Raw genomic sequence first — 51,663 nt, forward strand, 5'->3', positions numbered from 1 at the left:
GTGTGTTGTTTGTTGTCTCTGATTACTGTGGGGGGGGGGGGTGGAGAGAAAAGATTAATATAAAAAGATGAATACTGATTGATCAAAACTGCATCTGAAGAGGAGCGGTTTTGTTCAGAATCAGAAAAGTCCTCATTTTCATCTCGAGCATAATAAAGCATCTGAAATAAAAGCGCCTAAAAAAAAATTAAATCCAATGCTTATGAACAGGAGGGAAAGCTTTTTTATTATACCTCTATCTTAGCTGGTACGCCTCGCTTTGCCTTTTCAGGCCGGAGACCTTTGAATCTCCCAACAAAACCAGCCACTATTGATCCACTTTACACATTTGAGTTGATAAATCTAATCCCAGCAATCACTGGCTGAAAGGGGGGTGCTTAGTTAAGCCTAAAGCTCCTTTTCACAGCCCCAGGTTTATGAGTGCCCACCAGAAGGGCAGGGAGGGGGCAATGGGAAGCTGGCCCTGCTCTGCTCAGTGCTGTGCATCCCCCTTCTTTCAGCAGCTGCCTCCACCGTGGTCCCCATCCCTGGCACCTTCTCCTGGCCGCTGGCCGCCCGCGGTAAACCCCGCCGGGGCATGCTACGTCGTGCTGTCTTCTCCGACGTGCAGCGCAAGGCACTGGAGAAGATGTTCCAGAAGCAGAAGTACATCAGCAAACCCGACAGGAAGAAGCTGGCAGCCAAGCTGGGCCTCAAGGACTCACAGGTAAGGGGGGCTCTAAGTGGGGAGCTGGATTCCCCACCCCAGGGATCAGCCTGGGAGAAGGGATTGGGAGCAGGGAGAACTGTCCATGACCAGGAGAAAGCCCAAAGCAAGTTACAGAGCCATGAGCATCAACAGAGCCAAAAAACCTGCAAGGTTCCCAGCTGGCTGACTAGGACAGGACAGACCACACCACAATACTGTTACTCACCCTGACCAATCTCCTAGGGTTAGGATCTGTCATTCCTGTTAGCTTCAGTATGGGCATGAGCAGAGTATTGAGGGGGCAACCAAAGACCTTTTCTGGATCCTGTTTCTCTGAACTGTTTCATTTCTGTGTCACTTCACCCCCCAGGTGAAGATCTGGTTCCAGAACAGGAGGATGAAGTGGAGGAACTCCAAAGAAAGAGAGCTCCTCTCTTCTGGTGGCTGCAGAGAACAGACCCTTCCTACCAAGTTCAACCCTCACCCAGACCTCAGTGACGTAGGCAAGAAATGTTCAGGAGAGGAGGAAGAGGAGGAAGAAGTTCCCCCTGTGTGCCCACCCAGCCCCCAGCATCCCTTAAGCTACCACCAGTCCCCAGAACATTTACACTTGAGGGACAGACTGGACTCCCAGATGTCTCCTTCTCCATCCCATTCTAGCAGCCCCAGCAAACCTTCAGACTTCTCAGACTCAGAGGAGGAGGATGATGAAGGGGAAGAGGAAGAAGAGGAGATAACAGTCTCTTAAATCACCTGCTTGCCCCTCACCATCACATGGGGACATTGCAAAGATTTAAATAAAACGAAGTGCTATAAATTGAAGAGGTGATGTCCCACCCAAACGTCCACATGCTTCACCAGTGCAGGTTCTTTATCACATAGCTGCAAGACTGCCTACTCATGGGTATTCCTTAGTCTTTGCCCCATGTGGAGGTTATCATATTCACAGCATCTGCTACCATTTTCATAACTCTCTCTGCGTAACAATCAACATACGCTCGATGCTCTTCTCCCAAAACCAGGCAACAGAAGCTCCTTGCTTCATGGCAGGGAGGAAAGTGTAGCCTGTTAAGAGGGAAACTCCCTGCCCTCCCCAGATAAGAAACAACAAAAAACCATAATATAGATGCTGTGGCCATTTTTGCTGCCTCGCAAGTGAATTTCCAACTACTGTTAAGATTTCAACCCCCCAAAGACTGGTCTGATGTAGCAACCCTCTCCTCAAAGTAAACACTGGGGGACACAAACCAAACACTGCTTCCCTCCTAACCCCAATATACTTGTGCAACAGACATTAAAACCCCTGGAATAACTTCTAAGGTATAATAATCTAAGTGTGCCTTGTATAATAGAAGCCTTATCTATTTATATGTTTTTCATTTTAATTTATGCATCAATACTACATCCCAAGCACTGTCTAACCCACCTTTCCCCCCACACACACAGCCTTTTGGTTATTTTCCACTTTGCTTCTGCTATCCATGGCGTGGACAGAGGAAAGCGGATATGCCTCTTTGATTTTTGACTGAACTTTGCTGTCTTTGCACAGCTTATATGAACTGTACACTATTTTGTACACTTACTCTGTATGGATGTTTTATACCAAGGTTATTGTGAATGAATATAACAGCAGCTCAACAAGGCTTCTCCGACAGCTAAACTACAGACAAATGTAGCTGTTTAATTGTGTAACTTATAAAGAAATGCTTTTATTTTGTATTTTACCATGTACAGACTTTAAATATATAATAAAGTGAATGATTGTCAAATAAAAACAAAAAGTAGATTTCCAAATTTGATTATTCAGTAACACTTGCTTCTGGTTTACAAGTTGTTGTAGGTTGTCTGGAGCTAAACAGAAAAAGACAAGACAACTACCTTTCATCAACAGAATAGTGATTTGATAAGAATCTATCAGTTTCAAATTAAATAATCTTACAAGAACATCTATCTGCCTTTTAACTAGGAAGCAACTTGACCCAAGTATAGACTTTCTACAGTTAAAACGAGTACAGCTTCTCCCTCCTTGCATTTAAATGCAACTTAATTTCTGCTGATGTTGCCCTGTTATCCCCTCTAAAGCCTTTCTGACTCTCCTCCTTCCTTTCGGTTATTGCCCAGAGAGGTCAGAGTGTGGACACTTGGCCTGCTTTACCCTGCTCAGATGCTGCAGTTTGTAGATTAGGAGTGTGTCATAAGAATACTCTTCACCTTGCTAAGATACTACAGTTTGTAGACTGGGAGAATGTCATTAAATATTCTTAAGGGGTAGAGAAACAGAATGGAAAAGATAAACTTAAGGTAGCTCTTCAGAATCAAGTCCAGTCAAGGATCACTTGTACAACACAAAGCAAATCCATAACTACCTGCATTTGTTTTTAGATACAAATACACACTACAGAAACTACCATGCTTCCTGCCTTGCATACAGGTAGGGTTCTGCTAAAACAGGTATTTCATTACAAGTTTACTTATTTTCTGCTCCCTAGACTAACGCCCAGCACTCAACACACCAAACCAAATCAATGCAGCAGATGTAACCTGAACACAGCTATCCCTGTTTGCACCACTTTACTATGCTACTGCAGCTGTGAGGAAAGGCATGAAACAGAAGATTCCAGTTGGAAGGGACCTATAACAATCACCTAGTCCGAACGCCTTACCTCAACTCAAAGCATGTTATTAAAAACATGTAATTAAAAGGCATTGTCCAAAAACCTCCTAAACACAGCTAGGCACATGGCATCGAGCACCCCTCTGAAGACTGTTCCAAGTGTTTAGCTATTTTCCAGTTAAGTAACTGGACACACCTGGGCCAAGGCACACCACTTTAATCATCTTCTACCACTCCACACCTCACAGCAATTAGCAATTAAGGTCATACACCTGAAACAGGGCAGCGAATGGGTAAGGCACATAAAGCATTTATCCTACAAAACACAAAAGGTAGTGAAACACCACAAGGGTTTGTTGTTTGGTTTTTGGGGTTGTTTGTTGTTTTTAAAAGAGCTTCTCCAAAGAAGCAGCACATGTCCCAGGCATACCCAAAACGTTACACAAACGTGCATTGAACAGCAACTGGCACTAACTACCCGAGTGCTAATCCAAGGTCAAATAAAAGAGCTGCCACATGCATTATGAACACTGTATATGCTACAAAACGTATTATCCATCAGGCTTTTTCAGTGATAGAGCACCCCATGACAACTACTTAAAACCAAAATTTTAGTAGTTCAGAAACATAAGACCACAGCTAAGTAACCTGTAAGGACAAATTAAATTCAAAACACATATTTGTTTTACAGTTCACAAAGGCCACAGGTACCATCAGTCACAGTACAACACTAAAGAAAGGAACATGTTCAAAACAAGAGCAGGTATCACTTAGACATAATCTCTCCTAATTCAGCATTCAACAGAAGCTACTAATCATCTTACACCCTCTGCTCTTTACAGCTTGTCTGCACTTGGAATGTTACAAAAAATAATGATTTCAGACTCTTTTCAACATGAATACTATATTACATCTTACTCTACTAAACAAATAGCCTTACTAACAGAGAAATAACTTAAAATTGCCACTCAGCAGGGGAAAATCCTTGTGTGAAATGTGCCATATCAGTCTTACTCTTTGATTTCTCTTTGCAAGAACCATTTTCTACAGCAAAAAGAACATGTCACGATCACCAGCAACAACCATTTCTGATTCAGGGATACAGATATCGCCACATGAAATTAAAGAGATGTTTTCTTACTTACCAATAGCTTCCAGACTACCTCTGTGGCCTATAGAGAAAGAGTCCTCCTCCTCAAGGCTTCCATTTTATACTCTGAATGGTGAAGCCAGAGCTCACAGCTACCCTGTGACGGCTCATGCAGAACAGCTGTACCAGGAGAAGCCCTGCAGAAACAGCTACCCTTCCTGAGGCCTTACGTCAGAGGCATAAACTTATTCACTTACCTGGAGAGATCCCAGGTACTTTAGGAAGACCTGATGACAACTGGGTTTGTTCCCACTGTGGATGCCCACTGAGAGTTCAGCTTGGGTGTATTTCTAAGAGCAAAATGTTTCATAACTTGCAGTTAACTTGAAGAGTGTCAGAGGCCACCTCCCCCTATTCTGTGCAACTAGCTTGTCTTGGTGAGGCTAATACAAAACTGCTGGCTCTGTAAAAATTGTTATTTATGTATTTATTGTTTTAGACAGTTCTTTGTATTCTTTGGAAAAGGAGGAATGGCAAGAAAAAGCCTTTCCTGCCTTCATGGAGATGGAAAGAGAGCCATATTCACTAGTAGCATCCACAGTTTTTGAAACTATTCAAAAAAATAATCCTGTATAACATAACAACTGCTGCTTTATGGTATTAAAGGGCACTTTGTAAAGACCCAGTGGCCCAGAGTGGTCTTATATGTCTATTCTTCCTTTTCGCAGCCAGGATGGAAATATCTGACACTGGGGAAGGCGGAGAAGGGGATTTATCTTTAACTGTGAGCTCAGGGCAGGAAATTCTTGGCTATTTTACCCCCTAAGAAACCAGGTGGTTCAACATCTGTGCCTGCTGGAACTCTGATCTCCCCCAGCATGGGAAAGCAGCTTTTGGACGGGAGAAGGAGAAAACAAATCCCTTTCTCAGGGAGCCCATGCTGTTAACTGCTACATGGCAACCCCAGCCCCTCGATCCCCTCCTCAGCTCAAAGGCTGCTCAACCAGTGTCCCACACAACTGGGAGAGCTGGGAGTGTTTTCACCTGTGCCAAAACCAGGGCAGACAAGGCAGACGGCCTCCTGCACAGCCTCAGACCAGGAGCACTGTGCTAATATTGCCATATGCCCACGAAAAAACACTTACCCATAGGTGTGGAAATCATCTAACAAGCCCCAGATGTTAATACCATAAGCAGGAAAGCATGTTTATCCATTCAGTATGAAATAATCTTTCCTAACAGAAAGTCCTTGCCAGCCACGCTCCATTTTGGTACCACAGAGCTTGAGAATGCCACAGTTGAGCCAAAAAGAGAAGAAAAAAAAAATAAATTGCCTCTTTTGAAGAACACATGCCCTCCAGGGAAGTTTGAACATGACGATCATCTTAGAGATGAGGTTTGCATGGGGCCCCACGCATTGTCCATTGTCTTATGGAAAAGGGATCTGTGCAGCACACTACCAGCCTGAAGGCAAGGCTGTTCTTGCAGCATAGGCCACGGCACAGGCCTGGGCGTACTCCAGTTAATTGTGGTGTGGATCACCAACTCCTTGATGTACAGGCATCTTTGAGGCAGGATTACTACAAGGTCTTACTGGAAGCACAACCTCTTCCCAATTGCCTGTGGATCCCATCTCATGTTAAGGTCATTCAGACCTCCTAATTGCCCAACCCTGTATGGGTGAACTTCCTACAGGAGCAGGAGGTGGAATTACCCATGCCTAGCCAGAGCATGGTCTCCATCCCTTGTAACTAACTCAGTCTCCTTATGTCTCCAGCAACTGAGCAAATCAGAAGTATTTGTGTATCTGAGCAACCTGGTGTAGTTGAAGATGTCCCTGCTCATCGCAGAGGGGCTGGACTAGATCACCTTTAAAGGTCTCTCACAGTGTGTGGTTCTGTGATCAAGCAAGGAGAGAAGAACATGGATTTATCTGTGTGGCTAAGCAAACAGAGATGTTGATGGGGAAGGATGTGCCAACATTCAGCCCCTCTGTTACTTGCAGAAATGAGAGTTGTCCTCAGTTGCTGTGCTTGGTTCTAACTCCCAAAAGTCTTCTTTATGGCTGTAAACCGTAGAGCAGAGAGAATCAGACTGATTGTCTGCATTAAAAGCTAGAAACTAATGAAAAGCAGGTGTTCCTATAACATGAGCACTCAGTTATCACACCTAACATAGAGATTAACATCAGAATCGTCAATGTTAATGAAGTGGTAAAATGAGATTGTGCACAGAAAGTGCAGAAGAGAGGATGGGAGCTTTAAGGGTATCAGAAGGCATTTCCTCTCTGGTTCTTGAAGTGACTTCTTCAAGATACCAATGGAAAAGGTCAGCAGAAAGTGAAGGGTGGAAATACATGTCACAGGCTGTGCCTGAGTTTGTAAGTGACTCCAGGGAATTTCCCTTTCCATTGTGGGAAGGAAGTCAGCACTGATCCTACGGCTCTTAGAAATGATGAGGTGGATCCAGGAAGGATACAAAATAAGAACAGAATAGTACATTTGAAACAGAAAAGCAGGGTATTAAAAGTTAAAGACAAGATGAGGAGACGAGGTAAAGGAGAAAACAAATGTGAAGAGGAGTGTGCAAGACAGTGCACACTGAAGAACAAGAACATGGAGAATGGACACGGCAGCCAGGAAAAAGAAAGCGAAGAAGAATTCCTGGGAGATATTAAACGTTTTGGTGCCAGTCCAGCATTGATTCAAACTCTGTCCAAGATAAGGGCTGGAGCATTTTCCAGGGCCAATTCTAGAACATGCAACTCTGTGAATCAAAGGAAGTTTACACAACACAGACAAATCTGCGTGAACATGTTCAAAACTATTCTGCCTCTGGCAAATTGCTGTGGAGAGACAGATGAAGCCCATCTGAGGTACAGTTTGCACTGCTGCATTGTTGAAAGACGACTATTTTTAGGTTCAACTGAGTGCAGATCTTCAATTTAAAGAGAATCTTTCAAAACTCTTTCTTTGATACAGGTGGATCTGTCTTACCAACATTAATAGTTTATGTCAGTAAGTAGAAGACACATAACGACAAGGAACTGTCAAAAAAAAAAAAAGGCAGGCAGAAATATGAAAATAGCATCCAGGAAAAAACAACCAACCAGCTACTACTGTTAGGAATTACTCATTACATTTTAAGTGCAGAGGGGTCTGGATTTATCCATTCTGAAAAGAGAGTACTTTCTGAGTTAAGATTCTTTATTGGAAAGAAAGGGTAATAGATCCCTACATGTTCCTACTGAGCAATGTGAATTTATTACTGTATAATCATAGTTGTCTCTATTAACTAGGTGAAGAGGAAATTGTAATAATGTGTGGAATGTGTAGGTTGCCCAGAAAGGTTGCAGATGCTCCATCCCTAGAAACATTCAAGGCCAGGTTGGACAGGGCTCAGAGCAACCTGATCTAGTTGAAGAGACTAGTTGCAAGGGGGTTAGATGAGATGAGCTTTGAAGGTCCCTTCCAACGCAAACCACTCTATGAGCCTGTAAACACAAGTGCTTAATGCCCTTAAGTTTCCTTCCTTTAAATCAACTCCCTAAAGATGAGAATGAAAATAGTTTGAAAGACCTACCAGAGCAAGTGAAGACTTGCAGATGGCCTTATGCTGGAGCTCTTCTTGGAGATCCAAGTGATGCCAACAAATACTCTGCTTTTGCAAAGTTACCAGGAAAATTTTGTCACCTTTTTTTTCTGCAAATGAAAATATGTCATGGCTTTATTCTAAGTGATGTCTGATCTGCCCAGGGTCACCAAATAAAGTACTCCGACAAGCTCCCCATCCCTGGCAGTGTTCAAGGCTGGGTTGGACAGGGCTTGGAGCAACCCGGACTAGTGGAAGTGTCCCTGCTGGTGGCAGGGGGTTGGAACTGGATGAGCTTTAAGGTCCCTTCCAACCCAAACCAGTCTGGGATGCTGTAAAAGTCATTCTGCAAAAGTATGTTCAGACTAAGCCTGACACTTACTGCACCTGCAGCCCTTGTGACCTACAGGGACTTGTCTTGAAGAAGCTAGAACCAGCTGTTATCAGGATACATCCTGATGGCCATGTACTGTTTGACTTTGAGCATTATGCTGAGATGCTCTAAATAGATAGACCAATGTTGTCTTGAGCAGATCTTGATGTTTGCAAACATTAGCTACGGGCAAGAGAATTGCACTGGTGTAGTCCCTCTGCTAAATTCCTCCTGGATATGGTAAAGGCTGTTGGCATCTTTTCACAAGTACTTATAGGAAGCCAATAAAAACAAAGTGAACCTCACAATCTTCAAATAAAAAACCCAGAAAATGCTGATTAAGAGTTCGGGGAAGCCACAAATCTGAATAAATAAGCATCAATTTTATTGAATCATGAATAATTTAAGACTGGTACAATCATCAGCTTTATTCTCCATGACACTGGGGGCGGGGAAGGGGGAGAATTGGGGAGGGTGAGAAAGGGGAAGCATGATCTCAAACAGACCATTCACAAATTCCAATCCTAAATGAGAACTGAAAATTAAATAGGGAGAGGAGCAAATGGAAAACATCATAAACGTACACAAAATACTCAATTCCTAGTTTTTTCTCTTTAAAAATGGCTAGAAAAAATTCATCAAAATGCAGCACTTTTAATCAAATATTTACATTTCTATGTTACAATGAAAAAATGTACATCTTATAGAACATATTTCATAAACTGTTCCACTGGAAACGACTAGATCAAAACAGCAACCTTCCATTGAATAGCAACAAAGAGGTTTTTTTTGCTTTCTTTTTGTAGTTTTTTTTTTCTTTGAAAGCAAATTGCCACATTTAGACAAGATTTCATACACATAATACCGAAGTTAAGCATCAACAATGAAATAGCAGTTTGCTTCTTCCAAAATATACAAAAAGGCTAGCCAACCCCCTCCCTCCCCTTCCCCAAATAAACCACATCTCATTTATGGCCTGTATCATTCTTGGCAGTTCTGAAGAAAATGGTTTTCTACTGTCAATTTATAACTCAACACGAATGTTGCATAGAATTTTGCTTTTTTTTTTTTTTTTTTTACACAAGCCAACTTTGTAAAAAAAAAAGGCATAAAAGTAAGGAAGTGTTTTGAAAAAGCCTTAAATGAGAACAAAGTCACTTAAAGAAAGACTTAAATCTATGAAGAGGCTTGATAAAAACTAAGACGTGTGCACAACAGGTAACCCTGCTTCCCGAAGTTTCAGAAGAGACACTGAATATTGTGATGTTTAGAATAACTAGCCTACTCCAAACTGCCTCTCACAGTAATCCAAACTACTGTCAATAAAAAATAAGAACAGAAATTCCTTCCTGAGCTTAAGCACAGGATTAAAAATGAGGAAAAAAAAACAAAAATACCCCGTTTCCCACAAATAAAACATCATTTTAAACATCTCTTACTGCACCCAGTTAAAGGTTAACTGAGCCATTTTCTAGGATATCAAGTCCATTTAAAGCCCTAGCCCTGCAACTGGATTTTCTTTGCAGGCACATGCTCCATCTGCATGGATTCAGTTGGGGGATTAGGTACCAAAATTCACAGTAGTAGCAGGTAAAGTCAGTGCTGGGAAGCAGAATTGTCAAGACTACTGGAAAAATTCACCTCTCTCAAACTCATCATCAGCATGCTATGTGATTCCATACACATTTATCCCGTTTTTACAGTACCAAGAACTGGATTAGAAACATGGACTGAGTAAGCCTTGGTATTTCATTCAGTGAAATAATGAAATAAGAGTTCGTAAGGTTAAAACAGTAACAACACCAAGTTCTTCCCCCACCCCCATCATTAAAATATTTAAATTTTTCTTTTAAAATATTTTTCTTTAAAAACAAAAAAAGTCATCAGCACTTAAAAGTTGTAACAGGAGCAGATTCAAGACCAGCTCAGTAAGACAAAGTACAGTTATGTTACAGAAAGTCATGAGGTATAATAAAACCATCCTCTCAAGCTGAGTCACAGAAGCATGAACTTGTCTGTTACTTTAAACCCACAAGCTCTTAAAAAAGTGTTTGTAATAAGTTTTCTTTCTGTACATTGAAAAACCAGCATATTCCTGTAATTTATTAATGACAGCATTTATTATAGTTGAAAAGCTTTCCCCCCCGCCACTGCATGGATAAAACAGCTCTTCAGTGATTTATTAGCTGCAGATTGATATGAACCTGAAATGTTCTCTCATTTCCTTTTTTTTCTGTTGTCACATTTAAACAAATTCTAGTTATCTCTTACAAACAATATTCACAGCAACTTAAGATATTCCAAGAGATGACTTTAGCCCTGTTTCTTTAAATAAAACCCCGTCATATACAGCACTAATTTAATCAAACACAATTAGTACAAAATAAGGCATTGCTTTAAAAGTCAGCACCAAAAGATAGCTGGAAAGGCTCGTACAAACCCATACTGAGGAGTGGTGTTTTTGCTGAGGTACAGCTGATGGTGTGGTGATGGTGGTGTAAGCTTTTGCTGCCATCAAAAGGAAAGTGCAATTCTTTGGGAGGTGTTCTTTTTTCCAAAACAGAAGTACCAAGCTGAACGCTGATAGTGTAGGTGTGTGCGTTCAGAGAGAAGGAGAAAGAAAACCAGGTTCACAGCTCTGCCAAAACTCAAAAGCATGGCCCAGCTAAACTTAAAAGTACCTTCCCTCCTTGGTTTCCAGACCTGAATACTGCTAAAATCCTGTTATTTTTTTTTTAATTTAAAAGAAAAATCACAAATGTTTTCACCAGAGTAGCACTGGAACTGTTACAGAGCTGAGTTTTAAGTAACCCATTTATACGTCTGGGTTGATTGTAACGAAAGCTCTGAACTAAACTTAAAGTTTTTAGAAAACAGCTGTAACATTTCATGGCAAGAATTTGCAACTGACAGTCCGATCAAACCCTTTCCAGGGGTGCAGCTCACCTCTGTGTACAGGGCTCACCAAAGGTCCTTCAGAGCTGTAGGACTTCACGGGGCATGGACCTTTTGCACTGACTTCCATGGAGGAGGAGAACTCCCTCTCCTCAGTGTAAATACATCAGTGTAGTAGAACTGTAGAATCAACAAGGTTGGAAAAGACCTTTAAGATCATCAAGTCCAACCTTTCCCCTAGGACTGCCAATGCCGCTGAAGTCAACTGAATTGGTTACATGGATGTAAGTGGAAGAGAGTCAGGCCTTAACTAGCAAAGAGCAACCTGATTTGTCACTTGTGGTAGGACAGATTGTTACACAGTGTTGGAAAAAACCTGGTATATATATTTTTATATATTCCTATTTATATATATATCTTTATAAACACACAATGAAAGAGAGCCAAGGTCTCAGACTGGCAAGGAGAGCAGCGCTTCGTTTCCTTTTTTTTCCTTTTCTCTTTTTTTATATTTATTCAAACTTCCCTGTTTTGCAGCTTTGCCTTTATTGAATATTATTACCAAGGCAAATGATATTGTTATAGCACCAGAACTCTACGAAGCTTAGTTTAATCTGCAAAGCTGTTTGGTAAAAGTCCAGCCCTCACCTAAATGTGTTTGGTCAGAAGCAGCATAGGCAAACATTTCCTCTCCCCTCTCCTTCCGGACAGTACATGGCACAAAGCTGTTTGCTTCATAACTGTGAAGTTCCCCCCTCCCACCCCTTCAACTTTTAGTAATGATTACTTTTAACATCTTCAGTATCTTAGGCATGAGAGTTTACAGCAACTAAATAGGAAAAAAAAAAGTAATTAGTGCAGTTCTCACCATTGTCAAAAGAAAAACAATACAAACGTTGCTTGGGTTGCCTGCACCCAGGTTCAAGACTGATTCCAAGTGTCTTGTTGTTCTTGCAGCTCTAATACTGAGATCCCAGCCCAGGAACATGTTCTTTTCAATGAGACTGTGAGCAGGGTTCTTGGTAAGTGGAAGAGTGATAGTGGGAACCACCTCTTTCCGTCTGAGGAAAATCACAACGTTGACTCCAGAGACGAATCGAGGATGTCATCCTGATGGCTGTTGCTGTTGGAGTCACTGTCGTAACTCTGAGGACTCGAGTAGTTGGCTGCTTCTTGCAGTCTCATTAGCATGTTCATCTGCAAAGGCACAGGTCATCACTGTTACCTGTATTCTGAGGTAGACAGAATACCAACTCCATATAAAATCCCCAGTGGCATCCACTTTGCCAGTGGGTAACAAAGGAAAGGAAGAAACAAGCAGCGTAATTGATAATGAGACTCTGATGAGAGATATTAACTGTAAATTGTGTTACAGCAGCATGCAAGTTAGTCATAAAAAGAATGCTTTTCCAGTGAAGATGGAAATGAGAAGATTGAAGGGGTCACTTGACAGCTGTACTTGACAAGCATCCTTCCCCTCTCTTCCCTCTGACCCATGGAAATACAGACAGATAGATCAAATGAAGGAAATCTAAACATCCTAATACCTAGCTCAATGTCTGCATATGTATATATGAGCTGGTAAACACTGGAACACACATTTCTATACTCCCAACTGCCCACAAAAATTAACAGCTCAAGAGAACAGCTTCAGGGTGTCCAGCTGGCACAGCAGCTTCAATAACCATTTCCCATTGGAAGAAAATGTGCATCCAGTGTTACCTTCAACCTCAATTTATACTTTCTGTACAATTACACGTTAACGTTTTTCTACGTTTTTGTGTGGTATTTCTAATTCATAAATTAGTTCTTGTATTCCTTGAAAATCTCAGTTTTCATTTGGTGTCAAGAATACAGCTCTCAAAGCCATATGAAGTAAAGCAACAAGCCTATTTTGTGATTGCAGCAAAACAGGCTAAATGAAAAGGATTCACTGTAATTTAATTCCACAGGGTAGGAATTAAGTGTATTACACTCATCTTCAGTCACTCCTCAAAAAATGAGTCCTCAAAGTATCCTCTGATACTTTTCACATAACTGAATGTGAAAAACTTCTTCCTCCATTTCTTGCAAAACTGAACTGGCTTTCCATGCAAATTCATTCCGAGAGTTCACTTGATGACCTCTCTAGAAACATTGCCTTATCATGCTAAAGCTTTTAATCACTCCTCAGTTGTCCTTTACTTTCTTATTCCTGTTTCTAATCCCTAAAAACAAGGGAAACAAAGCAGTTCTGCTGTTTCAGAAACGAAAGCTTACCAAAGGATCTCCCTCAGCATCGCTCACTGGAACTTGTTTGCTCGTTGAGCCTTCACGTGACATTGAGTAGCCATCAAAGCCCACATCTTCAGGTCGCAGCTGTAGCAGAGGAGGCCACTCATGGTGCTGTGGGGTGGCTGCCCAGGGGTAGGTGTCCATCACCCATTTGGCAGGATCCTCCCAGGGTGCTCTCCTCCCATACAACTGGGAAAGCATAAAACCACACAGAACATTCCTATTAGTCAACCATTTAATTCAGTTCCTTCCTAACCAAAATTAACATGCCTGGAGAAAGCTCAGGGAAGACCTTGTAACAGTCTTCCAATACCTAAAGGAGGCCTACAAGAAATCTGGAGAGGGACTTTTTACAAGGGCATGTAGTGACAGAACAACGGAGAATGGCTTTAAACTAGAACAGGTTAGATTTAGATTAGATCTTGGGAAGAGATTCTTCCCTGTGAGGGTGCTGAGGCGCTGGCACAGGGTGCCCAGAGAAGCTGTGGCTGCCCCATCCCTGGCAGTGTTCAAGGCCAGGCTGGACGGGGCTTGGAGCAACCTGGTCTAGTGGAAGGTGTCCCTGCCCGTGGCCGGTGGCTGGAACTGGATGAGCTTTAAGGTCTCTTCCAACCCAAACCACTCTGTGATTCTATGATTCCTGGAATGCAGAAAACACTCGTGAGCAGGGATGAACAAGTTACCCTAATGAAATACAAAGCAATTTTTAATGGCAACTGATCTGGAGGCATCTGACCACCTCCTGTGAGACTGAAGTGCCCTTCTCTTGGCACCAGTTGGAAGAAAGGGAGACCTGAAAACAACATCACTTAATAAAGTTAATTTAAATGAAATCAATATACAAAGAGGCCATCAACACTGACATCTGGATCACACCAGCAGCTGCCTTATGTGCATTTGCTGTCATTGGGAAACTGCCTTCAGTGGAATGTGTAAGAGGAAACGTGAGACCTGTCATCAGGCAATAATGATGGATGTCACAGCAAAAGGTTTTCAAGTCAGCAGAATTCCTTTGCACTCAACCAACAAAAAGCAACAGCAGGATTTGTCTGTGATTATGTTCCTATTTCAAGAAAGCAAGCTCTGTTCCAAAACCTTTTTCTGTATTGAACAGTGTTATTGAATCCCAACATATTCCTCCCCTTGTTATATTCAGTCTGCCTTAACTAGATAATACACTCACTTTAATGCCACAAGACTCTCTAAAGCATAAATACAGCTTCAAGTGTCTTTAAAAATGCTTAATTCTGCTTTATAAATTTCAGCCTAAACATCCTTCAGCAACTGCAGCTGGTCACTGGCATTTTGTCACTAGAATGACAACACGCAAGGGGGAAAACTGGAGCTCTTACCAAGAAATTCATCAACTTGCTGACAGACCTAAGAGTATCTCACTTTCCTCATCACTATTTCTTCTTGGGTTTTTTTGTGGTTTCATTTTTTGCATGCCTGAAGTCTTAAATTGCTCTAAATACCATCTTCTGCTTTACTCTGAAGCAGCACTCAGCCCAAGCAGAGTGCCCAGCAGATGGTGCTAAGCAATTTTTAACAGCCTCTTTCACAGCCCGAATACTCTTCATCCTTCAGCTGCACTGTATTATTTTCCCAGAATAACATCATCAAGCTGTGGTAAACCAGATCTTCTATTTTAATTTTGCTTTTGAATTTACAGCACATGTCAGTTGCTAAGTGAAGAGGATTTTATGTTTTTCAGGTCTTTGCTATGCAGGTCTGTGTGGATCCTGGCTCACTTATGACAATTAGCTAGTGAATAAAATTCCCATTTCAGTTTATCAAATCATCAGGTATCTTTAGCAGACCAGAAACTGACAAACTCACTGCTCCCTTCCACAGCAGCCAGTTCTGTCCATCCCCTTCATGTGCACATTTTCTAGGGAGCAATTAAGGGGGCAAGGATCAAACAGGTTGCTTCACAAAGCACCAAAGAGGAATGACTGGAGTATGAGTGATGGTGGCAGGAGGCTACAGGGACTTTGTTCCTCTTTTTGCTGGCGCTGCACTCCATATTGATACACCAAGCAGATGGAACTTGGGTTTTATCTAACCCTCTAATTTTCAGATCCCTGTTTTGAAGAATAAAAAAGCTCAGCTCCAATGGGAGCAATTACTCTAAGGATCCATTTGGCTTGCTCGTCTTTGACCCAGAATAGTTCCCTAACTGAGAAACAGAGATATAAAATTAGTTCCATTTAGATTCACTCGGATCAGAGTAAAATCAGCAGTTCACCCTTCCTTTCTGGCATGCAACTTCATGAGAGAAGAGGTGTTCTCAGAGGAGCCATTGTGGGTGTAAGGAGGACAGAAAATAGCCCAAAATGAAACACACATTTGTAGCATTAGCTTGTTAAGCAGCACAACTCTGTTCACTCTTCAAATACTGAAGCCTTATTCTTATCCATCAACTAAACAAAAGGGAAGTTATTTAAATAGAAATGAATTAGTGAAATTTGGGGAAATTGGACTGAAGCAGATAAAGAATCTGAAGCACAACATGAGAAACTGAAATCCTTACACCTGCAATGCAAGCCATTCAAATAACCTAAGGAAAGAAGCAGATATCAGGCAAAATGATAGCTTTAGCAAGCAAAAAGATGGTTTTATTACTTTTGTTCTATAGTTCTGTTACTAATCTATTTTTGTGTTCCACCCACACTTACTGATCAGCAATGTGAGACCTACAAGCAGCCCAAGCACCACTGTCAGTATCAGTTTTCTCCATTTCAGGAGGAAACAGAATCACATGCGCTCCTTTCTCTTGATTTAGGTGAAAAAGATTACTGGCTCCCATTAACTTCCTTTATAAGAAGTTTTATGTAACAGTTCTGTTCTACTTCTAACACAGTTCCTCTCAGTGTTTTGCACTGTTGGACCTATCACTTTCCTCATGTCTCAGAGTCTACAACAATCATCCCAAAGAAAATGAGGTCAACAGGCACTTGACAGATTTCACATGGCAACAGCAGTTTGCCCGAATTTTAACCCAAGCTTGTTGAAGAACTCATGTATTTCACAGATCTGTAAGAAGCCATTAGTAAAAGCTCTTCATGGTGAGGCATCCTGAAAAACACTGCAGTGGTGAGCCCTAAGCAATAGCAGAATGGAGAGAACTATTCTTCACAAACATGAAGGAACCATTCTGCAACACAACTCTTTCTCCATGGAGCCTGTACTTGGAGGTATTCCATGTTTCAGAAACACTTCAGAGACCTATGTGATGTAGAACCTACAATTTCTGCAAGTAAAGTTTTGTAACCGTTAATTATTCTTACCAATAACAAGCCATGTCTTACTTACAAGTGGATTTTTCTCATCAAAACTTTCCGAACATCCACAAGGCTTTTTTCCCCCCGCAGGACTAAAGCAGAGGACCAGAGATCAACTAAAATTTTAGCTGCTTCTTGAATAAACTGAATAGTTTGAGTTTCTCATCTCTTTCACTGAACAATGCTTCCTGTATCTTAATGATACGTATTGCTCTTTCCTGAACCTTTTCCACATTTTTATCTTTCTAATAAATCTTTTTACATGGAGAAGTACCTTCTTCTCTTCCTACCTGTATCAGATGTAATTATGCCATTAGCCCTCTTACCAAAACACAAGCTCCCCATGCATTGCCATGATTTCCCATTCTCTATCCACCTTTGGCCCTTTTCCAACCTTCTAGACTCTGTGATCCACCTTTTCATTTCTGTATGTGTGATCTCATGTTTAGCTTTCATGCATGCAATGCCCAGGATTTATTGATATTTCATGATGCTATCATCAAAACTGTATTTTAAATTATGTGCTGTATTCTGCGAAAAGAGGACCGAGGAATAAAAAAGCCCTTTTTTTTCCATAGTTGCATGGCAAGTCCACAGGAATACTCTGTTGAACCCTCCCGAATCCAGAAAGCTTTATAGTTCTGTAGATGCTAAGAATTGCATGGCAATGCTTAAAGCTATCCAAACTGCTAGAGTAAGAACCAGTTACTAAGTACATGCAACCAGTGATGATTTCACTATGGCCTCTGAAAGAATTATAAATGAATCCTGTAGACTGAGAAGTAATCAAACCATCACAGACACTGATCCTGTCACTCATTAATACATTTCTTTCCATATACAGCTTTGTTCCTTATCAGTTGAAAGTTTGATTTACAAAGGAAAATTGTGCATAACTAAGTTAATGACCACAAGTATTTTTCAGAGGCACAGAAGAATTTGAAGGTGTGCTTCTGGAACAGATGACTGAAAGATATTTCAGTGTCTAACTCCTCCCACTGAAAATGTCAGTAGTTTGGCATCTGAACACTTCTCAGAAAATCTAATTTGGACTTTTAGTGCTTCCACTGAATATTTCAAAATTATTTGAAGAGAATAATTCTGCCTGAAATTAATGACAATTTAGGTTACCTTTTCAAAGACATGCAGGTATTCAGTGTGCAAAGTTATACCTACAGAAAGTGTTGCCATTATTCAGTTTTGTCTGATGCTGTGTTGCCTTTTCAATAGATACCATTCAAGACCTATGATTTTCCACTTTTGCCTGCTCACCTGCAGCCCTTCTCTAACTGCCTCCAGAAGGTATGGGATGATGGAGTAGTTCCACAAGTCAGTAAACCAAACTCTAGAACCATCTACATCTATCGGACAGGAGAGGAAGAGCCGTGGACCTGGAGAGGAAAATTCAGATTATTACACCCAAATTCCAATCATGATATGCATCAAAAACCGGATCAAACAATTACTTCCAGTTCTCTGGAGAAAGAAGCCAAGGATGAGAGAACGTAAGTAGCTAGCTGGTGAATTGCTCTTAGTGAGAGACCAAAAATCCTCTGAATCAACTTGAAAAACTACAGGCTTCAAGGTGAAAACAACCAGATTTCCTAACACAGTTTGTAGCCAGGACTAAGAAGTATGTTCCTTTTATTTAGAAAAAAAAAAAAGTTTAAAAAGATTTTGTATGATTTGCCTTAGAGTACACTGCCATCTGAAAGTAGGGTTTTAAAGAAACCTTTTTAACCTGATCTAGAACAAAGAAATGTACACAGATATACCCCGTATACAAGGAAATAAAATACGTCTATTCACATATACCTGGGCATACAGACACAGCACTTACCAATAGTAACATCAGAGGAGCTGTGAGCCTCCAAGAATTTGTTCAGATGTTGCCAGACCTTGGGAATCCAGTCAATAATTTTAACCAGCTCAGTATTTCTCATCCTGCCACTGATCTCGGTTTCAATCAGTTTTCTTCTCAAGAAACGGCCCAGAAAGCCTTTCACTGGCTCAGTGTGGTTAGCACATAGCACCCATCTAGGGCAGAACAGCAGAGATGTCCATTGGTTCTCTTTCATGCTACTGAATCTAACTATTCTGGATTACATTTCTCTCATTTCTAGACTATTATCATGATCAAAATGGGTTATCCCAGGCATATATGTTTCTTAGCCAACGTTAGTTTGGGATGATGAGCTCTAGCTGCAACAACTTGCACTGTGCATTGTTTCAGCTTATTTCTCATTCGGTTTGCCTAAATATTGTCTTATTTAAAATCTGTTAGAAGATCAAATATCTTAACAATCCTCTGGAAGTATTATGAACTGCAGTTACTTCAGTAACAGCATCATAACAAAGCTGCACATGTCAGGGCAGCAACTAGTAGTGAATGGTATTTCTCCCTCAGTTTGCTATTTCAGCTGATAAGAGCAATTTCAGATGACTCAGTAGCCGTTACTCCTTTGCCAGCCCACAAACATAAATGAGAAACATGAATAAACCGTACCTGAAATTATGGTGAAGTTGGAGATTAGGTGTTGAGGAGGTGGCTTGGTTCATTGTGCCAATAATATATGGACTATTAAAAAAAACAAAACAAAAAAAATCAAGCAAATCAGACTTCTTTTGAAAAACAATAATCAAAAAAGGGTTACTCGAGTCTCTTCTGTTAATTGTCTTTAATGTTAATTGCAACCAAATAATTTACTGAGAATCTGAGTTCCGAAATCTTCAAATTCTCAAAGCAGAACAGAAATCTCAATTCACATCATGCAGTAGGTCTTCAATACTAAAGCCCCATTTTTTAGAGAAATATCCTGCTTTGAGATATTACCCAAAACATATTACTCAAACCCTTTACTACTATTTTATTACTGATTTTAGAAGAACTGATCATTTAATAAAGCATAAAACCTCTGGATTGCTGTCCATAATACAGACAGTCCACCCATCTCAGTCCACTTGACCAAATTCATCTAGATACTGGGTTTGTAATCACATTTTGCAACAGCAGTGGTCTTACTGCACTACTGAAACGTGGAATGTGTTCTGAGAGTATTTCATTACCATTTGTGGTACTTGCAGTTTAGAAGTCCGTTAAAGATCTCTCCTAGGGAGCTAACATGATGCAAATTATCCAAAATGATTACAAGAGGCATATCCACAGCGTTGTTTTCACTGTTACACTGGTCTGCTAGGTTGGACAGGTACTGGCGGAGTTCCTGCAGAGAATATATAAAGAAAAGGGAAAAGGGAAAAGGGAAAAGGGAAAAGGGAAAAGGGAAAAGGGAAAAGGGAAAAGAGAAAAGAAAAAAGAAAAAAGAAAAAAGAAAAAAGAAAAAAGAAAAAAGAAAAAAGGAAAAAGGAAAGGTTTTCTTCATATTCCTTGAAAATCCGGTTAGGATAAATAAGCTACTACCTTCGTAATGAAATCTAAAGCAAAAGAGCCTGACATCTTACAAATGCACACATTTTCCATGAGAAAACAAAAGAATATGGTTTTACTTCTCCTTTCTAAGTTATGCTGAAGATTCAAAGAGTATGTGTGAGATAAGGGCTTAAGTGGGGGGCGGGGGGGTAAAATTTTGTAATTTGGTATGTGTTTTTTCATTCATGCTGTCCTAATCTGACACTCAGAGATCTGAAATGTATTTTTCTTTCTTTTCAGGAACTTGCTCAACTCTCTCTACAAAAGCATTTATTTCGTAGCACATCTCAATTTTTACCAGTCGCCTACAACCACAGTTTCAACCATTCCTCTTCTCCAGAGGAAAATATGCCTAAGGCCATTAAATATACAGTTTGTTTTTTTCTCTAATGTAGACATTCACTGGAGGAATATTCAGCAAACCCATCAACACATCAAAAAGCAGAGACATGCCTTACCAGTGCAGGAATGTGTCTGGACAACAGTCACTCCAAACCCAGCATATGCAGATTACAACTGCTGATACTTGCAGTTGCAGAAACTCTTGACAGCCTAGAGTTGCATTTAAGGATGTTTGGAAGAATGCCCACATGCAACAGGGATTGCTTAAGTTTCTGGGAATTTTACGCAGTGTTTAACTTCCTGGGCAATTCTTAATCTCCTAAACACTTGAAAAACCATGACACCTTTAGGTGTTTAGATATACACTTGGAAGCCTACTATTTCAGACCCATAATCAGGTGAATCTGCAGTTCTGGAACCTTCAGTATTTTTCCAATCAGGATTAACATAATGCTTTAAAAAGAGAAGTTTTAAATCAGATTTGGATGAATTAGTGACAGAGGAGGCTCTCGTTTTTCATTAATCATGCAAGGATGATTTCTGTGTCCTCACCTTACTGGATTTATGGTCCACATTGAAGGTTGCAATAATGCCATCAGTCAACTCCCTGCCCTCTCTAAGGACCATATACTCAGACAGACGGTTTGCTAGGTATGTTTTACCAGTGCCACTGGGACCAGATAAGATAATTCGTCTGTGTTCCATCAGGAGAGAGACGTAACGCTGCAGTATAGGCTTTGGGATCAGTGATTCAAACACTAGACCGTCCAAACTGTTCTCGCAGATACCTGCAACAGGAAAAGATTCTTCATTTAGAAGGATTCACTGTTTTTAGCCAAATTGCCCCAGTTTTTAAAAGTTGTTTTCTTTTTTAACCAAGTAGTTATAATGATGGAAAGCAATCAAGATTAGTTGAAATCTGCTCCATCCCTGGCAGTGTTCAAGGTCAGGTTGGATGGGGCTTGGAGCAACCTGGTCGAGCGGAAGGTGTTCTTCCCATGGCAGGGTTGGAACTGGATGAGCTTTAAGGTACCTTCCAACCAAACCATTCTATAATTCTATGAAATAAATAGGTAGTCAAACCAGAGAACTGGAAAATGTGATTCTGTGACTGTACCAACATTGTATGTTGCAAATAGTAGCAGAAACCCCCAAAATCACGCTTAGAAACAGCAGATTTAGATCTGACTTGACCAAGCTGTTTTTCACTTCAGAGATAAATCCCTTCCCAACTCTGGTATCCCTCACGTTGAGAGGAGCACATATAAAGCTGCAAAAATAAAGGCAGAAGTGACCTGTGGGCTTAGCCTGCGTCCTCCTTCAGCTTTCTGTTCTAGGGTGTCTAAGGCCATATGAAAGCTGCCATACTAAATGATTCCAGGCCACACATATCACACACAAACCATCCATTTTACAGTACTTTGCCTTGTACGGTATGAATTCATCCAGAATTTACCTGTTTACTTTTGAATCACTAGACAAAAAACCCAGCTATCATCAACTCCCCCTGCTTTCCCAAATGCTTGTAATTAAAACTCCTTTTCTGTATGCTGATAGTTATCTCTTCTAACATAAAACTCCTACTGATAAGCATTTATGCGATGTCAGCAGTCACTTTAGGCAGAATTGGCTCAGGAAAAACACACTGTGCTTCAAAATAAACAGCAGGAAGGGAAATTGGCAGATAACACACAGAAATGTTTGCACCTCAATGGTTACTTGGTATATTAAGCATTTATACAGGCAGCTTTGTATCTCACAGGTATATGTAAGTGATTTTTCATAAATTGATTAAATACATTTCTGTTTTACTGAAAACTGCTATCACTTGTACTTCAAAGTACAAGTCAAGCCAATGCAAGTTAAATATAAAATCAGATTGCAGCTTTACAGATATGGCTAGACCTTAAGCAATATTTCACTTGGGTTTTACTATTGGACAGTGTATTCCAAGTAAGCAGAATACCCTGGGTTCACATCAGGCCTCAGTAAATTGAGGTATTTCATGGCTTATTTTGTCTTCCTGCCCACCGATTTGCTACCCATGGTAACTGATTTTTTACACTAATATTAAAAAATCAAATTACCCTCAGCCAGCTTTCAAAGTTGAGCTGCAGAGTGTTTGGCAGTGCTCTCAAACACTCATCTGTATGCAGACCTACGTTTGAGATTTCACTGGTGTAACAAAATGCAGCAGGTTGAGGGTTTTTCCCCTCAAACCTAGTTTCATCGTTTAGTTTTCATATAAAAAGGGTTCCCTGAGAAACCAGATGAGAAATTATATGAGAAATATAAGAATTAAATTCTTAGCAGTATGATGTAATAAGAATTCTGAAAACCATACATTTTGAAAATAATCCAGATTTTAAGGTATCGTGAGAATTCTGGGATCCCTCCTTATTGGTGCCTAAGGAAGGATTCTTCAGCAAGACCAATCAAGCAAGTTAAATCCAAATGTTTTTCTACTCTGCATGAAGGAAGTAACACCTACAGCTCTCACAAAGAGGTAATGAAATTCTGAGGCTTTATTCATTTGGAAGGTACTTTGCTGCTCAAACAACTCTACCTCATATCCCTTGTGGTATGAGATCTTCTCTAGGACAACTCCAGGCATGAGTTCAAGATATGTGGAGAAAACTGCTGTGTGTGTAATTTTTCCTACTGTCACAGGTTGAAAATTGGCTGAATTTATAGACTTTGCGTACTCTAAGTGCTGTCTTCATTAAATGAAAATAAAATAAAAGGCAGTAAATAAAAGGCAGGGATGGAAAAAATAAACACAAGAAAAAGTTTCTACTCCTCCAAAAGTTTCTTGACACAGCAATCTTTGATAAAACTGTAATTAATGAGAGCTACAATAGGCAGGTCAAGTGCAATTACCTTTGATGGTAACTGAAATAGTGTTGTTTTCTCCAACTAGATAACCACAGGGCAGCAGCTCAGGTGTCTCTGCAGTGTTAGTGCGTTTGATTTCTCCGATGCTGTAGCCCAGAACACTGTCTGAATTCAGCCCCAGCTGGCTCATAGGATCCACATGAATGATATACTCCTAGGGTGAAAAAGGGACACAGAAAGTTAGGCAGCACTGAAGGCCAACTTCGCTCTATGCTAGAATAGCCATCATCACAGCAAGTTCAATATTGCTTGGCACCGTCAGAATCTAATAGGAGAATTCAGACACTCAGCAAATTGTACTCTCTAACCTTAAACAAGCGTCGTACAACCCCATCCAGAACATCCCATTTGGTCTTGCCACTGACTCCAATGCAGCCTATGAGGAAGGTGCGAGGCCTCAAATCCTAAATGCACAGAAATGTGAAGTTAAGAAATAAATCCTAACTGTATCAGACAAGTCTGTTTAATATTATTAGAATAGCTTTTCTTTTTTATTGTGGTGCATCTTTACCACTCTCTATGGTGAATTCTAAACGCTATATGAAATCCTTCTTTTCTTCTAAACATCTCCTACAGTGTTGAAGTCACAAATTTAAAGGATACTTATTCAGTACTGATGATAAGTAAAAGGTATTTATTTACCAATCTATGAACAATTCAAGAAGACAGAAAGACTCTTAAGAGAATTCTAGGCAGGAAAGTTCATGGTATGCTAATTTTCCCATGACTTCACAATCAGCTATATTGCTTTTGCAAGGTTTACCCCACTTACTTCCAGAAATGCTGCCACGGACATAGAAATCTACACATATATACAAAAATTATACATGGTTATATGTATAAATAGTTATATAGAGAGACAGCATTATAGTTTTACTGTAAATTTGCTTACCCAAGGCTGCAATTATTAATACAAAATCTGCTGAGTCAAGTTTATTTCTGACTAGTCACATTTCTTTGTGTGTGTGTCCCCTTACAAAAGACACAAAATTATTTCTTAAATACTCTTTTACAGGTGTTTAGGATTCTTTCTTTCAATTACTTGCAAATGGAGAATGTCTGAAAGACGTCATTCAAAATGGGATAGCTGTACCAGAGGAAAACCTGAACTAGAATGATAAAATACAGATGTCCTAGTTTGGATCCATGAAGTTCTTCCAGAATATTGGTGCTTCCAGCATTTCAGTGCATCTTCTGTTGACACACTGGACCATTTTCATTATTAGTTCAGAGCTACTGTAGATGAGTCCATGAGACAACCTGAACTGACAGTGCTGGCTCTCAGCAGTTCCATGGAAGCGGCAGGGAACTGAGTGCCTTGTCTATCACTAGTGACACACCAATAAATTTGAATTCCCTGGCCCATTCCACAGTCACTTACATTTTAAAGCTAGGCATGAAACACAACTCACCTCCTTCCATTTCATTTCATCCTGAAAATTGACAACTATTTTGACGTGCCTGCCTCCTTCTTTCCGGCTAGAGCCATCTCCAGTGTCATCTAACAGCATGTCTGTGAATAGAGAACATCAATGGCTTCACAGCTGTATCTTAGTAACAATGAAGACTATTCTGGTTGATTCCAACACGTTTATTGTAGTCAAACACAACGCATCTGGGCTTCACATGCCCCAAGCTAAAACATAAGAATGGGTTTACTGACTTCCCTACCAAATATCAGTATCACTCTTAAAAAGTGAAGGGCACTGAAAATTATTAGCTACTCTGTACTTTCCTTCCTATGATATATCCCCTGGGAAATAAGCACTATTAAATGGCTTCAAACATGACTCTTCGTAGCTGAGGTCATAATTGGACAACTCCAACCTAGGGTGTAGCAGACCTACGACAACGTTTCAGAAGGAGGCTTTGTGCCAGCTCCTGACATATTTCCACACCTCAACTGGTAATAATTTTCATGCTTTCATTTTTCCATGGCTAACCAAACCAAATCTTCCGAGTGCAGGATAAAACCTGCCCACCACCCTTCTCATTAAACTCACCGAGACTGGTTGACTCCGTGAGGTTCAAACTGTGTTGAGAGATACCCACTGAATGTCTCGGAGAGGATGAAATGGAAACCTGAGACTGAGCCCTGCTACAGCTGCCGTGGTTTTCAGATTTCAGCCGATCATTTTCTGCTTTTAGTTTTTCAATCTCACTCTTGAAAAGACAAAGTCAGGAGTTAGAAGGCACAGTGAAAACACACTTAAAGGACAGCAACATAAGTAACTTCAGAAGAAAGAATGGTTCAAATTTTCATGTTTTGGTTTAATAAATTAATCATTTTAATTATTACAATATCCCTTCCATGAAACTTTTCAACGTATCCTAGAAAACATAAATGTGGGAATTCACTAAACACTGAAATGCAGCTATATTAAGGCAGAGAGCATGGGAACATTTTAAGAGCTGCTGACAGTCAAAATGATCTTCCCATATGTTTTCAGGGTTGAAACAGTAGTTGAAGGCAGCAGAATTCGTGTGTTCAAGCTGACTCTTAATGAAGGCTTAACACTTGCAAGCTAAACATAACTCTAAGTAAGCATTCAAAAACTTAAATTTACCTTCTTCCAGATCTTTACTGTGGGGGAGGTTGGCCAATCTTTAACACATCAACACAGACTGCAACATTTGGGGTGGTTACTTCTTACCTGCATTCTGTTCATTGCCTCACGAAGCTGGTCAAGCTGATGAGCAGAGCTAAGGGCTTCTAGCCGAATGTCAGTCAACTTCATCTCCTTATCTCTCAGCTCATTTCTTAACTGCATAACTGTTTCAGCCTCACTGTCAGTGCATTCAGAAATACTGGAGAAGATGGAAAAACAGGCATTGATCTTTTGTTCTTGAACCATTTTGTTCATTGAACCATTTGCTACTTTTCAGATGGTGCTTCTCCAGCATTTATTAGTAAAGGAGGAATAAACCCTTTTATTCTGCAGGAAGCAGGCAACAGTTTGGGCTTATCTGACTAGTGATACATAAGTCAGCTATTAAATATGTCATGGAAAAATTAGAAACTAGTGAAATAAATATGTCTGAGCATCATTTGTCTTGAATCCTGAAACTGAATTGTGGAAATCACCTACTATCGGATAGTCTTCATTTTTTTTTCATGGTAGTTGCCATAAAGGAAAACTTCTGAAGCCAAAATCTAAATAAATTAAGGGGGTGCAGGCAGTAAGAGCAGTTGGTTGGAGATTGATGAGTTTACAGACAGATTTAAAGCTCACCAGGTGTGCACAGCTGGGTTTCCCTGAACTGTTCTGGAGGGCTTTGGAACTCTACACCTATTCAAGCATGATAAATTCCTGCTCACTTCAAAGCACTCATGCTTAAACATTTTTGGTGGCGTTTTAATTCCCTCCTCCTCCCCAATAAAAAAAAAAAGATTCTGGGTGAGTAACATTTTAACACATTCATAAGTTTATCTACATAAAGATCAACTACACAGCTGCATGCTTTGAAGGAGATTTCAGCTAAAATGTGTCTCCCTAAATCAGGTTAATGAGATGTTTCCCCATCAAAAAGCCAATAAGCCAAAATACACAAGTTTTACTTTTATTCCATTCTTCCCTGAGTTTACTGATTTATCTCTTTTTGTCTCACAAAGAGACATAAAACATAGCATTTTGACTGAGGATAGATGGGATCAGCATCTGACAAGTTTTTGGCCTTAGAGTTCTAATGCACAATTTGCTGCCGTCACCAGAAACTCACTCAATTAGGCTTGAGACACTGGAGAAGCTTCTAAAATAATTCATGGGGGATTAGCTTCAGCTACTAAAATTTCATCACTATTATATGGCTGGAAACGATTGCTATTGTTTTCACCTCTTTATGTGAAAACAAGCGATGGGAAAAACATCAAGTCTGGGTAGTTACTCAAACGCATTTGATTTGAAATCAGGCTTGAAACTTTGCATGACATCATCAAGATCGTAAGGCTGCTTGGTAATTACATGTTTCACAATACTACCTCTTACAACTTTCTGTATTTATTTATCCTACTCAAGTGACGAAGCTACTGATAGAATTAACATAAAATCTGTTTTACGGAGTTACCCAAGCACATTCTAAAATGTGAGTTCAGACACAAACCAGCGTGGTAAGGCAATTAATTAACTTTATTTCACACGTGGTCAAAATGAAGCCTCAAGATTGCATGTGACCTTCCCATGAACATAAAATGAGTTAAGCAGCAGAGCAGAAGTTCTGCCTTTAAAGTCTACCTCTCATTCTCACACAAACCCAAGCAGAAGGGTATGTTTTGGTCATACAGATAAGCCTATACAATAGCTTGCTACCACCCAAAGGAGCCCATTTGTTTCTTCCCCAGCCTGCTCCTGGCCATTGCTGCTGTCATGCTTCCATGCCTATGCTGGCTCTGGCACTCATCACAGTCTGATCAGAGCCCTGAGCTGAGCCAACCCAGCAACCTGGAGGAAAACCCCCTGTTTCTGTCGAAGTATTTTTCACATAATTAGCATGTTGCATCAGCTCAGTGGAGTTTTCTGGGAACTAGCAGAGCCAGTGCAAGGGAAGGAGCAGGCAAGGTGGCTTGGGTAGGTACAGAAGGAAAAAGGAGTGGATCATCATCATTCATCAGGCATAAGCTGGCAGATGAGTTCAGCTGTATCATTAACTATCCTGTTTGATTTCCAGTAAATCCTTACCTTTATCTGAATTTGTCAACTTAATTGGGAACTCATCATGGCAGATTAGCTGTCTTTAGCCAACAGAGAAAACAAAATCTCAGACTTGGCGTGGCTTGTTTGATTAACAGCAAGAGATCCAATTAATTCTGACCTTGAAGGTCACCCTGCTTATAAATAATCTTCATACCCAGTATGTTCTGCTGGGATAGCATCCCAAAGAAATATAAATCATGCTACAGTAATGATGCAATGATTTTTGGCTTCCTGGACACTAATGAAAAGGTATTAGGCTGGGAGTCAACTTACGTATCTTTAATTCCCTGAATACAAAATTCAGCTATTCTATTCTCTGCCTGTAACCTCCTTTGACTACAGAACATTCAAAATAGGCAGTAGATGTAAGTCTGATCTTTGCTCCTTCTTTTGCTAGTATGACAGGGTTAAGGATTTCACCCCATTTAGCAAAACACAGTACCCCCAGGCACAGCTACAGGCTGGGCAGAGAAGAGATTCAAAGCAGCCCTGCGGAGAAGGACTTGGGGGTGTTGGTTGATGAGAAGCTTGACACGAGCCAGCTTCAGTGTGCGCTTGCAGCCCAGAAACAACCGTATCCTGGGCTGCATCAAAAGAAGCGTGGCCATCAGGTCGAAGGAGGTGATCCTGCCCCTCTACTCTGCTCTTGTGAGACCTCACTTGGAGTAATGTGTACAGTTCTGGTGTCCTCAACATAAGAAGGACATGGAGCTGCTGGAGCAAGTCCAGAGGAGGGCCAAGAGGATGATAAGAGGGCTGGAGCACCTCCCGTATGAAGACAGGCTGAGAAAGTTGGGGCTGTTCAGCCTGGGGAAGAGAGGGCTGCATGGAGACCTCATAGCAGCTTCCAGTATCTGAAGGGGCCCTATAAGGATGCTGGGGAGGGACTCTTCATTAGGGACTGTAGTGGTAGGACAAGGGGTAATGGCTTCAAACTTAAACAGGGGAAGTTTAGATTAGATATAAGGAAGAAGTTCTTCACAGTGAGGGTGGTGAGGCACTGGAATAGGTTGCCCAAGGAAGTTGTGAATGCTCCAACCCTGGCGGTGTTCAAGGCCAGGTTGGACAGAGCCTTGGGCAACATAGTTCAGTGTGTGGTGTCCCTGCTCATGGCAGGGGGGTTGGAACTAGATGATCTTAAGGTCCTTTCCAACCCTAACTATTCTATGATTCTATGATGCCTGGGAGAAAGACTTATCATGGCAACAGACCAGCCCTGATCTACAGCAGTCTAGCCCACTGCATCTCCTGCTATGGCCTCATGATGAACAGCTGTCAGACTCTCATAGTGCTTGTAGAGATGTGCAGGTTCTTAGACAGAGGAATCAAAGGGGACAGGATGGTGTTGGGTACATTTTGCCTCTGCTTGTTTCTGTAAAGCAGCCTAGAGATGTTTTTTCAAGCTAGCATGGAAAACATTGGATCTCCTCAAAGCACGGTATTTCTCTTTTCCTCTACCAGTGCAGCAAGATGCCTTCCATAGCATTTGCTGTTTAGAACTTAAATCACTTACAGAGAATTGGAATGGGAAGCTCTCAGCAATGATGTTGAAACAGTGGAGTTATGGTGTGGCAGCTTTGGTGAAGAAGGTAACGAAGAATCAGTCATCTCCTCAATATCTGAATGAGAAGATGCTGACTTGGGAGATTTCTTTTTACCAAAAGCTTGCTTGAAGGAGCTGCGTAACTGAAAAAACCCCAAAAACACAACAGTAGGCACATCATTAAGAAGGGAACCAGGCAAAAAAAAGCCACAGAACGAGAACTCTAACATGCAAATACTCCAACTGGTAAAAGCCATATTCATGTATATTTTAATACAGGTAAAAAAGAATAAAAAAGCCTCTTTTCCTTGACTATGAGATTAATAATGTCAATAGGAGTGGATATCAATGCTTCCTATTTGTAACTATTTCATAGCAAATTTTGTTCAGTGCAACAAGCTTGATGGCGATGTTCTAACAACTTGCAGCTACAACGTGATGTGGCTCAGCCAAGGTTCATGATGCTGAAATGGTTAGTGATGTAAACGGATGGGTTAGCTTTGTATCTCATAGTGTAAAGTAGGTCTTCCTTACCTCATTGACCTGCCAGAAGCAGCGCAAGCAAAAGGAAGTGGGGGAAGGAAAAAAAGACATGTTTTAACAGGAAAGCCAGGAAAGCTTCGGCTTTCTAAGACAAACATGATCAATAATCAACAAAGACCAACAGTTACTTTAAAACTGGAACTCTATTATCCAAAACCAGATGTTTCAAAAGACATATGGTCATTTTTTGTGTTACTTGGGGGAAACACCAGACCCAAATCTCTTAAAATCTTATTTTCTCCTTAGCTCAGACAGAATGTTTTGGTTGACAGCCAAGTTAATACTGTGTTTTTCATTGCAGGAACAGGTATTTCACCTACCTGTAACCAAAATAACCTTTTTTCATGTGACTGCCATTTCCAAACAACAAAAAGAATGAATATTCATGTGATTAAACTGATGTTATCCCGAAGTTTCAGTTCAACAGTTAGTTGCTCAAGAAGCATTTGGACAATGGTCTTAGATACATGGTTTAATTTTTAGTTTGCTTTGTGTGGAGTCAGGGTTTGGACTTGATGATCCTCATGGGTCCCTTTCAACTCAGGATATTCTATGAACACCATTTAATGCTATCACAAATTACATGTTGTGAACAGGCTGGCTTAGTATGAGCTGAAAGTTAATTTTAGACTAAAAGACTCCTACAGTAAGAAATGTTGAAAATCTGGTGTTTCAGCTCTGAATGTACAGCTGTGTTGTTTTCACAGATAACAAAAAGATCTTGGCCGAGAACTTCCTCAGTATTTGTGAAATAGACAACAATGGGCGATCAGACTCAACTTACACATTTTTCTCGGTAAATTACTGACTGAATTTCCAATCTTCATTTCACAGCAATGATGCACTCATCTTTTATAACAACACAAAAAGACTGTCCTGTTTTTCCTGCTTCCTGAAAACTTTATTTATTTTTTTAATAAGGAGATGTTTTCTTAACCTTCTTTAAAAATAGTCATCTGCCGAATGATAAATGTTGATGCAGGATAATAACTACTAGGTTCCAAAAGCAAAGAATTGAAGCTAAAGCAAAAATTTAGTGTTTGTCTTAACTAAGGCTTAATGATTATGAATGGTTTGTGTCAGCAATTCAGAATTGCTAGCAATTTAAGTTACAGCAATTTAATTTGTCTATAACTAATGTATAACCCAGCACAAGAAAGATTTGGAGATGACACTGTTTCCATTCAAACGATAATTTAAGGGGCAGAATGGAAATACTGCTGTTATGAAGGACCTGGAAAGATACCAAAATTAAACCACTGGGACAAGAGAGAAATAAAAACAAGAACCTGCTCAGAATGTTGTTTCTTATAGTTCAGGAATTTCACAAGCATTTCTGAGAGGATACTGTGCAAATACAAATCAAGCTTTTACCAGCTCTAACCACATTTTGTATTTATACAGATTTAACTGTACATCCAAAAGATCCAGGAAGATTTAAATTCAGTAGGAAGGAAGGGATGGATTGCTTTACTGGCTACAATAAAGGATCTAAGGACTTTTGTCCAGACTACAATCAGACTAGGGCTCTAAGGCAATTATGGTCTAATTGAAAATGGAGTTTAATATAATGTACCTTTCCTCCAGTACAGGGTACCTTGTACACAGTACATGATGTGCAAAGAAGGAAAAATGGGAAATGACAGGTAAGCAAAATTGTTCAAGGCTGGTATTTTTTCATTGTAGAGCTTCATGGTAATGCTCAAAACAGAGTTCTTAAAGTGTTTAACATCAAGTGTTAAACACATTTAAGTGTTCACTTAAAAGCAAGCCAAAGAAAAAAAGAAGTAAGAATAATCTCTCATTGTAGAGTTGTTTCTACTTTAACGACAGACGTCAGTTTTTCCCTAGGAGGTTGGACACCACATTACTTTAAGCCAGAATTGATCTTTAACAGCTATTTCTAATTTAAGACTGGCCTTTTAGCTGTAGAAGCCAGAACTCAATCCTACGCAGCGTCGACACAAGCATATACATCACTTAGGATTCAATTAAGCCTTCAAAAGAATTTACACAGGATTTAAGCAGTGCATAGTCCTTGTGCTGACCTGCTGCAGCAGGGGAGGAAGGAGGAGCTGAGCAGCTCAATTTCACCGGGCATGTTCTGACAGTTTTATATAAACCTCACGCGATCTGCTAAAATACACTCACCCAGTTCTTCCTCTTCTTTTTCTTTGAATCACTCTCAATGTTGCTCCCCACACTGGAGTGACTGGTAGCACTGTTAATACTGGAGACGCTATCCGAAGAGTGCTGCCTGCGGATCCGCAGGTCTGTGGGTTGAGCAGCTCCAGGTCCTGCATATGAATGGAGGCACTGTCAAAATTTGCTATTTGGTGTTAAATTACGGAATCTAAAAGAAACATTTAGGGAAACAGACATCTTGACAATCACTTACCCCAGTGGATGCACTGTGTAATTCAAAGCAGCGCTGCTAATCATAGAACGATAGAATGGTTTGGGTTGGAAAGGACCTTAATATCATCCACTTCCAACCCTCTGCCCCAGGCAGGGACACCTTCCACTAAACCAGGTTGCTCCAAGCCACACCCAACCTGGCCTTGAACACTGCCACGGAGGGAGCGTTTACCATGTCTTTGGGCAACCTGTTCAAGTGCCTCACCACCCTCACAAGGAAGGACTTCTTCCTTATATCTAACCTCAACTTCCCCTGTTTAAGTTTAAACCCTTCATCACTTGTCCTATCGCTACAGACCCTGATGACTCCTCTCCAGCATCCTTGTAGGCCCCCTTCAGATACTGGAAGGCTGCTCTGAGGTCTCCACACAGCTTCTCTTCTTCAGGCTGAACAGCCCCAACTTTCTCAGCCTGGTTCCCATATAACCTTTCTTCATACGGGAGATGCTTCAGCCCCTGATCATCCTTGTGGCCTCCTCTGGACTTGCTCCAGCAGCTCCATGTCCTTCTTATGTTGAGGACACCAGAACTGCACACAGTGCTGCAAGTGGGGTCTCATGAGAGCAGAGTAGAGGGGCAGGATCACCTCCTTTGACCTGCTGGTCACGCTTCTTTTGATGCAGCCCAGGATATGGTAATCATTGTTTCTTGTGAAGAGATTAAAATCTCAGACCCAGACCCCACAAACTCTTCCTTCAGGAATTCATCCCCATGTAAATTACTGGGATAAATATGAGATGTGTGATAAGACAGGACTGTATTTAGACTTTATACTGGAGATTGCTGAAAACACTGAAGAAAATAAACCAAGTGTCTGACAGCAATGAAATGGGGATTTTGCTCCCTGCTGCTTCACATCAGCATCTAGGTGTGTGAATTACTAAATGATTCTGGTAAATTCAGTGAATTTTCCACACTGAAGGTGGAAAAGCTTTGTTAAAACACCTTCTCGTTTTACCTCTCCATTTATTTCTGTACAATTTATCACAGTTTACACAGATACCTATTTCAAATCCCACATGATCCCAAACAAGTTAACTAGAGCATGCTTATGAGACAAAGCTGATCCTTGATGATTACATCAGTTACTCCTGAGAGGATTAAAGTCTCATGAGCACTGCACAGTTGCTATAGGTGGTGCTTTGCTGCTCACCTTTGCAGCTGAGCTCAGGTGTGTTGATGACTCCGTTGATGGCAGCCTGGGCAGCAGCATTTTGCTTCTTCAGTAGTTCAATTGTCTTCCTCAACTCATTCAGCTCCGAGTCCTTGAACAAGTGGAAAAAAAAAAGAAAAAAAAGAAAAAAAAGCCACGTTGGAAAATGCAGATGGTATGAAGGTAACTGCTCCAAAGAAGCCACATTTCAATCGGGGCTGATAGAGAATTTATGCAATATATGTACAAGGAGATGAAAATGAGGTTTGATATGCCTACGGAAGCACATGCTCAATAGGCTGCAAACCAGCCTGGTTATTATGATACAAAGAATATAGAAGCTCTGGCATACAGAAATATTGTGTATATTGAATTGTGTATGCTTGAATACACACTACTTAATCGTGTCCAAAACCCCAGTGTTGCCTGTCTTGCAAGGATTTTTCTCAGCATTTCTCTTTAACATGCACATGTGTGGATGCACTGGGAAGAAATTCATTGCAAAAATATGCAATAATGAAGATGTGTGTCCAAACCAACAACTTACAGGAATAACCTGCTCACTTGCTACAACGTCCCAGTACAGAAAATGAGGATTCTATACAAAATTTTGATTCCATTTTACTCTGTTACCACAATTGAGGACATGAAGGCAAATGGCACAAAACCCCCACAACCATAGAAGGAGCATGAGCAGTGATGCTGGAAACAGAAGTTAAGACTTCCCCAAATCCTTTTCAAGCTTGCCTTTTGTTCCGCTGTCATTGTCAGGCTCTGCAGTCTGATCGTCATGTTCCCCAGGCTCTGCTCAAATGCTGCCACGAGGTGAGCCTGAAAGTCAAACCATACAGAAGTAGTTTGTTCTCTCCTCCCCAGACAAGAACATTTCTGCGGGTATTTAAATGGACCACCGAGTGCACTGCATCGTTTGTTGTGTAAATGATACAGAGAAAAAACACTGATGAGAAAAGGTCAAATGCATAGAGCATGAGTTGTGAAAATGCTTGCAAACAAATTACCAGAAACTATTTATTTGTGGAAAATCAGAAATGCCAAATGTAAGGGACCAATTTCAGGATTTTAGCAAACATCAGCCCTTTCCTGTACAATTATTACAGCAGCACGCTATGGAATTATGCAGTTTTAGGCTATAAACCATGCTCAGCAGTAGCTGCTACCAAATACTTCAGAAAACAGAGACATACGAGTAATACTGTGACCTGGCACATCAGGAGGCAATTTCCTGGAGGTGGCTTCTCACTCAGCTATTACATCCACTTCTTAAGATACCATGATTGCAATAGCCAGGACAGCTGTCTCAGACTGTCCTGGCTATTGTAATCACGTCAGACATACTCTAACAAAAGAGCTAAGCTTGGTATTGTTTTTTCTAGTTCAGAATTCTCATTTATTCTGTAAAATGTGCAATCCTACATCCAGAATACAGCAAGAACACCTCCTGGATCCCAAGGAGTTAAGGTCCTTTGAAAAGCTTGGACCTTATGATAAATGGAAAACACATTTTGACACGTTTGAAATAAAAAAACTTATTAGATTTGATTTTTTTCTTGAAACATCTGATTCATTAACTGAGTCTTTCCAAGGATGCTTTAGGAAATATATCTTGTCACCTGAAAGTATTCCTGACACCAAAAATGCATGGAAGGATGTCCTTGGTTATCTAGCCATGTCCTCAAGCTATTGCAAGCAATGACATGACAAGACCTCCTGTCACAAAATGTAGAGAGGAAAAAGAAACAAACCAATGCCTATTTCTGAACATCTCCTGCTCTTCAGTTCTGAAATCAGACTTCATCTTTGACTTTTTATGTGGGTCATTATTAGCATGTATAAGGTTACCCAGTAATAGTTTTCAGGTGCCCTTCATATGGTTAAGGGAACTCTTTCCACAATGCTTTTCACAAAAAGTTTGTATCTAAAGTATTTTCCCGAAGTATACATATATATCTACACCCCCAAACAACAAAATGTCACTCCTGAGTTTTAGGAGGACACCCTAAAACCCAAAATAAAATAGGAAACACTAAATCATAGAATGGTTTGTCTTGGAAAAGATCATCTAGTTCCAACCCCCTGCCATGGGCAGGGACACCTCCCACTAGATCCAATCTGGCCTTGACAAAATATAAAGCACGTTTTTAGGTAGAGGAAAGCCAGGCAGAAACATCCCTCCAACTAGATGACTATTTTCCTTGTGGATATTTAAGGCAAAAAGGTGCTGCAGGTTACAGATTTTCACTGTGCTATCCCAACATGAGAACTCCAAAAGCCAAGTTAGTCAGTTGAGTCCAGAGATGCCTTCCCTGCAGAAAGGGATAAGGACTACTTCAGCATTGCAGGCAACCTGTCAGATGCTTTACTGGCTGATACATCTGCATCTAACTCAAAGAATTTTCCAATATTTGAATATTTGCTTGCAACCAAGGTCCATGTGCTAAATATGATCCAAAACTTCTGGTGCTTGGCCAATTACCCTTCTCTCTTTTCCCATGAAGCAATGAGAACCCAGTGTCGACTGCATTAAGAACATCAGCTAGGAAATGAAAATGATGGTACATGAAGGAAACACAGATTGAGAAGACGGAAAGGACCTTGGTAAGAGGGAAGTATGTTTCCAGTGACATGACATGGCACCGTTTTATAGATACACATGTATATGAATGTGCACAAGTAACACAGACATAGTTCAATATGTATTTGTCTCATTAGGCACAATAATCTACATAAACTATAAAAAATACTTTATTTTGCTATTGAAAACAATTCTATACACACAACGACACGTAAAATTGTGTGAAGTTTTTCAAAGTGGAAAAGGACATTCTCTTGCCTAAATATACACGGAACAGCAAAACCTTTCACAGAGCTATTCCTGACTTGTTCAGCAGCAGCACACAGCTGACTTATCCTAAATAACAGTCCTCACATTTGCAGTGAAAACAAACATGAGCAGTACAATAACACAGGGATGTGCATCTCTCATTCCCATCACCCCCTGTGAAAATAAACAGAGCTGAGCCTGTGAGAAAATAGCAAAAAGTCATTTAGACCCTCATGTTACAGACGTATGAAAATCTAAATATTTATTTTAAAAACACAGTCTGCAAAGCTTCTGTTGGGGAGGATGAACAGGCAACAACAAAACTGATATTCAGGAGTCCTCAGCAATACATTGCAAAAGCGAAAAAGAAACGGGCAAGCAGGACCAAATGGATTAATAATGGGATACAAACCCTTAACGCTTTGACCTGAACCTTGAGAGAAAGTTGATCTTTCAAACACGGATCAAGCACCTTGAAATTATTCCTATCTGGAAATTGTTCAGTGAACTATGGAAAAAAAGACTCATTTGCACTTCCTAGTTGGAGAAAAACTTTTTTAAACTCTTGGCCCTGCTGGCCAGAGAGGCATCCAAAGCTGCAGTGCCGATACAGGAAAATTCAAGAAAAAAAATAATACATTAAATAGAAAGATGAATGCAAGATGCTTACATTAAAATCATTCTATTAAAAAAATATTGTGTAAAGGAAATGTCCCTAAAGCAATGTCTTAACAAACAGCATTTATGAGTCTTAACTTTTTTGGGAACAGACCTGGCCTTTTTAATGGAAAAAAGGTACATTCTCTGAAAAAAGGTGGCTACAGACTGAAATCTATTACTAGGACAGTTATAGCAACATCTCTGCAGCAGACTGTTGCTGTTTTATGGACAAATAAGGGCAATTCCAAGTCTAAGAAGTTTAAACAGCATAAGTAAAACCCTACAAGGACAAAAGCAAATATTGTATGTCAGTGATGCTAACTTTTTGGGGGGACCCCCAACTCCACCCTCCCCCAAATTACTCCAAACCAAACAAAAATGTGCAGCAGCTATTAAAAACTATTCTCCAAAAAGACAGTGGTAGCAGCCATGCACAAAGTCTTGGGCAAATTAGTGGCGGCTTAGACAGGGATACAGTAGCCTGTGCTACTCATTGCTGTTGGAGACAGGCTACTAACTCCTGTGTTGAGTAACAGCCTATTGAATCTGAACACTCTATGAAAAAGAATGCAGCAAAACTAAGGCAGAGCTATGCTGAGTTGAACGGCTGGAAAGTTCTTTGTTTGAAGGACACAAGCTGGGTTACTTAACAAGATGATAAAAAAGATGCATGCAAGAGAACCTAGTCCTGCTTTCTCATGTGTAAAGGAAACTTCTGGATGAAAACCAACTCGTGTATCCAGTCCTCTTTGTATTTGAAAGGCAAACATTTAAATATTTAAGTTCTGGAAGGTTTTTTAAATTCTTCCTTTTCCTCTTGGGAAAGCAACTGAGTTGTTACATGCAGTCAAAGCCCTTTTACTTGATTTCTCTATTAACTGTTCTTGGTTTTTTTGCTTTTCCATTCTGCAAACTGCATGAAGGACCGTGATACCTGCAGTGACCACTACAGCAGACTTCCCCTTGAATCCTTCTTGTGATAAGCATTAGTGCTCTTTACTGTGCCGAGTTTCGCATTCTACCTATGCAAAGAGCTGGTGGACAGGAATGTCCTGTTCAGTAGCATGTGTTCTGAATTCCTTCCAACAAACTAGGATGTCAGTATGATCCAGTGACTATTCATCTGTAGTTTATTTATTCTAGCACTGCTTATTTTTCTAGCAAAGCTTCTGTTTTGCAGATTTCAGCACAGAACACACAAACTTGCTCAGGGTCACACATAGTGTTGCCTCAACACCTCCTGGCTTGCAAATCTTTCTTTTTCCAAGTGTCTTACATTACTTATTCATCAAGTTCCTCAAGGGAAACAAGCAAGAGTTGTACCTACACTGGTTAATAAAAATCAGATATGTTCACTCTTCAGGCAAAACTTGGAATTAGTTCTCAGAGCCCCTTATGCCACTATTACCTATCACGCCATTAGCCCACATCTTTTTGAAACAGCAAAGTATAATGAATTTCAACTCACGTTTCTACCAATATTTATTCTTACCAATTACAATCCTTATCCCACAAACATCCAATTGGATTTATAAAGCAAGACACTATTTATAAGAAAAAGATCCTGTCTTAGTGATTTTTCTCAAGCTCTGAAGATGGTTTACATATGTATCTCAAAAGGCAAATGAATATTATAATTCAGTATTTAAAGGAAGGCATCACACAATTCAGCAGAGGGAAGGTCCCACATGCATGCAGTTATTTTAAACTGAATGTTATACACATGAAATCTTTCTGTCACATAATAAAATGGGGCTGGTAATGGCCAGAAAAACTGGCACATTAAATGCATTCCCTGTTAGTGTTTGTTCTCAGAGTTGTACTCACGTTGGCAGTCAACTGAGTTGTCAGAGCTGACACCTTTTCTTGGGACGCATCCAGCTCTCTTCGTAGCTTGCGAATCTATGGATTTGAACAGAGCACTTTACTGCACTGTAATATGGAAAAATAAACCAGCAAGACACGGAACGCAGAGTGCCTTGTCAGAACATTTATGCCTGTCAAACATGATGTGCTCTTACCTCTGATTGGCACTTCTCTTCAGGCTATAAAATAAAAACAAAGGAAAATAAATGAGGATATTACAACATAACCAGCCTGACCAATTTATACAATGTTTCAAAAGGGTTTCAAAAACTCTCATGTGAATTCCTTAGTTTGGATTCCCACATCCGTATTCCATCTAAAATAATCTCCCAGAATATTTACACTTCAGGAAAAGACACAGGCTGCTTGCACAGTACTTCTTCCTGCAGGAAGGAATTCAGGCTCCAATTCCCAGCCTACCGACTAGCGCACCTCTAAGTCTGAATCATGGAAGAGTAAAGTGCATAAGGGGCTGCATGAGGCTTCCAAAGAGCCAGGACTCTCACACAACATGCCTGACACCAGACAGTAATTCTCTTCCTCCCATGCTCAGCTAGCTCTCCAAAGAATGGAGATCACATGTTTGCATTCCAAAGTGATATGAAATAAAATGACTCCCACTTGGGTGGTGAAAAACTTAAGGACTCATAGCTAGCTATCCAAGAATGCAAACTGGATGTACTGGCCATCTGCTGTGGCCTGCGTGGTAAAATTGTGCCTACGATGGCTTGTTTCTAACCAAAGTTCTCAGCTACAGAGAAGTTACACACTCCACTTGCCTTGTGTAAACATGTCCACTAGCAGACACCATGAAAATTATACCCATCAAACCACACTATTAGGAGCCACTTGCGCTTGGGCAGCAAGCACATAAACCTGAAGCTTAGACAGCAGCTGCTCTGAGGCTCTCACGGTTATAAACATGGTTATAAACAAAAGCCCAGAGGAAAAGGTCTGTTTTCCATCCTTCCAATACCTTCTATCTATTCTGGATTCATATGGACCTTGCCTGAGCTGAAGTCAATAATGAAAGGTAGTATTTCAATTTATTATCAAGGTCTTAGCTTATTAATGTATGAGAATGTGAATGTATGAGAATGTCAATGTATGAGAAATAATGATAAATAGCTCTATGGTGGCTTGAAAGACTTCACAGTTAGTTATACATGACCTTCCAAGGGCCAAGTTCTTTTATCACATATGCTCGTTACAGCTGTGGTAAGCATGAAGACACATCATACTTGCATTAAGAATTTGAAATTGAAGATCCTGTTCAATTAACATGTATTTTAGAAGCAATTCTTTTCAGAAGCAGCTTTTTAAAAGGGTTGTGTTTTAAGAAACGCCCAAACCTGTGATCGAAGCATGCCAGGAATGACTGTAGTTACCACACCAACCAGCTAGAGAAAAGCTAGGCAAGACATGGCGAGCACATTGCAGCCTCGCCTCCCCATTACAGCACAGGTATAGTCTTATCCTACACGGTCTTCCATGGTATATGTTTAAATAGACACTCTTCACAAGACTTAGGAAGAAAATAATCAAATGCAACACTCATTAAAAAACACAACCCTGTGTTTTCACACTCCAATAAGCCTTGTTTTATGATCAGATAACCTAATTGAAGACATACTTCTGAAGAACGTAACAGTGGCACAGTGAACAAATGGCTTCTTTAGAATTATTAACATCTGTGCATTAAAAACCTCAAACTTCTTTCGTAGCAAATCATTAAAACAAGGCTGGAATGACTTTATTCAGCAAATTCTGGGGTGCTTCAGGTCGAAATCTTAGACCTACTGAGGTCCTCTGAAGCAAAACTTATTCAGCGTAGTTGTAAAACATTGACTTGAAAAGTAATCTGGCCATTTTGTAAAGCAATCATTTGCTTTTAGGCCATTAAAGTCTGTTTGATGAGGATAATGCTAAATATCCACAGGCATCTTTCTGAACGTAACCGTTTCTCTTTTGTAGCTAGCATTCAGAACACAGTCAAAGGAAAAGCCTTTTTTTCCCCCTTCCTTGAATGGCAAAAATAATTAGCAAAATAAAACTGGTAATTCAACCATTTTGATTAGTAAACCCAAATTTTTCACTTCATTATACTCACCGTTGAATAAATAGATGAGGTACTGGATACTAAAGAGAGAGAAGAACCATGCACTAGAAGAAAGAAAATAAACATGATGAATATAAATACAGCAACCACACAGTGGAATCACCACAGATCACCCCCTGCTAACAACCAGCCTACTGAAGAAATACTTTCCCAAATTTCATCATCCATCATAAACTTAATTATATTATTGCACCAGCAATGTACAGTTTAAAGAATGCATGGCCAGGAAATACAATCCATAAATGATTTGATAAAGCTGTTTTAACAATTTAGTAATACCTGGGTTTTGGGGAAATGAAGTCAAGAAGATTAAAAAGAAAAGTTTTGATGCAGATTTGTTCAGAAACAAGTATTTCTCTGGACAGCTTATCTTAAGAAACTTGCAAAAGGGTTTACTCAAAATAAAACCCCCAACAAATTAACAGAAATTCAGGAGAGATTACAAAAGTACATCTAGGTAAATTTCAATTTCAGATGAGATTGAGGAGGGGGAGGCTGTTTTCTTCAAGTAGCAGACCAAGAAGGAGATGTCCCGAGGAAACCGTAATACCCAGCACATAACCAGATGCTCCAGCAGCAGATGTGGAACATCCAGAGAAGAAACCACTGTCTAATTTTGTGGCTCTTAATTGTCCTCTGAATGCATCTGTATCTTCCTTCTGCTGGGGAGCTGTATTACAGGCATCAATGAGCTGAACATTCCCTATCCCTGCAGGGTTTTTTGGTCTTTCTTTAAAGCAATGACATTTCTTTAACAAGGCCAAGTTCATTCTCTCATAGAAAACCCACCACAGTAGCATGGCTATAAAACCATGTCTGGAAAAGAACCCATTTCAAGCAGGTTTCGCATTTAAATATAGATTCATTAAGAGATATACATATGTGCTGATTCTCAAGGTTGTTTCCATCACCCCAGTATTAGGATTTACATATAATCTTACTTTTGATTATGTTATTAAAAAAAAAAATACCTGAAGCTATTCTTTCTGCTAATGAAACACACAGTATTACCTTTATTTTTAGAAACAAAATATATTTTACTGAAACTTTAATTCAAACTTCAGGTAACTTCATACAAATTGTATGAAATCGTGTTAAATCACTTCTTCTTTCATCTAAATTCTCCAGCCAAAAAAAGGGCTTAGAAAAGCTGCCACTTTGCTCCATTGCCTACTGCAGTTATCCTACATTCATAATAAATGGGCTCTGCTTTCCCACTGACATTATATCCTAAGGCAAGTCTGGAAAGAAAAGTAAACAAAGTCTAAGTTGGCTTCTGGAGGAATTTAAGACAATTTAGAAAACCCACAAGAAAGCAAAAAAAACCCTCACACCCATTTGCTTTTTCTGGTTAATCATACTTTCAATTAAAATGATCTTTATAGTTAGATGTTAAGGACTGTACTGCATTAAAAACATAAAAATAACCAGTGTGAGTCAGAGCCAGGGGCTGTCTAATCGTGTGCTCCATCTCTGGCTGCAATTGCAGCCCATGTTTACGGAAAGAAATGCAAGGAGCAAGCAGATACCCAGTGATTTTTTCCCCAGGTACGCCTTTGCATCTCTGGGAATCAGCAGAGATGGAAATTCCTGAGATGGAAACTGCAGTAAGACTGTTATTTTTCAAAGTCGCTGTGACCTCTCTTACCATTGATTTGCCTAACTGCTTCTGAATTCACTGACACATCTGCATGAAAATCTGTTCCTGTGTTTAGAAATATAATTTCTTGCAGTTGTTTTAGACTTGCTGCTGAATCATTCAGTAAGTTCCTTGAGTGTCTCCACACCCGTGTGATATGAAAAGTAACGGACAAACCACCTCTTTATAATGCACTAGATTAGGTATTAGCACTTCCCTTCAGACATAATTTTTCCAAGCTGAAGATTCCTAATCTATTTTAACTCTCTTCAATACAAAAAGCTCAAAGTACAGGCAATACTGCACAAAGCCACCACTGGACTCATCCAGAAAATATAAGATTATTTTCTGATTTGCCTCTCTATATTCTTCCTTTGTGCAGTGTTTACTACTAGAGACATATTCAAGACAGCAACCATACCAACTGGCCAGAGAAGAAATAGATCCCCTTACAACGTATTGACACACACACATTCTTGAGTTAACATCAGCTGGAATTGTTAAGATCACATTGGGATTTTAAAGGATGAAATAAGACTGAAAACAGAAAAAGGGAAAGAACACGTAACTTTGGGAATCCTGCTCCTGCCTTGTAAAACATTACCACTGCACTGTTTGAATGTGCATCTAAGTTGACATTTCTAGTCTCAAGGACAACTAAGGAGTTAATACTTTCCTGCAATTTCTTTTTGAAGTATCTTCAGATGGCTACTTTAAGGCTATTTAATTAGGAGCCTGAAGGCAGTTATGCTCTTGATGTGATTCCTGTTTTTTTGCAGTTAACATGCATCTGCATGCAGGCTACAAACCCAAAATTGTTTTGGAGCTATTATTTTCAAGCTCTATAAATGCATATGCAAGCATGTGTCATTTTTAATCATAGAATCGTAGATTGGTTTGGGCTGGAAAGGACCTTAAAATCACCCAGTTCCAAACCTCTGCCATGGGCAGGAATGAACTAGACTGTGTCACCCAAGGCAGTGTCCAACCTGGCCTTGAACACTGCCAGGAATAGAGAGCATTTACCACTTCTTTGGGTAATCTGTTCCAGTGCCTTACCACCCTCACAGTAAAGAACTTCTTCCTCACAGCTAATGTGAGAAAAGAAATGGTCTAGCCGTGATCAACTGTCAGTTCTTTCTGCAACTCAGAAAGAGTCAATAGCACAAAACCGAACAAACATCTACATCCCAACAACAATTCACTGCATTTCTTTCTCTCTAGGAGGGTGAAGTATCAAGGTGGAGCCAGCAGCAGCACAGCTCCTGGGAAGACTGATGGCCAGAGAAGCAGGGAAACTGGATAGCCAAGAGGCCACTTCAGTTTTAGGCTGTTTTCCCTCCTGAAGTTTGGGATAGCTTGGAGGTTGTTCCTGCTGGCATCTTCCAAGTCCTGAAACCCTTCCTATTAAGAGAGCTATGTACTGCAAAACTGACTAATGTTTCGACCTACATGTTGTGCTTCACACTACGGAGACAAAAAAAAGGCTTTTAAGAATTAATCCTGGCCCTGCTGAAGCTGGTAAGAAAAAACCCCTTGTGATCTAACATGCTAATAAGTAATTAAGAAGTAGGTTGGTAACCTTCATTTAAGACCTGGATTTATGCTTGATTGACACTGGCTGATTGTATAAAATCAATTTGTTCATTAACTGTAAATTTAATTTCTGTAATATTTTTTGATCCATTCTCTCAAAGTGAAGGTGGATTACATCTGCAGGTTTGAAAGCACAGGACAAGATAAATGCCCTATGCGGGAACCACGTGCACTTGTAACCTGTGGTTCCCTGAGAAGTTAAGCAGGAGCTAATGAACAGAATATCCCTGCCTTCTGTCTGCATAGCCAGAGAAGTGACAGAAGACCTTTAACCTGAAGCCAAAAATAAGAAGACTGCACCTAAACATACATTCCATCAAGTAAAATATTATTGTCCTTTTAGGTGCCAAGAATTTAGGGAAATCTGGAAGGTACTTCTTCAGCATATTCATGGTAGGGTCAAATTCCTTCTTTGTATACAGAAGTTCTCTCTTTTCACTGTTTTCAAGTTCATAACTTGGCAGATTTTTCTTGGACTTCATTTTTATTACATGAATGCAAAACATTTCATAGAGCATTTCACATAGCTCTTCCGTTTTATTTTTTTAAACGGTTCCTCCTCAAACATGAAATACTTATTAAATATTCTTCCAAATTAGCCTCTCTCCTGGACAAGAATTTCTGAATTACAAGATCCAGCTTAACCTCCAACATGCCAAAATGGATTTGCTGCAAACCTAGAAGGCTGAGGTTACATTTTTTTGATGTCTTCAATAAAACCTGAGTAAGTTTTGCTGTAGTAGCTCTTTCACGAAATCATTTATGTTTAACTCAGATGCAGTGCTTTAAATTCCTTCACAGATTACATTAAGGAACTCTTTAGTAAGATCAGGACTTTTCATCACAGAATGGAATTCAACTGACTAAGTATTTGGTAACCTTTGACTGTTCGTGATCATCTAGCTTTCTGAGAGGATAGCATGGCATGAACAAATGTTAATTCCTTCAATGACAAGAGTTTTCAGTCCTACAGTGTTATTCTAACAGTTTTCAACCTACTGAAGATCCTCAGCCACATGCCTCTCAAATACAATTAAATGTAATGGAGTTAGACTGGCTAAATTCAACATTAAATTAACCCTGAATCCTTCTGGAGCCATATGCAATACACATTTTTTACCTCTTCTAATGGCAGAAAACTGATGGGATAATCAGTATCTCTGGGAAAGATGCCTGGCTTTAGGGGAGCAGCAACAACAGACTGGTACTAACACTGATGGGTAAGTGCAGCTCTTCAGTGGTGGGGGAAACAAGCCAGCAAAGGCTTGTGTGACCTGCAGTGATAAAGTACTTGATAGCCAAGCAAATTCCCAATCCTTGCCAGAAAGCAGATCTAAGACTCAAAGAGCTAATGCTGAAAGCACTTCCTATAACCTTCTTACGAACCACTCCCAGTGCTCACCCCACGCTTGACTTCTCAAACTGCAACACTTGAGGGTTTTAATCTGTGCTCAGAGCTACTCCTGCTACAGCCACTGATCAGTAGCAACTAAACTAAATATTTATTTATAGGTAAAGGACTTTTTCTTCTTAGATTTACATGGGGGCTTCTTTTATCAGCTACGATTACATATTTGAAAAGACGACAAGGAATTAAAAGGAAAAGCCTAGATGTTTTGAACTACTCAGGTCCCTCCTGTGGAAGCTGTGTGATATCAACCCAGGACACTCAGCAGAAATAAAAAGTAAAGACAATTTGAATACAGATGAAATACTGGAAAATTTAACTGGGATAGAAACAATAGGCTGGCTACTATCAATTACTTATACTACACATAGAATTGTGGAGGCCCAAGTTCAGGAAAACAATCCTTTTTAAGGAAACACTTTAATATGCTCACTTCAAGTGTGAACTAGGGTAATTTTGAGATTACTAACAATGATGTGCTTATACTTTCTTCAACAGTGATGATCTAGGTACGACGCTTGCATGCCTTCCTATGCCCAGCCAGAATGATCACTGAATAAATATCATCAGAACAATGAGGAGTAGAACTAAGGTTTCATCTAGCACTGAGAACTCTGCTCAGAGTGAACCATTCTCTGAAGCCACCCTTATGCTGACCTGAAAAGCACCACATGTATACTTTGTTTATGTGAAAATACCATCTCCTGATCATTTCCAGCACCATCACTTTACTGACCTTCTTCAAAGCCATCACGGAAAGAGCCGGACCGGCTCATTGTTCTGCTTTTCTCATCCAGGGACATGGAGCTGTTCCTGAAGCGTGTGTCACTATAAGGGTCGTAAGGACCATCTGCATTGGAAAGGCTGTGGGTCCGCAGCATGGTTGGATTTGACAGGCTCATCTGGGCCGCAGTGGTTGGGCTTGCTATAATGTGAAGAATAAACACCAATTTATTTGCGTGACCACAAACTGTAATACCTAATTTTTGTGCAACTACCACAAGAGTCTCTTTTTTCTTTTAAGATACAAATTTTTGATGCCATCCTCTCTAGACCTTCATTAATTTTCTAAGTTCAATGAATTCAAATAAGAGGTATGCAAACCAAGCTAAGTGAATAAGAAAACTCAAATAAATAAGGTAATTTCAAATATTGCTTGATAATTCTATGCTTCTAAAGACAAGCTCAGTCAACTCAGTAACACCTTGTAGCCATGATCTAATTAACCCTCCTTTAATTTGCAACAGATCTTCCTCCATGACTAAAATGCCCGAAGGAACTGAAACTAGTATTCTGCCTATACAGAACAGGCTTTGTGAACTATCTCCTTCAAAGCCTTCAAGTTCTCAAAAAAGAACATTTTTATATGTATTTAAGCCACAAATTTTAAGACCCTTAGTTTCATACTAGTTTTATATTTCAGAATCGTTTCTTTCCACTGTGAGGTCTTAAGAATTAAACAACTTAAATTTTGCCTCAAAAGCCAATACTCTCCCAGGCAGTGTTTAGAGTAAAAAACACCTACTCCAATTTCATACTCTTTTTAAATAACTTTCCTGCTAAAACTATACCTGCTATTTACAAAGAACTAGTTGATCTGTGGGAAAAAAATGAGAACAACAAAATCACTGTTCAACTGGCAGGTTCCTCTCGATGTGCTGTCAATGCCTGTTTCTATATACACCATCAACTGATACAGACTATTGTAGAAGATAAAATGATTTAGTTTAAAGATGCTCAACTTTCATATCAGCATTTGCTGTTTAACTGGTGGTGAGGCACTGGCACAGGTTGCCACCTGTGACACTCACAGGTATCTCCAAGCTCTTAAGAACACAGAAGAATCTTTCCTTTTTCTTTCTTAAAATTGCTTGTGGCGAAATAGCTTTTGAAGCTTATTAACGTAAATAATCTTCAATTTTCTCCATGAAGAGTTAACTTTCTGGGCCTATGATGACATTTCTTTGGCATTTTTTTGACCATCAAAGCACTTTTCATGAACTTTCATGGCAGTTTGTTAGCTGTTGGCAATGTAATTATACTGGGTGTATAGTCAGCTGAAATTTTGTTAAGTGTCAGTGGTTTTGTTGGTTTATTTAAAACTGTTTGTTTAATCTGTTTCTTTTCAGTGCACTCCAAGAAAGGCTCCAAAAGGTTACTGCTGCGCTAGAAGTAAGTGACGGTGCCTAAGCTGCTGCCAATTCATGTAACACAAGAAGTTCACAGGTATAGGCTCAACTATTCACATATTATTTATCATTCTGGAAAATATGGAGTGGCTTCTGAAAATCAGAAAGAAACAGAAAACATCTGTTCAATGTAGTACTTTCCAAATGCCACTTAACTTAAAGACAATATATCTACTGTTAGGGTTGATTTATATACCTAAACAAACTGCAAAGCCAACTAAGTGATACTTAACCAGCGTACCAGAGATGAGCACTACTAGAGGTTTATATGATGTTATTTCACCTTCTGATATGGTCAACTAAAATCTGCAGTGCCTTATGGATCCTGTCAATCAACTTTTACGGTTTCCTTCACTTAAAAAGTGTTTCCTTTTATCAATGTAGTAAAGTGAAAGAATGGTGTCTTTTTTTGAATTAAAATTCTTCTGAGTAGGAGGGTTGGAACTACATGATCTTTAAGGTCCCTTCCAACCCAAACCAATCTATGATTCAATAAAACATAATTATTACATAATATTTCAGACTGAGCTTTATACAACTGTCAAAGAAGCTATCTGTAAAATACAGACAAAGATAAAATATCTCAAATTGATGAGACAGGCACATATAGTAAGTAATATTAATAAACAGAGTAAGCAACATCTTAAGTCCTTTAAACACCCCAATGTGTGATATTCACAAACAGCCCTATCAAATAGCTCACAATTTATATTAAGACATCTAATTATCCCCAGAGAAGTATTTTCAAAGAGTTACTAAAAGTATGCCACCTTTGGACATACAGAATCACACAATCACATAATCAGCTAGGTTTTAAGATCACCAAGTCCAACTATTGCTCCAGCAGTGCCAAGGCCACCACTAAACCACATCACTAAGGGCCTCATCTACATGGTTTGTGAACACTTCCAGGGACGGTGACTCCACCACTGCCCTGGGCAGCCTGTTCCAATGCCTGAACACCCTCTCGGGGGAAAAAATCATTCCTAATCTCCAGTCTAAATCTCCCCTGGTGCAGCTTGAAGCCATTTCCTCTTGTCCTGTCACTTGTTAGTTGGGAGAAGAGAGCAGCTACCTCCTGGCTTCATCCTCCTTTCAGATAGTTCTAAAGAGTGATAAGGTCCCCCCTGAGCCTTCTCTTGTCCAGAAAATGAGATAATAATGCTAATTAGTCACACGTTTCAATGAACTTGCTTCCTGAGGTTGAATGCAGGACTCAGAGCTGCTAGAAGAAAATGATATTGTGTAATATGCTGTTTTCAAGACAAGTGAGGTATTGCTGTGATAACAGAAAATTATTCACCAAGCTGTGAGAAGTTAAATCTAGTTCCAGAGGGTGATGTTATGCTGGATCCAGATGAAAAAGGGGAATTGCCAGCGGTATCCTGAAGTCCTCCCGCTGAATGGGAGCGTAGCCACTCTTTAGAATCCTCTTGATTACGGAGCTGGGAGGACGGAGCATACCTGGAAAAACAGTTATTTCAGAACGGTTGACATGTATTTATTTAAAGTAAAAAAAAACCCTACCGTGAAATGTCACAAAACCTGGGGAGGGAGAGAGGGGAAGAAAGCAGGTGGAAGAACACTCATGTGAAATTTAAGGATTAAAATGATATAAATCCAATATAACTCTGAATTAAGGAGTTGCTGTTTTTAAGCTGTTCCTAATTCATTAACCGTCTCTTTAGGGGAACACTCCCCCTCCCCCCAAACTCCTTTCCTATGGCTTCAGATCTAGCCAAACTAGTAGTGAACAAAAAGGTACAGATAGAACTTGTATACAGTGTCACTGTAGAGTAAAAAATAGGGTATGTTACGTATGGATGATTTAAAAATAAAGCCATAATATGGAAATCCTTTCCTTCCCTAAGGTTATACTAAAATTCTATCACTAGTTTAATATTTTGGTACATCACTAAGCTTATCTGGCTTTTTGTCATATACCCAAATTCAAGTCAACAAAGCCATTATCAGATTTTCAACAAGCTGTGACCCAATCATTCATCTTCCAGAGACATGAAATACAATGGCCTGTGGAGGTGTATCCCATTTAGTTCAAAACTAATAGCATTAAATCATCATCGAGGAGATGATGTTTAGCCTTTTCTGAAGGCAAAGAAAAAAGCAGAAACATTGTCTATGCCAACTTCAATGGCAAAACGCCCACTGGCTTTGGCTTAAGCAAAGTTTTAAATCTGCTTCTGTATATGCTTGAAAAATAGGGATGTTACCACAGGTGTTATATGAAATACATGATAGGATACAGGTATCAACAGAAAGAGCATCATGGAAACACTCATCTGCTGACGGATTTCAGTGTCTGTCTTATGCTCTGCCATCTGCTTTTGAGAAATATTTGAGTTTCTAACTCTCCTTCCAAAAACACTTGAAGCCTATTATTAGTTGATATTATCTATTTAATTAATTAGCTTCCCTCCAACTAAATACTCTACAGTAAGGTATCACTTATGAAGACTGTTTTAAATCCATGTGAACACCACAATAATTAACACTGCAAAAACTCAAAACTACTTTTGAAAAATGCTTTCATTCATTCTGCTGCTTATGCCTCAACACTTAACAACAGACTTGACTATCTGCATCTCTTCAACTTTGCACATACATCAGTTTATTAAAAAAGGGGCTTTAAAAAGTCAGTTTACTTTAACACACTAAGGAATTCTTTTTTTCAGCACTAATACCTACCTCTTCAGCACTCAAATGTTCGGGTGTTAAAAAAGAGTCCTTAGTTATTAGAGACATACATACTTGAGAACAACAGAAACATTTTAAACCAAATGCCATTTTAAGAAAGCTTTTAGCACTTGGTTTCATGGGCCGAAGAACAATGTATAAAGCACAGAATAAATTACAGCTTCAATTTCAAGGCATCAACTCAGTGATCCCAGAAGCTGCATTAAGCAATTAGGAAGCTACAATTTTCTAAATTGTCTAAGATAGCTTCAGTGAATTTTGCAGCACTTAAAGCATTTAATTAATATACCTAATGTTGATTATCTTGCTAGAATTGCTTGGATCAATGGAAAAATCTGGTTTTGGTGATTTTTTTTCATGTTAGAAAATCTTACAGATATACAAAATGTATGAGAAGACAATTGCCAAAAGTTTGTTTGGGGATTTTGTTTTCTTTTCTACAGGTGTAGAAGTTATCTCTAAGAGTCCTGTATCTCTTAGGTATTCTGAAGCAAGTATTTTTTTCATTACTATGTCCAATCTCATCCTAAAAGGTTTGGCAGGATACTGAAAATCTTTTCTACTTGTACATCAACACCAAGGGTCCCGGGTAGAAAATGATCTAAAAAAAGCCACTCCTTGTAATAGCCACAGAAGCTGCAAAATGATTGTTTTCAAGTCACGCCAAGTGATGGTTTATGAGATGCTTTTCAGCAATTTGCTAGGAAAAGCCACTGTTCTTGCTCAAGCAGAGAAGGCACTGGATTTAAAAAAAATTGGAACAGTGGTCAATGCCTTCTTTGAGGGAGGGGAGGGGAGGGGAGGGGAG

General features: G+C 39.8%; 2 protein-coding genes across 2 annotated transcripts; one reads left to right on the forward strand and one right to left on the reverse strand.

The window, feature by feature from the left end:
- Nucleotides 1–406: 406 nt before the first annotated feature.
- Nucleotides 407–1,436, forward strand: LOC104406733 (homeobox protein DBX1-like; the record flags this gene model as incomplete). Its single annotated transcript, XM_010015820.1, has 2 exons — nucleotides 407–706; nucleotides 1,059–1,436. Coding segments are annotated over 2 exons (678 nt in total), but the record flags the coding sequence as incomplete, so codon positions are not given.
- Nucleotides 1,437–12,021: 10,585 nt separating this feature from the next.
- Nucleotides 12,022–49,604, reverse strand: NAV2 (neuron navigator 2; the record flags this gene model as incomplete). Its single annotated transcript, XM_010015821.1, has 22 exons — nucleotides 12,022–12,448; nucleotides 13,511–13,714; nucleotides 18,082–18,200; nucleotides 18,650–18,846; nucleotides 19,316–19,387; nucleotides 19,876–20,030; nucleotides 21,131–21,366; nucleotides 23,459–23,627; nucleotides 23,782–23,877; nucleotides 24,886–24,986; nucleotides 25,477–25,636; nucleotides 26,128–26,281; nucleotides 29,678–29,850; nucleotides 30,242–30,250; nucleotides 32,402–32,547; nucleotides 33,822–33,933; nucleotides 34,569–34,652; nucleotides 39,151–39,225; nucleotides 39,345–39,368; nucleotides 41,300–41,352; nucleotides 46,688–46,876; nucleotides 49,444–49,604. Coding segments are annotated over 22 exons (2,815 nt in total), but the record flags the coding sequence as incomplete, so codon positions are not given.
- Between the last annotated feature and the right edge of the window lie 2,059 nt (nucleotides 49,605–51,663).

Source organism: Nestor notabilis, unplaced genomic scaffold, assembly GCF_000696875.1.
Source record: "Nestor notabilis isolate BGI_N333 unplaced genomic scaffold, ASM69687v1 scaffold2926, whole genome shotgun sequence".
Taxonomy (NCBI): Eukaryota; Metazoa; Chordata; class Aves; order Psittaciformes; family Psittacidae; genus Nestor; species Nestor notabilis.